Source organism: Gossypium arboreum, chromosome 2, assembly GCF_025698485.1.
Source record: "Gossypium arboreum isolate Shixiya-1 chromosome 2, ASM2569848v2, whole genome shotgun sequence".
Taxonomy (NCBI): Eukaryota; Viridiplantae; Streptophyta; class Magnoliopsida; order Malvales; family Malvaceae; genus Gossypium; species Gossypium arboreum.
Genome location: NC_069071.1, coordinates 7,520,937 through 7,593,025, shown reverse-complemented (window position 1 = coordinate 7,593,025; position 72,089 = coordinate 7,520,937). Strand labels below are relative to the sequence as shown.

The window sequence follows — 72,089 nt, the reverse complement described above, 5'->3', positions numbered from 1 at the left end:
TAAAGTTGGGATGTAACACCCTTAAAAAAATTATTTTTGCTTTTGTGAATATTTGACAAATATTTATATCTTCTTTGGTGGCTAAGTGTTCTGGATGTGCTTGAAAGGTTTTGGGTTCAAGTCTCACCTTTGTTAATTTTGTTATTTTTGGATCAAACATTATCCTTAATCAGTGGGCTTATATTAAATTGCTTGTAAATTTATATCAAAATGAGTCTGTTGGTTTGAGTGGTAAGGGAATTGGTGTGTTGGAAGTTTTATGTTCGAACCTTTACGCGAGTGTGGGTATTATTTTTGCTCAGTCGTCTGATAAGAGTTTTGGTGGAGTTGGAATTGTGAGGAAGTTGTGAGTTAGTGGATTAGTGGGAGAAAGAGGGGGGATTTGAGGATAATTTTATTTAGATTTTTTTTTATTTTCAAAATTCTATCTTTTCGGAAAACTGACATTCTTTTCCTCCTTCTTTGCCATTTTCCCCCTTTTCCCCTTCTCAAACAAAATATTTTCTCTTTTCTTTACTCGTTTTGACAAATCGTGTTTCCTTGTCGTGGGATTCCAGATTGTTGCGTTTATTTGTTTGGTAGGTTAGTAGTATGTTTTGCCGATGAGGGAGTCTCTGTTTAACCCGTTTGGCCTTATCAAATTTTCTGTTAATGTTGTACTCATGTTTTGGAAGCAACAAATCGAGAAGATTGTGACTCCCCTCTTGCGGAATCGTAGGCAAAGATGTTCGGGGTGCTGGGGTAAGCGATGAACGCTTGTTTGGAATTGTTGTCAGTTTCGTAGTTGTGGTTTATTCGTGAATTAAGTTTGATTTTAAGTGCGGGTGTTGATTTTTAAGTTTTAGAGGGTTCGTGTTTGCAATAGCGTTGAAACGATACCAGGTGTGTACCCGCAACACAGAAAACGAGGTTTTATCGAAAGCTAAAAAATGAATATGTCGACACCACACGACTGTGTGGTCACCTATGTAGATGGCCGTGTGCGAGACATGGCCGTGTGGTCGATGAAAGCATGGTCGTGCACAGCACAAGGCCGTGTGGTGGCTCGAGTGTGGCCGTGTGAGCTACACGAGCATGGCCAAGTTGGGCGTGTGCCCACACGAGCATGGCCAAGTTGGGCGTGTGAGCCACACAGGCATGTCACACGGGCGTTTGGATTTTGGGCCAGGTCGTGTGAGCCACACGGACAAAAGCCAATCTGGACGTATGGGTCACACGGGCATAGCCCACGCGGAAATGTGGGCTCATGCGGACATGTAGGCCTATAATTGAAATTTTCCCTAGGGTCGCTCCGATCGACTATGGGCCTACTGTAGGATCAGTAAGGGCTATCTAAACCCTAATTTGTGTGTTAAGACATCCTGATAGACTGAGCTGAGTAGTGTATTAAATGTATGCCTGTTTGTACTGTTATCTGTATATAAGCATGCTGATCATATTTAATCTATTATACTGTATCTGATAATTCTGTATCATTGACTAGGGTGGGATTTGTATAAGTGGAAGAAGTGATCTAGAAGGCGACCTTCGCCTTTATTCTGGCAGCTTGGCTGCACTTTATCTGATATGTGTCATAATGGCACGATGTGGTGTGTAGGGATGAGCGGGTGTTTTTAACCTCATATGGTGTGATGGAAGGTCAGAGATGGTGTGTAGAGGATGGGGGTAGGACTCTGTATTTCTGATTTGCATATCTATTTCTGATTTCTGTATCTGAAAAAGGACATAAGTCCGAACTTGTATCTGATTTTGTATGAGACTTCTGTATGTTTGCTTGTCTATCTCTACTAGGTTACACACTAAGTTCTCATAAACTCACTTCTATTTGTCTGTTCTGCTTAGGTAATCCACAGACATAAACGGATCAGTGCGACGGAGCCTCTTGGTGACCACGAGTTTATAAACAGTTAATGATTATGATTTTATATTGATTTTAAGGGTTTTTTGGAGTTTCGTAATTTATGGGCTCTCCGAACAGTTTGACTTTATTTTTGACATTTGAATTTTGACCTGACTATTTATTTACGATCGTTTTTACTAACAACAGTTTTTTGAAAACACAAACGAGATTACCAAATTAAACATTTTGTGACTTCCGCTGTACTTATATTTTGGAAAATAAATAAATTAAATGAACGCTTTCGAAATTAGATATAAATGAATATGAGTTTTGAAACTGGAATGATTTGACGAAACGACTCCGTTTTTAAAAACCCTACCTTGTGACACCACTGGATTTGGCATAACGTCTAGGCCGGGTTTGGGGTGTTACATGGGATTTTTACACTTTTGAGAGTTAACAAAGTTGAAATATATTAAAGGACTTAAAGGAAAATCAAAATACAAAGTAAGGATTTTGTATCTAAGTGCAAAGAAGTAAAAACTATAGTAAAACTAAAAAAAACTACTAGCTACAACTACCAAGTTGAGAAAGGTAAATAATTGAAACTTAAAAATGAAGAAAAGAATAAAAACTAAGTAAAAAAAATGATAAAGTTGGCTCCTTTAGTTTGACATCAAAAAGTGTCTTTAATACAACCAAAATTCAACCCTAAAACTTGACAAAAATGCCCTTAGAGTGTATGGATTGATTTGTGTTTGGGTTGGACATAAAACTACCATTGGAATAGTTTTCACCCCATCAAGCATCGGTGTCACGACACCCTTGATAGTGGCACACTCTTGACTTTTGGGGTTCTCAATATTGCAATTCTAACTGGTTTGTGTTGTGACATCTTCAGCAGTAGTCCTGACTTCTTCACTTCAACAATCAGCAGTGGTATTGTGACCTTGGAGGCTTGGTGTCGTGACAAGGGGTTCTCAATGTTGCAACACTAACTGTGTAACAACCCGAAATTTACGGTTATCAGAAAATGTATTTTTGAGTCTCCGTTTTCGTAAAACAGATTCATAAATATTTATTAAAAATATTTACGAAGTTAGTTGTGTAGTTAATTAGGTTTTGGTTAGGTGAATTAGTTTAAATTGAGAGTAATTAAAAGTAAGGACTAAATTAAATAAAAGGTGAAAGTTGAATTATAGGGTAGAGAAAATTGAAAAGATTAAATTAGCAATTAAGCCATAAGTGCCAAGTGTGTGGTAGTAGTGAAATACATGTGGTAAAATAAAATACATATATTTAAATAATAATTATCTATTTACTTATTATTTAAGTAAATGTTATAAAATATAATTATATTATATTATATTATATTATATTATATTATATTATATTATATTATATTATTATAATTAAAGAATAAAAGAAATAAAATAGAAACGGGAAAGAAATAAAAGAAATAAAATAGAAACGGGAAAGAAACAAAGAAACGAAATAGAGAAAGAATAGAAAGAAAAAGAAAGGAGAAAGAAAAGAAGGAGAATTAGGGATTTTAATGTTCAAACTCAAATTGATAAGTCATTTAGTCCATTTTCTTGAAATTTTGATGTTTTTAGAATCCCAGAACAAAATACTACTTGATTTATATTGAAATTTTAGAAGTTAGTGAATTTTTAGATGTTGTTTATGTTGAATAAATTAAAGTGTTAGGGGTTAAATTGATAGAATTTCAAGTTAGAATTGAAAAGGGATTTCATTGTAAAATAAATCATAAGTTTTAAGTAATAGGGACTAAATTGAGAGAATTTCAAATTAGGGATTTATTGGAAATTAGAGAGTTAAATTTAGTTTTAAGTGGTAGTTGAATGAAAATAAAGAATAAAATTGTAAAGAAAACAAGGTTAGATTTGATTAAGGATTAAATTAGAATTTAGGCAAAAGTTGTGTATAAATTAAAATATTCAATGTTTAATTGTGTTTATTGATGATTTTTAAATTGTTTTAATTTCATAGCTAAGGTTGAGCCTGTGACAACGATTAAGAAAGGAAAAGACAAGATTAACGAGGAGTAGCTCGAGAATTACGATTTGTATTTCTATAATCCAAGTTTAATAATTAATTGTTGAATTTATTACATGATGTGTATGGTAAGTGGATTGAGGTGAGTAATTGATATTGTGAAATTGAATTGGACTGTATTGATTTTATGAGCATATGTGAATATTTGAATTGGAATGAATATTGTTTGAAATTGAAAAGTGAATTGAAACCCTATTAACTGTATCGTGCTAAGTCGAATATAGTTGGTATGCCATAGGATTGGAAGTGTTCAGGGATACTTCGACCACGAGTCGATGAGACACTAGGTGTCAAACTATTTCTTCGGATAAATTCGATGAGGTACTGGGTACCAACTTACTTCAACATGGCCGATGAGACACTGGGTGACAACTTATTACTTCGACTTATCCGATGAGGCACTGGGTGCTATACTGGTGTGTTTTAGTTGGATCCGTGTATCTGCCAAAATTCGAGTCCTGTTAATAGAGGTAAGTAAATTATTTGGTAATATGAACGATATTGGATGATTTTGAACATGAATTGGATTGGGATATTGAATTGAGTTATGAAATTGAAATATCTGAACAATAGGTTCATGAAATGATTATTGTAATAGTGAAATGATATGTATTGTAACACCCCTCACCAGTATTCAACGTCGGAATAGGGTTACGGAGCATTACCTGACTTACAACACATTTATACATACTTTTCACATACATTTAAATCAATTTATACAATCATCATTCATTCTCATTCAATGTGTCCTTAATACAAGCCTACGATGCCCTAAACATGCATTGAGATTGGTTCGGGACTAAACCAATAACTTCTAAAACATTTGGAACACATAGAAATCATTTTTCTAAAAACAGGGGACACATGCCCATGTGGCCAGGCCATGTAACGCACCCGTGTCACAGGCCGTGTGGACATTCGAAATGGGAGCACATGGCCGTGTCCCAGCTCGTGTCTTACCCCGTGTAACTCTTTTACTTGGGTCACACGGCCAACACACATGCCCGTGGGGCTATCCCGTATGCCCTAAAAATGGCCATACACGCCCGTGTGCCAGGCCGTGTGCTAGGCCGTGCCAAACCTGTAGGGCATACTGACTTATGCCACATGGCCAAGTCATGCGCCCGTGTGTGAGGTCGTGTGGAGCATACTGACTTGATTTAAATTTCAACACCAGGGGACACACGGCCGTGTAACATGACTGTGAGTCACACACGGCTGAGACACACGCTCATGTCTCTGCTCATGTGGACAAAAATAGGCTATTTACCAAGCCAATTTGCCACCCAATTTTTATGCATACCTATACAATTCAAATGTTACTCACTCATAGAATAATTAGTCATCCAATTCAACCAAAAATCAAGACTAAAACATACCATTTCAATTCCAACAACTAGCTTGCTTACTATCTTATGTTTTACTCATTCAAATCATACCAACTTTACATATTCAAATCATCTAATTAAACATTTTCCAAATATGCATCATAATAAATCATTCACAAGCACATAACTTCTCAATTACCAACAATTTGACATCTATAATAACAACTATCAATAACATTGCAAACCAACCTCAATCACTCAATATAAACCATATACACACTTATATATATACATAACCAAACTAGCCAAATTAATCCAAGTCTCATGGCTATATGTACAAACAAAACATAACCATTCATAAACCATCTCAAAAGGCAAAACTCACTATCAAGATACATATCAAAATGACCATAATCCTATACATGCCATATGACCAAACCAAAAGCTCAAAAGTACCAAAGTGATGGTTGGACAGTGTGACGTAGTCTTCGACGATCCCTAAATCCGAGCTATCTTTGAAATCACTATAAAACATAAGAAAAATAAACAAAGTAAGCTTTATAGCTTAGTAAGCTCGTATAAAATAAACTCAAGAAATCATCAATACACAATTCATCAATTTCAACTTGTTAATTCTTAATTTATAAATACCTTTCACATGTTTAATCATATACTTATATGGAAACTTCATAACTTCCTCAATTTAAGGCTCGTATGATTCATATACATACCTGAACCTGTCTATCATAAACTTATACCCAAACGGACAAATGTCGAATACACGAATTCTCGCATACTAAATGCCAATACATAGCCGAAGCTATTTTAATCACGCACACTAAGTGCCATACATAGCCGAAGCTATCTCGAATCGCACACTAAGTGTCATACCTAGCCGAAGCTATCTCAAATAGCACATTAAGTGCCATACATGGCCGAAGCTATCTCTAATCGCACACTAAGTGTCATATATAGTCGAATTGTCGTCAAATATAACTGTAATCTCGTATACACAATTTATGCAATATCAAAGCATTTAAAAGCATAATTATAACAATGCTTATTCCATACGAACTTACCTCAAATATTAAAACGATGAATCGAGTTGATTAGTCGATAACTTTCGTTTTTCCCCGATCCTAATTTGAATTTTTTTTCTTGATCTAAATATATACAAAATTAACTCATTTAATAAACTATTTATTCAATTCAATCCAAAATATACATTAGGGCTATTTTACACATTTGCCCCTAAACTTTCATATTTTTCACAATTTAGTCCTTATTACATAAAATCATAAATTAATGAAATTCCAATTATACCCATGCTAGCCGAAGTACCATAATACCGCTAGCAGCCCATAATTTTCATTTATTTCATGTTTTACCCACTAACTTTGCATATTTCTCAATTTAATCCCTATATTGCATTTTCACTAAAAGTCACTTTACAAAACTTGTTTATCTAACATCAAATATTCATAATCTATCACCAAACATCAAAATACTCATGTATTCATCAATGGAATCATTCAAAATCTCTAAAATTTTTGCAAAATAGTCCCTGGGCAAGCTAGTACTAGATGCAACGATCATAAAAACATAAAGATCATTAAAAATGAGACAAAATTTACTCACTAAATGAGTTAGGATGCTTGGCCGAACTTCAACCCTATCTAAGGCTTTTTATTTCTTCAATTTTCGGTGGAAAGATGGTGTAAAGAAGATCATAGAAATTTTTGTTTTATTATTACTAACCTTAAATTATTAAATACAAAATTTAACCTTAGCATAAAACTATTAAAATCATTTAATGGTTGTCCATAATTGTCCACTCACCTTTCAAATGGTTTAATTACCATTTAAGGCCACCATATTTAAAAATCAAAGCTACTTGACACCTTAAACTAATAGAACATGCATTTTATACTTTACGCGATTTAGTCCTTTTTACCAAATTGACCAATTAAACGAAAAAATTTCCTCACAAAACTTTCACACATATATACTATCATGCTGTAAATACTTAAAATAATATTAAAAATAATTTTACAACCTCGGATTTGTGGTCCTGAAACCACTATTCCAATTTAACTAAAAACAAGCTGTTACAACTCTCCCCCCTTAGGGATTTTCGTCCTCGAAAATCTTACCAGTGAATAGGTTAGGGTATTGTTTTCTCATAGCTTCCTCGGGCTCCCACATAGCCTCTTCAACATCATGACATTGCCAAAGCAATTTCACGAGAGCTATGCTTTTATTTCTCAACTGTTTAACCTCACGTGCTAGAATTTTGATCGGTTCTTCATTGTATGTCATATTAGGTTGAATTTCAATTTCAGATGGAGAAATCACATGTGATGGATTTAATTTATATCGATGCAACATCGACACATGAAATACATTATGAATCTTTTCTAACTCATACGGTAAAGCTAGTAGATATGCCATTGGCCCTATTTGTTCAATAATCTCATACGGCCCAATGAATCGTAGACTTAATTTTCCTTTTTGACAAAAACGAAGTATTTTCTTCCACGGAGATACTTTCAATAACACTTTTCCACCACTCTGAAATTCAATATCTTTTCTTTTGAACGCACGATTTTTGACGATTTAAAGCTACTTTCAAACAATCGCGAATTACTTTCACTTTTTCTTTGGTTTCTCGAATCAAATCAATCTTGTGAATCTTTTTCTCACTCAACTTGGTCCAATACAACGGAGTTCGGCATTTGCAACCATACAATGCTTCATACAGAGCCATCTTTATGCTTGATTGAAAGCTGTTATTATATGCAAATTCAACCAACGGTAAATATTCCTCCCAATTACCTTTGAACTCTAAAACAGAATATCGAAGCATATCTTCAAGAATCTGAATTACTCATTCAGATTGACTGTCAGTTTGCGAATGAAAAGCTATATTGAAATTGAACTTCGTACCAAGAGCTTCTTGCAATTTCTTCCAAAACCGCGACGTAAACCTCAGATCCCTATCCAAAATAATCGAAATTGGCACCCCGTGTAATCTAACGATCTCAAAAATGTATAACTCAGCCAATTTATCAAGCGAAAAATTAGTACGTACCGGGATGAAATGTACAAATTTCGTCAGTCGATCAACGACAACCCAAATTGCATCATTCTTATTCGGAGACAGGGGTAATCTCGATACGAAATCCATGGTTACTCTATCCCATTTCCACACTGGTATCATCATAGGCTGAAGCAAACCTGATGGCACTTGATGTTTGGCTTTCACTTGTTGACAAATCAAACACTTTAATACAAACTCAGAAATGTCTCATTTCATACCCGACCACCAATACAACTTCTTCAAATCATTGTACATTTTAGTACTCCTAGGATGAACGAATAAGCACCCATTATGTGCCTTGTATAAAATTTTTTGAATCAACTCTAGATTTTTCGGTACGCAAATTCTATCTCGAAGCATAAAAAAACCATCAGATCCAATTTGGTACTCTGAATCATTAGTCGACTCACATTCCACTCTTTTAGCTTGCAATTCACTATCACGTTTCTGAACTTCACAAATTTGCTGAAGAAAAATCGGTTTAGCTTTTAACTCAGCTAAGATCAAAACATTATCGGATAATGTCAACTGTGTATTCATTGCTCTCAAGGCAAACAATGACTTTCTACTCAAAGCATCTGCGACCACATTTGCTTTCCCCGGGTGATAATCAGTTACTAACTCATAGTCTTTTAATAACTTGAGTCATCTCCGTTGTCTCAAATTCACATCTTTCTTAGTTATAATATATTTTAAGCTTTTATGATCAATAAATATGTGACTTTTTCACCGTGCAAATGATGACGCCAAATTTTTAATGCAAAAACTATAGCAGCCAATTCTAAATCATGCGTCGGATAATTCTTTTTATGCGGTTTCAACTGTCTGGAGGCATAAGCTACAACTTTTTCCTCTTGCATCAATATGCAACCCAAACCGTTCAATGAAGCGTCGCTATAAATCACAAGTTCTTTACCCAATTCAGGTTGAACCAACACTAGAACCTCGATTAATAATGCTTTCAATTGATTGAAACTTTGTTGACATTTCTCGGACCATTCAAACTTGACATATTTCTGTAGTAGTCTAGTCATCGGTGTAGTAATCATCGATAATCCTTTTACAAAGTGTCTATAATAACCAGCTAATCCCAAAAAACTTCTAACCTCAGATACATTTCTAGGTGGTTTCCAGTCAATAACTGTAGATATTTTGCTCGGATCAACTTGAATGTCATCTGCCGATACAATATGTCCCAAAAATCTGAATTCTCAGAGCCAAAACTCATATTTGCTGAATAAAGTTTCTTATCTCTCAAGGTTTGCACACAATCCTCAAATGCTCAGCATGTTCAGACTCATCTTGTGAATAGATCAGATTGTCGTCAATAAACACAACAACAAATCTGTCTAAATAAGGTCTAAAGATCTGATTCATCAAATCCATAAAAATGGAAGTAGCATTAATTAGTCCAAAAGGCATAAAAAGAAATTCATAATGTTCGTACCTCGTTCTGTACGCAATCTTAGGCACATCTGAGTCTTTAACTTGCAACTAATAATAACCCGATCTCAAATTAATCTTCAAAAACACTATTGCACCTTTAAATTGATCAAACAAATCATCTATTCTTGGCAATGGATACTTATTCTTTATCGTAACTTTGTTGAGCTGACGATAATCAATACATATCTCATTGACCCGTCTTTCTTCTTAATAAACAATACTGGTGCACCCCAAGGTGAAAAACTCGATTGTACAAAACCTCTATCTGTTAACTCTTGCAATTGAGCTTTCAACTCTTTCAACTCTGTCGGAGCCATTCTACGCAGAGCTATAGATATCGGTGAAGTTCCTGGCACTAATTCAATAGCAAATTCAACTTCTCTAATAGGTGGCAACCACGGTAATTCTTCTAGAAATACATCTAGATATTCACAAACTACAGGCACTGATTTAATCTTATTTTTAGACACCTTGGTATCTAAAACATAGGCAAGATAAGCCTCGCAACCTTTTCTCACACATCTCTGAATTGATATAGACAAAATCTCAACAGGCGATTCATTCGATTCATTTGATTTAATCCGAAGAATTTCATTATTCTGACACTTCAATTATATATAATATTTATCTATAGTTCACAACAGTATCATATAAAGTCAACCAATCCATACCCAGAATCACATCGAACACATCAAATGGTAAAAACATCAAATCAGCCGGAAAATAGTAACCTTGAGTCATTAAAGGACAGTTCTTGCATACTTTGTCAACTAGTTCATACTTGCCTAAGGGGTTTGATACTTTAATCACAAACTCAGTAAACTCAATAGGAAAACTCTTATTAGACATCAAATTTATACATATATGTGAATGAGCCGATCCAGGATCAATCAATGCAATAACATTAATGTAGTAAAGAGAAAATGTATCGGTAATAACATCTGGTGATGACGCATCTTCACGAGCGCGAATAGTGTAAGCTTTAGCAGGTATTCTGGCCACAGACCTCACTATATAATCTTTCGTTGTACCACGATTACCACTTGCGTTTCCCGTATTTCTTGGCGACCTCCCTTGTAAAAGCCCGATTTTAAGTCAAATTGGAATTGTGGTTTCGAGACCATAAATCTAAAGTCAAAATATTTATTTTATTATTTTAATAAGGTTTACAGTATGATAGATTAATTATGTGAAATTTTCTTAAAGAAATTTTATTGTTTAAATGCTCAATTCAGTAAAAAGGACTAAATCGCGTAATGCGTAAAATATGAGATCTATTAGTTAAATGACTCAAATAGCTATGAAATTTATATTAGAAGTCCTTAATTTGATAATATACCCTTGTTAATGTTATTGGACATTCATGTCCATGAATTGCATGATATATGGATGATTTATTATAAAGTTATATTGGTAATTTGATTAATAAAGTTTAATTTAATAAAACAAAATGCATTTGTATTCTTTATTCATCTTCTCAACCGAATTAAGGGCAAGGAATATCCATTTTCAAAGCTTCAAACATTTGGTCACTTCACCTTAAGCATGTAAGTTCGATTTAACTCAGTTTTTAATGATTTTTACGTTTTTGAGCTTGTTGCAGCTTAATCTAGCTAGCCCGTACCTTCGTTTTTGAAACTGTTATAGATTTTGAGATATGCAATTTTTGAATACTTAGGTATTTTGAAGTTTCTTGTTAGATTACTAATGGTTGTCAATAGTTATACAAGTTTTATAAAGTGGTTTTTGACAAAAATGAGAATTAAGGATTAAATTATGAAATTGTAATATTTTTTGGTTAAAAGTGTGAAATAATGAAAGATATGGGCTGCTAGTAGTATATAGGAAATTCAGATAGACATGGGTTTGTATTAAATTGTGTAATTTCGCATTTTTTATGTGTTAATGACTAAATTGTAAAATAGTCAAAAGTCTTGGGTAAATTTGTAATTTAGCTAAAATAAATGTTTTAGGCTAAATTGAATTGAATGAAAGTTTGAATGAGTTAATTTGATATCATTTAGATCAAGATAAACAAATACCGGAATTAGATCGAGGGAAACAAAAGGTAGACGAGTAGACGACGGTTATACGAGCAAATACGAGGTAAGTTCGTATAATTAGAATCAAACTTTTTTATACTTGTGATTATTGAAAAGAATGTGTATAATTGAGATATTTGAAGTATGAATGTCTTATTCTTATATTGTATGTGTTACCGAGTCCCGTTTGAACTATTTGAATTCATTGGATACGAGTGACAAGTTACTGGAATTACCATAATGGACGAGCTCCTGCATTTGTTGCGGACTCACCATAGCTTGTAAGAGGTTACTGTTTCAACTCATTGAAGCTTATCGATTCAGCTCGAAAGAGCTTACTGTTAAGCTCAATAGAGCTTACCGTTTTCAGCTTAATAAAGCTTACTGTTTATCAGCTCATGAAGAGCTTACCGACCATGTCTCGAAAGAGCATGTATGATGATGAATTGACGGATTACTGACATTGTTCATTTGACTATCCTTTAAGGTTCTAATAGGTTCAACGGGCCTAAATAATATTATATTGACGAGATACGGTTTATAAATGTTATTAAAGTTATACATGATTTATGAATCTAAAATGATGAAGCCTTGTATTAATGGATGATTTCATGTATATTTACAATGACTAACATTGAATGAATATATGTGGTTAGGTGTTGGTTTATTGAATTGGTTGCATAATTGTATTGCTTTGATTATGTATAATGGTAAGTTTAATTCTGAATTATACGGGCTTACTAAGCTATAAGCTTACTCTGTTTCTCTTTCTATGTTTATAGAGGTTCGTTAGCTTGCTCGTTTCGGACTAGTCGGAGTTGCACGTCACATTATCCAATTTCTGATTGGTATTTTTGAACTTGTGAATTTATGTAAATATGGCATGTATAGGCTAGTTTGATAGTAAGAGTTATGTTTTGGTATCATGGTTTGAGAATGAATTTGTATATAAGTTAAGCAATGTGATTTGGCTTATTTTAGGATCATATTTGGATTGCATATATGTAATTAATGATGGTATGTTATAGTATTGTAATATTTGAATGAAATTATACAAAAGAAGTCTTGATATATAAATGTTAGATGAATGAACTGTATATGTGGTTATATAAGTATTTGGTTATGTAAATGGTAAGTTTGGATATGGCTTATAATGTATATTAAATTGGTTAATTTGGTTGCCAATTGAGTTGCATAAATGTTGTCAAATATGAATGTAAATGCTTATGATTTAGGGTGGCAAATTTGGCTTTTCAAATAGCTTATTTTTGTCCACACGGTCAGAGACATGGGCATGTGTCTCAGTCGTATGCGATACACGGTCATGTTACACGGCCTACGAATTAAGTCAGTATACCCTATAGTTTTGACACGGCCTAGACACACAGGCGTGTCTACCGGTCGTGTATGGTACACGGGCTAGACACATGGGCATGTGGTCGGCCGTGTGACCCAAGTCAGTTTCGACCACGGCCAAGGCACATGGGCGTGTCTCTAGCCGTGTGGTGCAAGTCAGTATGTGTGTCTTGTTTTCACACGGTCTAAGACACGAGCGTGTCTACTAGCCGAGTGAGGCACATGGCCTGTTCACACGGGTGTGTGATAGTTGAAATGTTGAAAATTTTATAAGTTTCTGAAATTTTTAATATGTTACGATTTAATCACAAATGTATGACTAAAGCTTTGTGTGCTTGATTCAAGTACTTATTGAATGTGAATGAATAATTTTTATTAAAATGAGATGAAACTGGATATATGATTGTTCTGAATTGAGTTACAAGTCCGGTAATACCTTTTTACCTATTTCGGCGACGGTTACGGGTTAGGGGTGTTACATCCCTCTAGTAGTTATATTGCTTGATCTTACATTCTGAGATTTGTCTTTTTCATTTAACTCAGTACAATCTCGGATAAAATGATCTCGTGAACCAAAATTGTAACAAGCTCTATTATTATTTTTCATCCAACAATCTCCAAAATGCCATCTTCCACACTGTTGACACTCAGGTTTAGTGTCTTTCACGTTGCCAGCACTCGATACCGATGTAGCTTGAGCTTTAGGACTGGTGTATTGCTTTTCGCGATCTCTATTGGAATATCCCGTTAAAGTGGTCGATCAGTTAAAATAATCTCTTGATTTCTTTGACGAAGAATGATAAGGTCGTGTACCACACACGACCGATAGACACGCCTGTTAAAATAGTCATGGTTTGAGAATGAATTTGTATATAAGTTAAGCAATGTGATTTGGCTTATTTTGGGATCATATTTGGATTGCATATATGTGATTAATGATGGTATGTTATGGTATTGTAATATTTCAATGAAATTATGCAAAAGAAGTCTTGATATATAAATGTTAGATGAATGAATTGTATATGTGGTTATATAAGTATTTGGATATGTAAATGGTAAGTTTGGATATGGCTTATAATGTGTATTAAATTGGTTAATTTGGTTGCCAATTGAGTTGCATAAATGTGGTCAAATATGAATGTAAATGCTTATGATTTAGGGTGGCAAATTTGGCTTTTCAAATAGCTTATTTTTGTCCATATAGTCAGAGACACGGGCATGTGTCTTAGTCGTGTACGATACACGGTCATGTTACAAGGCCTACAAATTAAGTCAGTATACCCTACAGTTTTGACACGGCCTAGACACACAGGCGTGTCTATCGGTCGTGTGTGGTACACGAGCTAGACACATGGGCTGAATCTCTAGCCTCTGATTCAGCTTTCTTATTTTCTCGACTAAAGTCTTTGGCTTTGCAAGCCCGATTAACTAACACAACAAATTCTTTCAAATCTAATATCCCGACCAAAAGTTTAATATCTTCATTTAACCCGTCAACAAACTGCTTGCATATAATCTCTTCAGTAGAAACATACTCCCGATCATACTTGCTCAACCGTACAAACTATCTCTCGTACTCGGTTACAGTCATGAGGCCTTATTTCAGTTCTGAAAACTCTTTATGCTTTTGACCCAAAAACCGTTGACTGATGTATTTCTTTCGAAACTAGGTCTGAAAGAATTCCCAAGTGACTCTCTCCCTCGGCACCACCGATACTAATGTATTCCACCACTGATACGTGGTATCTCTCAGAAGGGATATAGCACACGTTAAACATTTATCTGGCGTGCAAGAAAGCTCGTCAAACACTCTAATTGTATTTCAAGCCAAAAATAGGCTCTCTTAGGGTCATTATCAACATTAGCTCTGAACTCTTAAGCCCCGTGTTTACGAATCTTGTCAACTGGAGGCTTATTCAATCTTAAAAGCTCGACTCCTTGAGGAGCTACAGGAACCGGTTGGGGATTAGAAGGGGGTGGAGGTTGCTGAGCAGTTGGGTTCGTACGAATATATTGAGTGAACCACTTGTTCATCATTTGGAATAAGGCTTCTCTAGCCTTTCCTCCCTGGCTATTCGTTACGGGTCTAGAATCAGACGGCGTTGTCTCTTGAGTGGGAGCAGGCACATTACTTTCAACCTCATCAGCTATAGCTCGATTGGGATCCATTTATATATGAAAACACATTTTAAAACGTCAGGAGTTATCACACTATCACAGTTTATATATAGCATGTATAGCTAGACTCTCACACTACGTTAGTCCCAAAATCGACTAAACTGTAGCTCTGAAACTAGTAAATGTAACACCCCTCACACGTATTCAATGTTGGAATAGGGTTATAGAGCATTACCTAACTTATAACACATTTATACATACTTTTCACATACATTTAAATCAATTTATACAATCATCATTCAATCTCATTCAATATGTCCATAATACAAGCTTACGAGACCCTAAAATGCATTGGGATTGGTTCAGGACTAAACTAATAACTTTTAAAACATTTGGAACACATAGAATTTTTTTCTCAAAATAGGGGACACACGCCCGTGTGGCCCCGTGTCACAAGTCGTGTTGACATTCGAAATGGGAGCACATAGCCGTGTCCCAGCTCGTGTCCTACCCCGTGTAACTCTCTAACTTTGGTCACACGGCCAACACACACACCCGTGTGGCTAGCCCGTGTACCCTAAAAATAGTCATACACGCTCGTATGCCAGGCTGTGTGCTAGGCCATGCCAAACTTGTAGGGTATACTAACTTATGCCACATGGCCAAGTCGCACGCCCATGTGTGAGGCCGTATGGAGTATACTGACTTAATTTAAATTTCAACACCAGGGGACACACGGCCGTGCGTCACACATAGCTGAGAGACACGCCTGTGTCTCTGCCCATTTTGACAAAAATAGGCTATTTACCAAGCCAATCTACCACCCAATTTTTATGCATACCTATACAATTCAAATAGACTTACTCATAGAATAATTAGTCATCCAATTCAACCAAAAATCAAGACTAAAACATACCATTTCAATTCCAACAACTAGCTTGCTTACTATATCATGTTTTACTTATTCAAATCATACCAACTTTACATATTCAAATCATCTAATTAAATATTTTCCAAATATGCATCATCATACATCATCCACAAGCACATAGCTTCTCAATTACCAACCATTTGACATCTATAATAACAACTGTCAATAACATTGCAAACTAACCTCAATAACTCAATATAAACCGTATGCACACTTATATATATACATAACCAAACTAGCCAAATTAAGCCAAGTCTCATGGCTATATGTACAAAAAAAACATAACCATTCATAAACCATCTCAAAAGGCAAAACTTACTATCAAGATATATATCAAAATGACCATAATCCTATACATGCCATATGAGCAAATCAAAAGCTCAAAAGTACCAAGGTGACGATTGGATAGTGTGACGTAGTGTTTGACAATCCTCAAATCCAAGCTAGCTTTGAAATCACTATAAAACATGAGAAAAATAAACAAAGTAAGCTTTATAGCTTAGTAAGCTCGTATAAAATAAACTCAACAAATCATAAATACACAATTCATCAATTTCAACTTGTTAATTCTTAATTCATAAATACTAACAAACCTTTCAAATGTTTAATCATATGTTTATATGCAAACTTCATAACTTCCTCAATTTAAGGCTCGTATGATTCATATACATACCTGAACCTATCCATAATAAACTCATACCCAAACGGACAAATGTAGAATACTCGAATTCTCACACACTAAGTGCCAATACATAGCCGAAGCTATTTTAATCTCGTACACTAAGTGTCATACATAGCCAAAGCTATCTCAAATCGCACACTAAGTGCCATACCTAGCCGAAGCTATCTCGAATCGCACACTAAGTGCCATACATAGTCAAAGCTATCTCGAATCGTACATTAAGTGCCATACATAGCTGAATTTTCATCAAATATAACTGTATTCTCGTATACACAATTTATGCAATATCAAAGCATTTAAAAGCATAATTATAACAATGTTTATTCCATACGAACTTACCTCAGATATTAAAACGATGAATTGAGTCAATTAGTCGATAACTTTCATTTTTCCCCGATCCTGATCCGAATTCCGTTTTTCTTGATCTAAATATATACAAAATTAACTTATTTAATAAACTATTTATTTAATTCAATCCAAAATATACATTAGGGCTATTTTACACATTTGCCCCTAAACTTTCACATTTTTCACAATTTAGTTCTTATTACATAAAATCACAAATTAATGAAATTTCAATTATACCCATGCTAGCCGAAGTACAATAATGCCCCTAGAAGCCCATAATTTTCATTTATTTCACATTATACCCACTAACTTTGCACATTTCTCAATTTAATCCCTATTTTGCATTTTCACTAAAGGTCACTTTACAAAACTTGTTTATCTAACATCAAATATTCATAATCTATCACCAAACATCAAAATACTCATGTATTCATCAATGGCATCATTCAAAATCTCTAACAATTTTGCAAAATAGTCCCTAGGCTAGCTAGTACTAGATGCAACGATCACAAAAACATAGAAATCATTAAAAACTGGACAAAATTTACTCACCAAATGAGTTAGGAAGCTTGGTCAAACTTCAAACCTATCTAAGGCTTTTTATTTCTTCAATTTTCGGTAGAAAGATGGTGTAAAGAAGATCATAAAAATTTTTGTTTTATTATTACTAACCTTAAATTATTAAATACCAAATTTAACCTTAGCATAAAACTATTAAAATCATTTAATGGTTGTCCATAATTGTCCACTCATCTTTCAAATGGTTTAATTACCATTTAAGGCCACCATATTTAAAAATCAAAGCTATTTGACACCTTAAACTAATAGAACATGTATTTTACATTTTACGCGATTTAGTCCGTTTTAACAAATTGACCAATCAAGCGATAAAATTTCTTTATGAAACTTTCACACATACATACTATCATGCTGTAAACACTTAAAATAATATTAGAAATAATTTTACGACCTCGAATTTGTGGTCCCAAAACCACTATTCCAATTTGACTAAAAACGGGCTGTTACATGTATATCCTATTGAGAAAAGTTTTTTGAATACCAATTATGAGATTGAAATAGTAAGAGATAAGAATTGATAGTGTTATGAATGATATGTTATGAAATTGATTATTTGTTTGAATGATTTTTTTTTTGTTATGTGTGTTTATAGATATAAATATTGTAAATTCTTATTTGATAAGTATTTGGATTATAGAAATACCACTGAGTTTATACTCAGCGTACGGTTTGTTTCCGTGTGTAGGTTAGGTTAAAGTCAGTTCGTTGAATCAGCATCCAAAGCCGATCCCGAACCTATTGTGGTGAAGTACATTTCTTTTTGGTAATGGCATGTACCTAGGATGTCATATGTTTGTTATTTAGGAAAATGATTGTAAATAATGATAAAAGAATGGTATTAACTCCTTATATACTTAAACATAGTTTATGTGTTATGTCAAGGTTATAAAATGGCATATTTTGATTAAAGTATGAATAAAGTTATTATATGAACATTTTTATATTTAGTATTAAATTTGGTTGGGTTTGAATGAAGTTAAATGAATTGAATTGATTAGAATTTGTAAAGTATCTATGTTGGTACTTTGATTAGGTCCTTAGATTGAAGAATTTGGCACGTATTAGTGGTATTTGAATGTGTTTTGGATTGGTTGAACAATTAGATTTTGAGTTTCTTGTTGTTAAAGATTTGCAGGGTTGGTAAACTTGATGTTTAAGGCTCATTTTGAGTCCACACGGCTTGGCACAATAGCGTGTGACCAGACTGTGTAAGACACACGGCTTACACATAGGCGTGTGGATAGGCCGTGTGTCCCCTGCATATTAAGAATTTAAAACAGAATACTTAGGTATTACCATACGGGAAGAGACACGGCCGTGTGTCTCAGCCGTGTGAGGCATATGGCCTAGTACACGGGCGTGTGGCTAGCCGTGTGGCCTAAGTCAAAGAATTACACGGGGCCAGACACGACTTGAAGCAAAGATGTGTTTAGGGTCACACGGGTGTGTCCCTTGACCACACAGGCGTGTGTGCCCTGCACCTAGGAAAAATTTTGAAATTTCACAAAAAAAATTCTAGATTTTCGATTAAGTCCCGATTTGTTTCTAACACGTGATTTAAGCCTCGAGGGCTCAATAAAGGGACACTATGACTAAATTATGATGTGTATGTTATATTATTATATAATTGTTCATATTTGTTCTGAAATGTCTGGTAATGCTCCGTAACCCTATTTCGGTGATGGATAAGGGTTAAGGGGATTTACAAACTGGTTGGTGTTGCGACATCCTCAGCAGTGGTCTTGGTTTCTTCATTTCAACAATCAGCAGTGGTATCGCAACCTTGGAGGCTTGGTGTTGTGACACAACACTCTTAGTGTCGCAATACCCTTGGCATACTACTTCAAGTTGATTTCTCGTTGAAGTCTTGGACCCCTGAGGTAATGGAGGCTTAGTGTCGCGACACCCACATCAAATGAGGTTCTCCTCAAGGTTTAGTTGTCGTCGTCTCCCTACACAAACTCAATTACACTATAGACTCCTAATGACACCATTTTGCCCAATTAGGTCTCAAAAAAACCAAAACTAAGAAGAACGATCATAAATACTAAAAATTAAAAATTAACAAAAAGAATAGAAAAGACTCGTAAATTGCTTGAGAACAAACTCATCAAGTGTTCTAGAGAGTGTAATTTGACTTATTAAATTATGGCAGACCAATTGCATGTAGTACACAAGTTTACTTTTTAAAATTAAAAGATAAAAATACATAAAATACTTATGCAAATAACATTTAAATTAAATAATATTTTATAAAAATATTTATCAAAATATAATAAATAGATTTTTAAACTTACCTCTTATTCAACTCATCTACTTTGATATATTCAAATTAATTTACATAATAATAGTTGAATTGTGCTAGAGTTATAAATTACCTAAACAATTATAAAAATATAATTATAAATATAATTTATAAAGTAATTAAATATCATAAAAATTTACACAAAATTTAGAAAACGTACCATATATATTTTAATAATAATTCATCACATAATATATAAAATAATTGAAAATACAATTTTCAAGCATTACTACTACTCTATATTTAAATGTGAATATAGTTTGTAATTATTGTTATTAAATTGAAGTAGCATTCTACTTTCTGACTAATAAATCTAAACTAAAACTTATTACTAATATTTAGATATGTTTGTAATTTGTAATATTAAACTAAAATTTATGTTAGAGATGTTTAAACTAAAATATATATAAAACTTATCACACCTTCTAAACTACCATAACTTTATAATAATATTTATATGTTTATAATTTTAAATTGTAACTATAATATATATGAATTAAATTATAATTATATTTAGTAATATGATAAAAATAAAAATAATAGATATTCTCATCCATTTAAATTTTTTTCAAACTCGTGCTTTTATATATATATATATATATATATATATATATATATATTATAAATTAAAAATATTTAATAATAATATTTTTGATAATCTTTAATAAATATTATTTGCTTACGTTTTGGTCAAATCCATTATATGAATACAATTATAAAATAACTTGTAAACTATTTCAAGATCGTGAAGATGTAAAATTTACAAAATTTTACTCATTACATTATAGGATAAATTCAAGTGTATTCATATATGACTTGAAATTATCTTGATGCTAAAATTTGATATCCATAAAAAATATAATTTTTAAAAATATTTATAACAAAAAAATACATTCATTTTGAATGTTTATCCTAAATACAAATAAATAAATAAAAGATTAATTTTACCTTAACAAATTCTTTTTACATCCCATGGAAACTAACTTTCTCACCTATTATCAAAGGAATCATTTTTCATTACTTGTGAGAAAGTAACTCACAAGAGAAGTAATTTAACTTTTACATACCAAACATTAAAATCACATATCAACCAATTAAATTTTATGGAAAGTGATAACTTTCCATCATACCAAACACGTTTTAAATGTATATGAGTTATAATTTTACCGATTATATAAATATAAAAAAATAATTTTATTAAATTATTAAAATACTAAATTGGTACTCTGGGTCTTTTTTAAATAATATAGAGGCGGACTGTTTAAACTGCCTAGGCCTTCCCCACCCACCCCCCTCCAATTTTATTTTTTTTTGGAAATTTATGAATTTTCCCTTGAAATTTTTAAAAAAAAATTATTTAAGCCCCCAAAATTTTTGAAAAATTACATGTATCTCTTGAATTTTTTAGAAAATTTTAATTGGACCCATCAATTTTTGAAAATTCTCAATATCCCTTTTAATTTGTTTTGAAAATCTTAATTAAGCTCATTTAAAATATTTGAAATTTTAATTAATCCCCAATTTTTAAATTTTATTTCCTTAAACTCTTAAATTTTTGAAAATTTTACTAGGCCCCAAAATTTAGTTATATCACTAAGTAATAAACTTGTTGGCTTAATGATAAGAAAAAAGTTTTTAATTTAAAATTTCAACCTCCTTAAATTGAATATAGATTTATTATGTGAGTTTTCTTTTTTGTACAAAAGGATAAGCAAATGAAAGTATAAATGTAAAGGAGCCCAACCACAAGCATCAACCTGCAGTAGGGGAGCAAACTGGGTGGCGGTATAGTCAGAATATTGACACCAACATTCACGTTTTGTGATAAATTGGCAAGATGATGTGCACAACCCTTATCTAACTATATTTATGTATCTACAAATTGGACGACGGTATAGTCAGAATATTGCACCAACATTCAGCTTTGAAGTTTCTATATCTACCTTTTCTAATAAAGTTGCGTCCAAAATTTGAATGCAACCATTTCTGATTATAAGTATTAATATACTAATAAATTGTAACTTTAAAAAGTCAATCAAATAGTAAAATGCATTGAGGTGAGTTTCATGCATGGCCTGCTTATTAACATCAGATTCCATCGAAGTATAGACACCAAGAGAGCTGATATTGTTGGTTAGGTGAGTAGGGTCGGGCGTCTCGGGAGGTGGAAATGCTGACAATAAATGTAGCCTACCAAGCTAATAATTGGCCATAACACTAGCTTTATTTTATTAAAATATTTCTTTACATGAAAATGATATAAAATTAATGGTATTAATTTTAATATTCTCAAGTCAGACCTCTGAATTTGATTATTTGTTTTGGATAATGGAAGCGTTTGCAATCCTGCATGCAAATAATTTTTATATTGTATTATTATCATTTGATTTTATAGATTTAGAAATATATATATAATATAAATTCTTAATTCTTAATTCATCATTTCTTTTATTATTTTAATTTCTCAAACAGATATAAGTCACAATTTTGTCAAATCGAGATTTGTATTGAATCAAACTAATTTGATTAGATACAATTAATTTATAAAAATTAATATTTAATTTAAATCTAAATATTTTTAATATTTTTTATTTTTGACATATAAATTAAAAATAAATAAATTTACACATTACAAATTAAATTACCCATATATTGACATTATCTTTTTATATATAATGTTAATCTTGCATGTTTAATTTTTATTAATTATAAAAATTTGATTTTAACATTATAAACTATTAGCATATTTAAAATAAAATCATATATATAATTATATTTATCTAATTAAATTTTTTTTTACTTTTAATTTATCCAATTATAGGATTATATAAATTTTAATTTTCTTCATTAATAATATATTTGTTTTTTCAACAACTTTTAAAAGATATAGAAAAATTAATTAATTTCATATTAATATACTATCATATTAATTAATATTTAATTTATATTACTTTTATTATTATCACCACATAATAATATTAATAATTTATTATTCTAATGTTAATTTAGTAGTATAATTAACAATAAAGAGTATTCTCATCCATTAAAAATTTCTTCAAACTCGTGCTTTTATATATATTAGCTTTTAATGACATGCGATTTTATGATTTAAATATTTAATCAATTTTTTAACTATTATATTTTTAATTGCAATAATTAACGTAAATTAAAATTTATTTTTAAATTATTAAATACAATTAAAATATATTAATTTATAGAAAATTTTCAAATCATAATTAAAACATTACAAAATAATTTTAATTTATCTAATTAATGCAAAGTATACGTAACATTATTCAAAACAATAGTTAATTAGCATAATTAACTCTAATATCAATTAAGTGATAATTAAGATACTTAAAATTCTATTCAAGTAATAACTCTATTTTAAAATAATAAAATTAACACAAATTAAAAAAATTATCACTTCTTTTTAAAACCAATTTTAACTAATAATTGTAATTTAAATTATAATTATAGTAACATTTTTTTATCTTATGGTTAGAGTTCGATTCAAGTAATAACTCTTTAAAATTAGTAAAAAGTTTTTTAACTTATATAAATGTAAAATTATCACAACTTCTATTTTATTTCACAAACAGATAACCTATATATTTATATATAATGGGACTTAAAATAAAATAAAAACTCATACTTAACATATACACGTAATAAAACTTAAACTTGGAATCGCAAAATATCAAAAACTTCAACCTTAATATTAAATCAAAGTCTGATCAATTATATCTGAAATATTTATACTGATATATCAAAATTGGTTAGTTTGTGCTTTTACAAATTAAAACTCTTCATGCATATTAAATAGATTCATTCGAAAATGAAATAGAGATCACTTCTATTTACTACTACCGCATGAATCATGAAAGGTAGCAATAATTTGCCGTTTTCTAAGTTGCATGCCCCATGCTCACAAATGGGGCAATGTTAATTATTTTAAGCCCCATTTTATCATCTTTATGTATATTAATTCTATAATTGAATTAGTATTACAAGTTAATTGGATATTAATTTATTTAAAAACTTATTTATGTACAAATTAAATTATATTATTATGTAATTTTTTTATCCTTTTATATTTTATAAATTAATAAAAATTCAATAATATTAAAATTTGAACCTAAAATATTGAATATAACAAACATTTAACTTTACCATTTAAACCAAATTATCTTTTAATTTTACTTAAATCTTTAATAAATATACATGTTTACATAATATTCTTTAATCCAAATCGTGGGTGTATTATAATCTAATAAATTTAATTATAGAATAATACTTGCTAACCAAATAAAGATAGTAAGTTTATTATATAAATTTGAATTTATGTAGCAATTAGTTTTTGTGATGTTGATACATACTTATTAACTAAAAGTTTTGATTATGATATTATACTACCAATCAAACAATGTATTAATGATTTTTTATTCTCCGATTACCATCTCCACTTTATTCGCCATCCACAGACTGTACGCTTGATGAATGTCAGTCCCAATATCCCTAACCTTCCAAAACAATACTCCACACACAAAGCACACCCACTATCAACGATCTAACACAGTCAACGCAGCACCACATTCACACTCAACAATGTCACTTGCATAAATTCTGTATCATAACAGTGGGCAACCGATTCTCGATTTGGGCACTAAGTTTAATTGGCCACTCCAAAAGCAAAACCCACCATTCACGTATATATATATTTATTCATGTAACATCCACTTCTTCCACGTCCTTTTCTTTTCCTTATCTTCAATTAACTTAATTCAAAGGGTCGGGGTCAAGCTTACCTATTATTTTCGGGTAAATTATAAAAATAGTCATTTTTATTTGTTTTAAATTACATTTTAGTCATTTATGTTTGAAATATTACGTTTTAATTATTTACATTATCGTTTTGTTACAAAGTAGTCACTCTACTCCGTTACCTCTCTACTGCAGTCTTACGTGGCAATCCAAATGGGTTTTAAATGCCAATTTGGATGTCCAATTGCTGAGATAAAAATAGGTTTTAATTAAATAAACTTAATCTGGACTGCCATGTAAGACATCCAAGTTGGCATTTAAAACCCATTTAGACTGCCACGTAGGACCACTATTAGAGAGATAACGGAGCTTAATGGTAGAGTGAATACTTTGTAACAAAACGATAACGTAAGTGACTAAAACGTAACATTTCAAACATAAGTGACTAAAATATAATCTGAAGCAAACAAAAGTGACTATTTTTATAGTTTACCCTTACTTTTCTCCATGGTTTCCCTTTGTAGTTATACAAAAAAAAAAATGCAAATACTTGTGTTCTTACTAATCCTAAACCTATTGAATAGTTAGTATTTTTGTTAAGAAAAATGAAGCAACTAGATTATGATTGTCTCGTATATAAAAATTGAAAATTTGATATCCTTATATTACAGGTTAGATTACGTTTTGTTTCTTCAACACAAAAAATAGGTAAATTAATCTCTATATGTTAAAAAAAAGGGTGCAAATTGATTCTTTTGTCAAAAAATTCCATCTATTTGTACTCTTAGGTGATGATTTGGCTTTTTTTTTTTAATATAAGCTATATGGAATTAAAGGATGAGTAGGATTAGGTAAAAGAACCATGGGAGGCCCATATACTAGGCATCGAATTACATTTTGCCCCATCTACCAAAAAATGCGCAAATTAGTCCATATATATTAGATCAAAAAACAAATTGATTATTCTATTAAAAGTTCCATCTATTTTTACTATTAAGAGTTGACGGGGTTGACAAAGCAACCAGACAGTGGCACATGGCTTACAACATGTACCTCATGTTGATGTGGCAATATTTATTTTTTTTAAAAATCATAAAAATGAATAAAATTTTTAGTAATTATTTTAAAAAATCACTCCACAAGGAATCACATGCTAATGTGATTTCTTAAATAATTATAGAAAATTATTTAAAAATTATTACAATTTTAAGAAACCACTCTAGAATGAATCTAAATAAATGATTGTTATGTTGTCCAAGTTCATTTTGAATGTTATTTTTAATATATTTTTAATAATTTTAATAATTTTTATATTTTTATAATTTTGTATAGGTTCATCTGAAACATGATTTTTAAATAATTATTAAATTTTTTATTTTTAGGATTTTTAAAATTTTAAAATATTTGCTTACGTGATAAATGTGACATCAACATAAAGTACATCTGGCATACTATTGTGTTGCTATAAGGTTGCTCCATCAACCATGTGTAACTTAATAGTAGAAATGAATGAAATTGAAGGGTTAGTTTGCTCATTAATTTAATGTAAATAAATTAATTTATCTTTTTATTTTTTAAGTAAAAGAGAAAAATATAATCAGACTGTTATTAAAATAACCTTTATAGTCGATTTAACTTTTAACAGTAAAGTCAATTTTTCAGCCACAAGACTAATTTATTCAAAGAAGAAATGCAATCCGGCAAATGCAATCCGGCAGGGGCAATCTTTTACCTCAAAATTCATATTTATTATATTTTATTAATTTCTATCTTTTTCAGCAATGCCATGAACTTAAATTAATAATGAATTAGTGATGGCTAGCTCACCCCTCTTACACCCCCACCCCCTCTATATATTCCCCAAGTCTCCTACATCTTCATCTCCCAAATCACATGCATTATCGTGTATCACAGTGAAGGGCCATATTAGTTAAGAATGTCTTCCGTAGGAGCGAGCTGTGCTGAGGTTTATGTGATGCAGAAGCGGCAGAAGGAGAAGATGAAGAGAATGGAAGAGGAGAAAGCAAGCAGAGGCATTGAAGAGTCGACAAAGCCTCAACCTCATACGGTTGTTGTTGGGAGGAGTAAGGTTCAGCCTGGCCAGGCTGCGCCCGACTCTGCTAGTGTTAGCGTCAGTGAAAAACAGGGATCGGGAGATGCCAATGCACCTTAATTTACAGCTTCTATTGATTATGTCCATCACTTTATGTATATTCTAGAGATTATGATCGGTCTGCTAAATCGGTGAGAATCTTTTATATATAAATAGACAAGTCTCGTAAAAGAATATATATATATATATATATATATATATATATATATGTTGATTTTCCTGTCGGCAAAAGAAAGAAAAAAACAAAAAAATGAATATCACTAGAAATATTTCCAAGGGTTACTATTTTTTATACTTTTTAGTGGTTTTTTTTTTAATTTCATAGACAAAGTTGGAATATTATCTGTTGATGAGGTCTTGATATTGATGGTAGAAGTTGAAGTTTTGGGTGTTTACGTATTAATATTTGAAGTTTATTATGTGTAACTATTATTGTGAGTTTTTAATTTTATTATGTGGTATTGTCATATATGAATTTTAGGTCGGTATATTGATTTTAGCTTGAATTATTCCGATTCTTAAATTGCTTGTCATTTATATTACTTTGGTTCTACTTAATTGCTCCAACATGTAATTATAATTGTACTTTGCTTGTATTGTATTTATATTTGTAAACTTTCAAAGAAAAAATACTGTCATATGTCTCATTTCTTTTAGGCTTGTAAAAAAAATACGATAATTTAAAATAAATTAGTTGAAATCAATTATATTATTATAGAAAATGAAAATTTTCTAAAATTATAAAAATAAATTAAAAATATTTTTTATAAAAATCTAAAATATATAATTCTAAAATTCTAAAATGTATTTAAATTTCAAGTTTTCTTTTTAACTTCTATAACATTTTAAATTTTTGTATATTATTTTGATTTTTCAAAATTTAAATTATATATTTTAAAATTTTATAAAAAATATTTTTAAAATTTTTATATATTTATTTTATCAATATAATATATATTAAAAAACAATACGTGGTGTATTCAAATAGTGCCACGTGACCGGTCAACATCGATCAACAACCAATTAACTTCGATAAGTTGTCTATACCAATTTACTCATTTTCAACAGAGATTGAAATAATATTTACACTAATATGTTATTTGAGTTATTCAAATTGTAAAATTCAATTAAATCAAAATTGAATAATTTTTTTTTGAGTGAGCTATTATCTCACCCCTACATGTAATTAAAAGAAAATAATTTATACTTATAACCTTGTAATGAAATAAATTCTTTAGAATTGTATGTTAAAGTTAAAATCTTTAGAATTGTATGTTAAAGTTAAAAGTGAGAGTAAAGGTAAGTTTTGATAGATAGTACATTTACTTGCAGTTACTGTAACTGTTACAATACTATAACGTGAGGTAAAAAAAATTTAATTAGACCATAACTTTTATAATTAAAAATAATAAAATATTAATTAGCTTTAGATTTAAAATTTTGTTTTTATTAGAATTCAAATACATATTGAATATTTAGAAAATTTAGTTTAATCCCAAGGACTGCATCCATATAGCATTAACATTCCTTCGACGCATTCAACATCTATCAATCACGTTCCTTGTTTTCCAAATCCCTCCAGAGTAACATTGAATTATGTATAAAAATTTCAGACTTCCTCACTTCTCAAGTCATCTCATCCTAACCATTCCAATACGAACAGAGTTTGGTGCAAGCGATAACCCCATTCTGATACCAATAACACCCTTCCAGGATCTTCATCAACTCTTTTCACAACCTCTAGGCAATGGACTCTTCATCTCTGGCTCATGCTCTGAGCCCCCCACTCTTTAAAACTCATCTATAACAATGGTGATTCAAAAGTGAAAACATGAAACTTATGAGATGGAGAGAAGAATCTCTGTTATTACTCATTAGTCATTGTTTCATCAAGTTAGGAAGAGCAGAACGATAAAACCTACACATACATATAACGAGTTCAATAACATGATACCAAGGAGTCTACATAACCTTTTGACAAATCTATTAAAATAACAACATCTAGAGTGAGTAAGATTCTACCAAATCAGGTTCATAAAAGTTGAAGCTACTGTTCTGTAGGAAAACCAAATTAGAACAAAGGAGAATCAATCCATAACTAAAGAGAGCTCAACGTTTGAAGGATTCTAGTGCTAAATGAAAATTGAACTCAAGCCCAAAGTAGCTGTCAGAAAACCAATAGCCATCACTGGACTCCCCCCTGCATGGCTGGAACTATTCCTTCCAATAAAGCAAAACCTGCAGACCTGCAAACATGCAATTATGTGACAGTTTTCTTACCATTATCTAACATACAGACCAACCGATAAGAAAACCGGAAGAGCAGCCAGGGATAAATTATAGCCTGATCTCTACAGCTTGATGTTTCTGCCATGTGCTGCTTGCTTGGCTGCAACTTGCTCATCTGACAAAGGCAAATAGTAGATCCGAGGAGTTGCTTTGGTTTTCCAAAATAGATCATCCAGAGTGACAATGGGAGGATCTGGTTTCTCTGGAGGTGGCGGCGGAAGAGGGAGACGTTCTCTAACTGGTGGAGGGTTAGGCAAAGGTGGTGGTGGAGGAAGTGCAGAAGGTGGTGGAAACTGCTGCCTAGAAACCTGCTGACGCAAAGATGGCTGGGGATGAGAAGTAGGTTGAGCTTGAGGAGCAGTAGAACCAGAAGTCCCAGGAGTAGTTGGAGTCTGTGGTGGAGCATCAAGCCGAGTTTTAACTTCCTGGGGATCAACAAAGTTGGCCACCAATAGACGGCCACCATTAGGTGGCCATTGAAGGTTGTAAACAGCATTTCGTGTCTCTATTGCTTCTTCTACAGATGAATACTGCACCAATAAAGCAATTCCCAAAGTTGATTAGATATATTGAATCGGACCAACAATAAAAGGCCAACATGAGTAATTGATCATAGACCACGAAAGTCCCATCGGAGGAGATGGAAACAAAGCAATAAGTCTTACTGTAACATAGCAATGGGTCTTAATGTGGTCCATCCAGAAGCTAGTTACAGTCCCAGTTTTCCCTAGAAGTTCTTGTACAGCTTTCAAGGTAAAAGGGCGCAGAAAATGATCAATTCTGAGGGACGTGGTAGGAGCATTTTGAGAAGGGGGAACTGCCAAATAAAGATGAAACAGAAACCATTTAGATGTTAAAACAACAATCAGCAAAGTTCAATTCGTATCAGCTGACTGAGAGATGACAACTCACCAACTCGTTCCTTTTGTGCACCTTCACTTGCTGTTGAGTCTGATCTAGAGAAGTTACGTCTCAAAGCAGCAGGCTGAGGGGTGTCTTTAGGTGTGCTGATGGCTGTAAGATTAGAGCCTTGATGTTCTGTAACTTCTATATTGTCAGAATTCCATTTGCGCCGTTTTGCAAGCTCATTGTTACCAACAGGTTCCTGATCTGTAAAGACAGCTCATCAGGTGAGAATTGCCCATTAACCCAGTAGGAAACTACATTAATTTCATTCTCATGTCTGATCAAATTTTAAAAATGAACTCTCTTGATAACAGAGAAAGCTCAATATTAGATATATCTATAATTTTGTTTCTAATGCTCCAGGCAGTCATAGGAACTAATAAAAGCACTAAGAATGAACATCACAGCAATTTCTAGCCAAAAACTATATACATTAACTTCAAACCAAAGATGCAGCACTCTAACACGTAAAGCTCTTTTAGAACATGTAAAGCATGGAAAAAAAAAACTAAAATAGTGTATTAACTATCAAATAAATAAAAACTTAAAAACAAGATTATCACCTTCCAGAACTGCAACTTAAGCAGATCATGTTTCAAAAAACCACCTTAAGTTATCTGTCTTAAGAACGTCCATTAAGTACAAGCACTACTATCCAATCACCTTAGCTTCAAAATGCTATCAGTAAGGTAAAAGTATGCACACATGCAAAGAAAGACACTAACAATTGCAGGCCGTTGCCACTTACCATGAAGCTTTCTTTTCTCAGCAGGAACAAAAGACCGGCTCTTATTCTCAACCAAGGTGTCCTTTTTATCTACAGATAAATCATCTCTTACATCACCAAGAGGACTTTTCTCCTTGATAATAGGTGCTCCATTATTCTCACTCTTATCTCCCATTTCATCAGCACTACATTTTGAATCAATTTGTTTACTCTCAAGCATATCCTCCTCCATAGAGTCATCACCAGAACTTCTATCCAAATTTAATTTTTCCGAGTAGGTTGTCTCAGCACTGTCATTTTTATTACCCATGTCTACATTTGTAACATTCTTGCCATCTCTCCCATCAACAGGTGCCTTGTTCTCAGGCAGATCTTCAACATCCATTGGATGTGATTCACCACTAATTGGGACAACATTGCTGGATGATGGTTCCACCATCTCTGGCTTTACAACATCTAAGTCTAATTTGACATTATCAGCAAGTATATTATCCTTTAATTCAATCTTTTCATTATTTGAGACAGAATCAGTAGATATAGAATCAGATTTTACTTGCAACCCTAAATCAGGGCTGACCTCAGATACCTGGATGTTCGGAGCAGAAGAATCATGCACGTCATCCTCGTGTAGAACCTTCAAACCCTCGTTCTCCAGCTGCACCTTCGAATCTTCAATGTCCAGCTGAGGCTTCGAATCATCATCACCCTCCAGCTGAGGATTTGAACCCTGCAGTTGGCCCTTTGGATCATCATTCTCCACCTCAGGCTTTGGATCATCAGTCTCGAACTGGAGCTTAGGATCCTCACTCTCCACTTTGATATCAGTATACACATTCTCATTTTGCCCTGAGCTCTCTTTCTCAGTAGATGGTACCTCAGATACCACATTCTTGGTAACCATTATCTCAGTCTGAATAGTAGTGGTTTCAGAAACAAGCTCCTTTTCCACCAAGCTGTCGCTTCCTTGAACTCCTTCATGACCCAAAGCAGCTGCACTCTCATTAATGTCAACATGAACCTTCACCCCACTCTCCTTCTTGATCTCACTGCTACTATGATCCACATCATCTTTAACTGTCTCAACAATAACTGCCATTGCCTTTTCAATCCCTCCCTCATCTGTAGGCTGGGGATCAGAATTAAAACCATTATCTTCCTCAGTTTCAGCATTTTCCCTTTCCAATCTAAGGGCCTCATCCAAACGTCTTACCAACTCCTCTTTCAAGCCCCGAGTTGTCAGTTTCCGCCTCTTAAGTTCTTCTTTCAACTCTGTAACCTTCCATTGATCAATTGGTCTATTGTCAAGTATTTGATATTTTGATGACATCTTTTCCAACCCAAACTCACCTTCAAACCTACTAGAAAAGGTCACATTTCTCAGTCATTCACAAAAAAAGCCAAACAAAAAAATTCTAGTAAAACATGTGCAGTAGAAAGAAAGCGCCAACAAGACCAAAGAAAGCATGTTATACTGCAAAATAAAGTTAAGTCATGCTTATAAGGTAGCAGAAATAAAGGAGCCGAAGGAATGATATATAGCTGTTTAAACAATTTGAATAAATGCAGTAGAGCCAAGAAAATAATTACAAGAAATTAACCCAGAAGAATAGCAAATCTTCATGTAAAATATATAAAAGGAAAGCAATGAAGTATTTAGTCAACACAAAACCTGACACCACAAAACGAGGGTTCAAAAAAAATAAACAACTTATTTGCCTGGACAAAGTATATATACAAGAAAGTTCCCCTTTCTCCCAAAAAGCACAAATACTGAACAAAATAAGGCATAAAAAACAGTAAATACATTTTCAGCCCAAAATTTTCCGTATCCTAGCTTCGGTAATGAAAAAAAAAATCATAACCAGCAAGAAACGAAATGCCGATTTACCAAGAAACTAATGAACTGAAACAATCATACCAAAAACTAATCGTATTTTTAAAAAAAATTGCAATAACACCCATTAAAAATGCATGCAGAGAGGAAAGAAATAGAGATTACTCACAGGCCTATATATTTGGGAAGCCACTACAACCACACTTCCCTTACAGGAGAATTGAATATTTATCCCAAAAATACCCTAATTTCAACAGACAAAACCCACCATTAGCGCAAACCCTAGTTTTCAACAAAGAGAAAGTTATTGAAAATAAGGAAAAATTAGAAGAAAAAACAAAATAAAAAAAAAAGTAAATGGAAAATAGAAAATGAATTTTATGAGAGAGTGGTTGATGAGCAATTGATTTTTATTTTTTGGCTGTTTTGAATATAATATAACCTGGTTGTTCTTTTCTTTTTAGGATTTTGAGAGAGAAAATGGGGAGAAAATGGAAACAATGGTGAAATTAGGGTTTTAAAAAAAAAAAAAACCATTATTATCGAATCCAAAAAGGCAGAGACCAATTGTTCTAGAAAAACCCATTTTGGTTTTATTCAAATGCCTAAATTGCCCTTCTTGATCGTATTTTCATCGAAATTGAGGAGGTATAAACTATAAAGGTTTTTAAAATTATAAAATGGATCTACTTTTTTGGTAATTATTTTAAATTTTATGTATAATTTTAAAAAATTTAATAACTCAATTTCTTTCAAAAGAACATTATCAATATTTAAAATATATGTAAAATATTTAAAATGACATTTAATAGGCTAAATTTGATTAATATACCCTTTTATTTTTCAATTTGAACTTTAGGTCAATTTTAAAATTGATTAGAGAAATATGTTATTTTTAGGAGAGAGAAAGTAAAAATATGTCCAGCTAGATGCGTTTTTTGCAAAGATAGCAAGCCCCTTATATGAGAGAGGCATGCAATAATCTGACCTCTTGTCTGTATCCATGAATTTCAGGAATCGGAGGCTCTCCGCCTATTTATAACATAAAAAAATATTTAGACTTATCAAAAAAAAATTAACATAATTAAAAAAGCAACATTTTAAATTTCGTCTTATCATTGCTAATTGGGCAGTGGAAATATGGTTGTCGTCAAAGTAAATTAGAGAGGCGTCTATTTTTTAAAAATTGACCCGAGTGAATAAAATACAATATAATTAAAAATAATATTTTAAATAAAAATATAAATAAATATTGAATAAAAAGCTTGAGAGAATTGAAAAAGAATGTGAATGAAAAAAAAATGGGAGGTATTTTTAAGTTAAAAAAAATTGTCATTTGGAGATTTTAAATTTTTTTTGACAATTTCTTTTTACCGTTTGGCTCAGCAACGATCAAAAAGCTGTTGTATTTTACCATTGAAGGAAAGCACGTCTAACTGGACATACTTTCACTTTCTCCCTCTTAAAAATGACTTATTTCCTTAATTAATTTTAAAACCGACCTAAACCCCTAGTTAAAAAAAACCCAGCATATTAACCAAATTTAGCCCATTTAAAATAACTCCTATTTGTGCAAAAACTTTAAGTGGGACCGAATTTACCATTATGATGCATATATTTCAAATTTTTTATTCTATTAGGAGTATTTATAAAATTTTACAAATATAATTACATCCATATTAAATATTTTTATAATTTGTGAAATTTTAATAATTTATTTTTCATAAATGTATTTATCAATTAAAAATACTAACATTGTGAACCGTGAATACTTTAAAAATCTTCATCTAATAGTTTTTGGTTTTTGCCATAAAATAAAATCTAATCTCAAACGAAGCTCAATCCAAGGTATGAGATGGAGGGAAGAACCTCAATCATCAGGTTCAAAGCACGTTGCACATACATAAATAAATGATAAAAACCCTGGATGAAACTACACATACAAATGAGTAAAGCCTACATTCACTTTTAACAAATCTATGTAAAATTAACATCCAGAGTAAAAGTTAAATTCTACAAAATCAGGTTCATAAGAGTTGAGGCTATTGTTCTGTAGGAAAACCAAATTAGAACAAAGGATAATCGATCCATTACTACAGAGAGATCTCAGTTTTGAAGGATTTTAGTGCTAAATGGAACTTGAACTCAAGCCCACAAGTAGCCGGCAGAAAAACCAATACCCATCACTGGACAAGTTCCCTATGCACGGCTGCAACAATTCCTTCCTATAAAGCAAAACCTGCAGACCTGCAAACATGCAATTATGTGACAGTTTTCTTACCATTATCTAAGGTACAGACCAACCGATACGAAAACCAGAAGAGCAGCCAGGGATAAAACTATAGCCTCAGCTCTACTGCTAGATGTTTCTGCCATGTGCTGCTTGCTTTGCTGCAACTTGTTCATCAGACAAAGGCAAATAGTAGATACGAGGAATTGCTTTGGTTTTCCAAAATAGATCATCCAGAGTGACAATAGGAGGATCTACTTTCTCTGCAGGTGGCGGAGGAAGAGGGAGCCTTTCTCTAACTGGTGGAGGGTTAGACAAAGGCGGTGGTGGAGGAAGTACAGAAGGCGGTGGATGCTGCTGTCTAGAAACCTGCTGACGTGGAGAGGGCTGGGGCTGAGAAGCAGGTTGAGCTTGAGGAGCAGTAGAACCAGAAGTCCCAGGAGTAGTTGAAGTCTGTGGTGGAGCATCAAGCCGGGTTTTAACTTCCTGGGGATCAACAAAGTCAGCCACCAATAGGCGTCCACCATTAGGTGGCCATTGTAGGTTGTAAACAGCATTTCGTGTCTCTATTGCTTCTTCTACAGATGAATACTGCACCAATAAAGCAATTCCCAAAGTTGATTAGATATATTGAATCAGCCCAACAATAAAAAGCCAAAATGAATAATTGATCATAGACCACAAAAGTCCCATCGGAGGAGATGGAAACAAAGCAATAAGTCTTACTGTAACATAGCAATGGGTCTTAATATGGTCCATCCAGAAGCTTGTTACAGTCCCAGTTTTCCCTAGAAGTTCTTGTACAGCTTTCAAGGTAAAAGGGCGAAGAAAATGATCAATTCTGAGGGAAGTGGTTGGAGCATTTTGTGAAGGGGGAACTGCCAAATAAGATGAAACGTAAACCATTCAGATGTTAAAACAACAATCAGTAGAATTCAATTCGTATCAGCTGACTGAGAGATGACAACTCACCAACACGTTCCTTTGGTGTACCTTCACTTGCCGTTGAGTCTGATCTAGAGAAGTTACGTCTCAAAGCAGCAGGCTGAGCGGTGTCTTTAGGTGTTGTGGTGGGCGCAAGATTGCCTTGATGTTCTGGAACTTTTATATTGTCAGAATTCCATTTACGCCGTTTAGAAAGCTCATTGTTCCCAACAGGTTCCTGATCTGTATAGACAGCTCATCAGGTGAGAATCACCATTCACCCACAAGGGAACTATTAATTTCATTCTCACGACTAATCAAAATTCTAAAATGTATTCCCTTGGTAACAGAGAAAGCTCAATATTAAAAATACCAATAATTTTGTTGTCTAAGGCTCCAGGTAGTCACAGGAACCAATAAAAGGATTAAAAATGAACACCAAAGCAATTTCTAGCCGAAAACTATATACATCATCTTCAAAACCAAAGCTGCAGCACTCTAACAAGTAAAGCGCTTCCAAACCATGCACCATCCATGGAAAAATAGTGTATAAACTATCAAATACACAAGAATTTAAAACAATATTATCACATTCCACAAGTGCAACTGAAGCAGATCAAGTTTCAAAAAACCAATTTAAATTATTTGTCTTAAGAATTGGCGTTAACTACTATCCAATCACCTTAGCTTCAGAATGTTATCAGTAAGGTAAAAGTATGCACACATGCAAAGAAAGACACTAACAATTGCAGGCCATTTTCACTTACCATGAAGCTTTCTTTTCTCAGCAGGAACAAAAGACCGGCTCTTATTCTCAACCAAGGTGTCCTTTTTATCTATAGATAAATCATCTCTTAAAACACCAACAGGACTTTTCTCCTTGACAATAGGTGCTCTATTCTTCTCACTCTTATCTCCCATTTCATCAGTACTACATTTTGAATCAATTTGTTTACTCTCAAGCACATCCTCCTCCATAGAGTCATCACCAGAACTTCTATCCAAATTTAATTTTTCTGAGTATGCCATCTCAGCACTGTCATTTTTATTACCGATGTCTACATTTGTAACATTCTTGTCATCTCTCTCATCAACAGGTGCCTTGTTCTCAGGCGGATCTTCAACATCCATTGGATGTGATTCACCACTAATTGGAACAACATTGCTGGATGATGGTTCCACCATCTCTGGCTTTACAACATCTAGGTCTAATTTGACATTATCAGCAAGTATATTATCCTTTAATTCAATCTTTTCATTATTTGAGACAGAATCAGTAGAAATAGAATCAGATTTTACTTGAAACCCTAAATCAGGGCTGACCTCAGATACCTGGATGTTTGGAGCAGACGAATCACGCACGTCATCTTCGTGGGGAGCCTTCAAACCCTCGTTCTCCAGCTGCACCTTCGACTCTTCAAGGTCCAGCTGAGGCTTTGAACCCACACACTGCAGCTGGCCCTTTGGATCATCATTCTCCCCCTCAGGCTTTAGACCCTCACTCTCCACCTCGGGCTTTGAACCCTCATTCTCCAACTCAGGCTTTGGACCCTCATTCTCCAACCTGGGCTTTGGATCATCAGTCTTGAACTGGAGCTTAGAATCCTCATTCTCCACTTCGATATCAGTATTCACATTCTCATTTTTTCCTGAGCTCTCTTTCTCAGTAGATGGTACCTCAGATACCACATTCTTGGTAACCGTTATCTCAGTCTGAATAGTGGTGGTTTCAGAAACAAGCTCCTTTTCCACCAAGCTGTCGCTTCCTTGAACTCCTTCATGACCTAAAGCAGCTGCACTCTCATTAATGTCAACATGAACCTTTACCCCACTCTCCTTGATCTTACTGCCACTATGATCCACATCATCTTTAACTGTCTCAGAAGTAACTGGCATTGCCTTTTCAATCCCTCCCTCATCTGTAGGCTGGGGATCAGAATTAAAACCATTATCTTCCTCAGTTTCAGCATTTTCCCTTTCCAATCTAACGGCCTCATCCAACCGTCTTACCAACTCCTCTTTCAAGCCCCGAGTTATCAGTTTCCGCCTCTTAAGTTCTTCTTTCAACTCTGTAACCTTCCATTGATCAATTGGTCTATTGTCAAGTATTTGATAATTTGATGACATCTTTTCCAACCCAAACTCACCTTCAAAACCTACCAGAAAACGCACATTCCTCAGTCTTTCACCAGAAAACCCAAACAGATAAGATTATAGTAAAACATGTTATATTAAAAAATGAAGTTAAATTATGCTTATAAGGTAGAAGAAATAAAGGAGCCGAAGGCATGATATCTAGCTGTTTAAACAATTTGAATAAATACAGCAAAGCCAATAAAATAATTCCAAGAAATTAACCCAGAAGAATAGCAAATCTTCATGTAAAATATAGAAAAGGAAAGCAATAAAGTATTTAGTTAACACAAAACCAGTCACCACAAAATGGGGGGGGGGGGGGTTTACCTTATTTGCCTGGACAAAATATATATACAAGAAAAGTTCCCTTCCTCCCAAAAAGCTACTGAGCAAAAAAAAAAAAAAGCAATAAAAAACAGTAATATATTCATTTCCAGCCCAAAATTTTCCATATCCTATCTTCGGAAATGAGAAATTTCCTTCACTAGCAAAGAAAAAATGCCGAATTCACAGGAAACTAATGAACTGAAACTATCGCACAAAAATTAATCGTATTTAGAAATGCAATAACACCCATTAGAAAAATGCATGCAGAAAGAAAAGAAATAGAGAATACTCACAGGACAATATATTTGGGAAGCCACCACAACCACACTTCCCTTACAGGAGAATCGAAAACCAAAAATACCCTAATTTCAACAGACAAAACCCACCATTAGCGCAAACCCTAGTTTTCAACAAAGACTAAGTTATCGAAAACAAGGAAAAATTAGAAGAAAAAACAATAAAAAAAAAAGTAAATGGAAAATAGAAAACGCTTTTTTATGAGAGAGTGGTTGATGAGCAATTGATTCTTTTTTCTATATAATATAATCTGGTTGGTCTTTTCTTTTAGGATTTTGAGAGAGAAAATGGGAAGAAACTTAAAGACAAGGGTGATATTAGGGTTTTAAAAAGCTTGTGCCTCTGCTCATATTATCGAATCCAAGGAGACAAGGGCAATTGTTGTAGAAATATTGATTTTTGTTGGCAATTAAATGCCTAAATTACCCCTCAGCGTCTTTCTATTCAGTCATGCTTAAGTCACGTGATGATTTGTTTTTAACCGAAATTACACATTTTTCCTTATACTTGTTTTGCTTTTATGAATGGCTCCTTTGAGTTTTGACTTTTCTCTTTTGACACATTTATTTTGTCTCTCCTAATTTTGCAAATTCATATAAATTATTAATAAATTGTTACAATGACCAAGATGAAATAAGGTATTTAAAAATTGAAATTCAATTTTCCCAAAATTAGAAAATTATTTACATTATTATTGTATAATTTGAATTTTACTATATGTAAATATTCCGTGTAGTTTAAATTCCATTATATGTTGGCCATGTCAAGATTTGTTCTAATATAAGTTTAATTCTTATTTTGATTATCGATCTGCTCGAGTTTTATAATAATTAATTTTACTGATCGTTATTTGGATTTGTATATTTTTGTACTTGAAACTTTGTAATATCTGGCTTTTAAGTTCAATATTTTATTGAAATATTGAGTTTTATAATATTGATTTTTGTTGGTAATTGTTTAATTAATTTTTAAATATGATATTTCAATTGTAGTAATTAGCATAAAAATTAAATATAATTAAAATATATTAACTTATTAATTCAAATATTATAATGAAAAAGTTTCAAATCATATTTAAAATATTTTTAACATATTCAACCTACAATATAATTTTATTTTATGTAATTAAAGCAAATAACATTATTCAAAAACTATAACTAATTAACGTAATTAATTCTAATAATAATTAAATTATAATTAATATGCTTAAAATTTTATTAAAGTAATAACTCAATTTTACATCAATAATTTAGCACAAATTTTATAATAATAAAAAAATTAGCATAACTTTTTTTATATCAAAATTTTAATTAGTAATTGTAATTATAATTGCAAAATTTTTTATATTTTATGCTTAGAGTTCTAAAGAATTAATATCTCTATTTTAAAATTAGCACAAACTTTTAACTAATAATGATGAATTAAATTATAATTATTTTTAAATGTTAATTAGCAAAACTTCAAAAAAATTAGATATAAATTTAGTAATATGATTAAAAGAAAATAGTATTCTAGTGGATTCAAAAAATGTCCGAACTCATAATTTTATATATATATATATATATATATATTATCTTTATAAATATTATAGATTAATTGTCGTAATAATTATCGTTTATTTATATGTTTTTAACGTAATAACAACTGTGGAAGCTTCAAGGAGAGAGAGAGAAGAGAATATATGACACCATCTTATTACTATAACAGGCAATGATTAATTAAGTTTTAATTATGAAACTTATATGAAGTTATACGCAACACTAGGTGGGAAGTGCCATTTACTTTTCAACCAACAACTACCACTTCTCCTTTCTTTTACTCACAATTAATTCTTAAATATGTAACATAAATCTTACATATATGATTTTCTTAATCTATTTGGTAAGCATTAATTAAAAATAAATCGGTAAAATTATAAAATTATAAAATAATCATTAAATTATTTAAAATTTTCATCTAAATCATCGAACTGTTGTATAACCACCTATATTAATACCACACACATCAATTCGAAGCTCTCATTCCCTTTCTATTGTACTATTTATTTTTTTTTTATAAAACAACTTTAAACATTACAGTCCTATAAACCAAAATCCATATATCTTTCGCCTCCAAACCAAAAACCTAAATATCTTTCTACTCTAATCTTCAAGACTTTTACTTAAATCTAAAGTATATTTATCATCATATTAATGAATATTGATCCATCGTGCTGATCACCAAATTGTTACTTTGAACTCGCTAACCGAACTTTAAAAAGAAAAACTTAACACCTCAATGAGTCAAATAAAATTACCCTTTTTATAATAAGGGATCTTTACTACAAATTTTCAATTACTACAGTATAAGCCCAAAACCCAATCTACTCACCCAGCTCGTTTAATCACCGAGCCAATTCAAATTTCATAAAAATATAGATATTTAATCTAAAAATAAATTTATAATCTTTTGAAACATTGAAATAAGATGTTAAGCAATTAGAAAGTAATATATGTTAAGCCCAATCAGCCCCACCTCCCTCCGAACAGATACAAAACAGTTAAATAGTAATCCTTGAGAAGTAGGAAAAACCATTTTCTACCTACGTTAGATTTAATATTTCATTTCACCTATAGGAAATGGAAGTCTGAAGGAATCAGGGTAAGAGATGTGCAGCATATATGAAACGGCCCCATAACATATTTCCCTCTTTCTACTTACTAATGGTGCTTACTTGTGAATGAAACTATTGCTGGATCCTACTTACTCACTTTCATCATCACTTTCCTGCAAACTCAAATGGTTCATGTTCCTTTCTAGAGGAGGTAGCCCATCTTCAGAATCATTGGAAGAACCCTCCTCATCTTCTGAATCATTGGATGCACCTTCTGCTGCATCTGGTGGAACCTTAGGGACCTGCCTTTGTTGGGAAAGCCAAGAATTTTGGACTGATATGATGTCAGCACTATTTTCACATTCAGAATATGCCTTCAAAAGTTCCCTACACCAATCCAATAAGAATGTTTCCCCACTTGAACATGGATCATACCTTTCAACCAATTTGAAACTTTTTGTACTAGAAAAACAATAATAATAAGGTACCTGTTAAGGGACAGGAAGGCATGACCCCATTTGAACTTGCCTAACAGCAAATTTGCAGTTTCCTCTTCCCCACTGTTGAAACATCACAAAGGAACAAAAACCCAGAAGACTTACTCAGTTAACATATCAGACTCTGAGTGACGTACCATACAGAAGAAAAAGAAACAATGTGATCGAAACCATATCCTCAATTCAGCCAAACAACTGCTAGATTGTGAAAATATATGTTGATTAGGGAAATAAGTACCATATTAGTAAAGCAGCAGATAATGCTTCTACGCATGATAGCTCACATGGGCGACCATAATTTACTGGGTTTGCAGCCACTAGCCATGGCACTGCAATTCCAAGAAATTTATCAAATTTGGAAAACAGGACAAAATTATGGAAAACCAGTAAAATATGAATCACTCTTAACGAGGATATGGGGATGTACATATGCCAAACAATATGCAACTATGCTTTCATTTAGATGTTCTATGTATAAAGTCGATTAAGACGAATATAGAAGTATACAACAACAAGAGTAGGAAGAAAAAGTTTCACTTTCGAATTGTCATTTAAATTTTTTCCATCATATATGACGTAAGAGGAGTGTAATTGAGTTCAGTTACAAGTAATAACTGTAATATGCCACACACACACACACACACAAAAAAAAAAAAAACCTGTCATCTGATTTCACAAAAAGTCAATAGAAAGTATCACATCTGGGCCAAACATAATTGAAATCAAACTGAAAGAAAACATACAGGTACTATTACTAGCATCCCGGATATTACTGCTATTAAAACATCATCAAGCACCTTAAGGACTGAAATTTCAAAATGATGCAACAACAATGACATCAAAGTTCCATACATGTCAAATATAAAGGCAGCCTATTTGAATCATACAATTCAATATAAAAATAAAGGACGGAAGAATTCCTGGCTTGTTGGACTGATATGATAAGAATATGTATTAATGGGGGCTTGTAACTGTTGAAATCATCCACAAGGAGGTCATGATTATGCTACGAGATAAGAAAAAGTTTGCAACATGTTGACTGAAAGACTAAAATCTGATGAATTTAGCAGTGAAGACGTCATATGCATCTTTAACCATAATGTGTAACAATTGTGTACTAGCAATAATTTGTGAAAGACATTATAGGAGGAATTGTGGATAAAGCAAGTACTAATAGATTGTTGAGGCAAAAAAAAAAAAAAAAAAAAGCCAAATGCCCAAATATGTTAGACAAAATGCGCAGAAAGTTCATTCACATAGGAAACACTTGAAAAGTTTATATTCATACACAAGCGAGGAGCACCACACCGCAGCTTCACAAAGGGTACATCACTAAGTCGAGCCCATGAGCAATCCACAACAGCTAACCCTTTCCTCTTTATTAAGTTGTAATCTTCTTTTGAGACACATTGACTACCAACAGGACTGCCCAGCAGAGGTTCAAAACAAATAAGTAAAAGATTATTAAAGTCGAAGCAAAGGATTAAAAAGCAGATAATACAAGCTTGCCAAAACTGTTAGGTAAAACTAGAAGAAGAGGTTCTTGCAGCTTGCTTCTCAACATTAGTTTGGACTCGGGAGTATTCTTAGATGCATGAATGATTTTCATATCAGCCATGAGAATATATTTGTACAAAAGAACAAATATCGGGTGATATTCTATGATGATGAGTAACACCATCAACTTGGGAAAAGCAAATGTCAAAGTTGTTCAACGTGGCATCCCAAGCATTTGGCCTGATAATAGGTGCACGTATGCTGCTAACTAAAAGAAGGGAGTTCAAATCATCCTTTCCCCAAAACAAAAAGAAGATTTATTGAAAGTACCTTAAAACAATGCCACCAAAACCACTATTTACACGCAAATCCTGCATGAAATCATTCATTGCTCCAGATTAGTAGAAAGTGAATATGACCTTAAGGTCAAAATGACTGAATCAATCGATTGATCTTACATAAACTAATTGCACTCACAAGTTACTACTATTCCCTAAATCGACCATTGACAAATCATTTGACTGGCTAATAATGCAAGATCCTAAACTCAACAAGACAATTTATGAATATTAGAACCAATTTCCAAGTCCCTGGAAGTGAAAGCTGAAATTTCAATTTCCTAAAGCTTAAGTTTGTGATTGCTTATGAGGGCAGAATCTATTTGTATCAGATGACTATGCTAAACAGTAGTCTTTATTTATAGCAGGAACCAAGAGCCAACTTCAAAAATTCAATGTTAACTTTTCCATTTTACCTTTCTAAAAGCCCATAGAAGTTTTCTAGGAATTTCAATCTTTCTCTTCTCTGCATGTAAAATTATGCGTATCTTATTTCAAAATAGATTTGATTTACTGCCACCAGACACCCATTGGCAGGCTATTCATACCCAATTTCCACCCATAAGTCTCTTAGTTATCCTTCACTCTTACTTATTCCAACCTTAGGTATGGTGCAACTTTGTCTTGACTCCAACACAATGACACATGTCTCATGCAAAACAACTACAAAACAATCCATGCACTGTAATGTCGACGGAGCACAAAGCACATTTGATATGACATAAATAAGATAAATTCAAACATGCATAACAAAATTAAATTTCAGGGAAATTTAGTCTAGCAGATACTTTCTTTCAACAACCCAAATCTTGCAAGTTTGCGCCCAGTGCACCTTTTTGCATCACACTGTCCAAAATCCTGAGTCAACAAGAAGAAAACAATGAGGGTAATCCATGCAAGCAATTATTAAAGAAAAAGAAAATCAAAAGGCCAACTGTCAAACACCATTTTAAGAACGATTTGATCACGAATTCAAAATAATAAGCAAAGCTAAAGAAGACAATGACTTGGCATTGCTGGCAATTACCATTGTGATAGCAATATGCTTGAAGTCATCAATCCATAGAAGCCACTTTTTAAGGAAAAGGCATTTTTCAAAAAAAAAAAAAAAGATATTAAAGAATAAGATGTTCTTTGATAAACTGAAAATTTAAGTGTTAAAATTTAAGTATCAAAATTGTTTTATAAAAATTGTTTAGTATATTACTGAAAATTAAGTACTCAATATAATTACACTATTTGTAGCTGTAAATATGTAATTTCGAGAAACTATTCATTTCACGATTTAGACCTTATTAACCTAATTTTTTTTTAATTTTGGATAGTTCTAAATAAAAATTAAAAGGAGTAATTTAAATATCTTTTCTTTAGTGGAAAAATATAGTTCAAATATAAAACTGCAACATGTTCTGCATTTAAATTGATTAGTCTCGTTCAAAACTTGTTTGTGAAAATTTCCTGTTAATAGATAATATGAGTTATCAAACACATTCTGATCAAACAAAAGTTCCCTATAACAAATTCTACGAACACACAAAAACCTCCATTAAAGCTAGCCAAAAAAATTAATTTCAATAACAGTTAACCAAAAAAAGAAGTAGGAGAAAAATACAAACCCACATAGCAAGTTGAACTTTAGGAATATTGGGTTCCTCTTCGGGAGCTGCATGGAGAAGGAAAATAGAAAAAAAGCAATTAACAGTGGCAAAACATCAAAAACATGATATATCCAAACAAACTTTTAAGAAAAACAAAACAGTTGAAGTAATGAAGATATGGTTATGGAATTAGTACGTTGATCATGTGGGAGAGATTCATCTTCCCTGGAAAAGTACAGCAATAAAGGAAAAATAAAAGCTTAGTAGACTGATTTTGAAATTAGATAGGTTTAAAAGTGAATTGAAAAAAAAAAAAAAAAAAACCTTTGGAATTGATGGTTTCTGCTAGACTGTCCCCGATGAGAGTTATGGGTTTTGAAACGCCGGGGCTTGTTGTGACCCATTCCCTTTCTGTTTCGTATTTTAGCTCTGAAATAACTGGAATTCGACGAGAAAAGAGTGGTGATCACGGGGGCTTTGCTTTTGTGTTTTGCCTAGGCGGGTCGGTGGCGGCAGCGGCTCCTACTAGTTCCTAAACCGATTCGGCCCAAAAAGAAAAAAGCAGAAGTAGATACCCAGCTAATGGTGTGATATCTAAAAATTTGAGGTGATTATGGACTTAGTTTAGTTTGAATTGGGCTTAGATTATGTAAGGTATTTAAACAATTTTTTAAATTTGAGTTTGGCTTGATTTAAAAATTGAGTTTTTTATTTTATTTTTCAAGTTTGATTCAATTTAAAATTATAAATTCAAGTTCGATTTGATTCGTTTATATTTAATTTTTTTAATTAGTTTTTATTTAAAAATATTTTTTTAAATATAATAAATTTTTTATCAAAGATTTTATAAAATACACTTTCTAGAGACCCCCAATGACTAATCCGAGCATGAATTGTTAAGGATCCGATAAGTTCAACATTGATCCCTTCAAACATGTTAATTGGGCAAATGCAACCATAGTGATTAGGATGGATATCTCGTATCCAAAAATTAGTAGTTTGCCCGATAATCCTTCGGGCCCAGATAACACAATTTTCTCCCATGCATTATTTGTGCCAATGGATTTGTTCCATGATACTAAAAAATGTTAAAATAAAAGTTTTCTAACACATTGAAAAGTATTTATATTAAAAAACACTACTATAAATATAATAATTTTTATATTAAAATACATAAATAAATATAATATTTTTTTACTGTATTAAATATAATTTTAAAATTTTATATTTTGGGATAGACTATTTAGTTGGGTAATTTTTTTTTTAAAGTTTTGGGTAATAGGTTTAATTGTTATTGAATTAGTGATTTAATATAAATATATATAATTTTTATTTAACATATATAATTAATATAATATTTTTATTACATAATATTTTTGGATTGGGCGGCTCTGACCAAAAAAATCCTTACCCAAAGCCCGATCCATATAAAAAACAAGACTTAAAATTTATTCAAACATATTTTTTGGATGGAGGCATGGATGAGTGAACTGACTCATGAACAGATTTAGTCAAAATTCTACATTCTAGTAACGATTTAACTTTTGGTAGGTGTAATGTACTCCAATGGAAATAATATTTGTCAAAGGTGGATAAATGTTGAAACTCCATATTTTGATGATACTTGTTCTCAGGATAGAGTTTGAACTCTTTCATTTAAATTAATCCTTAAATTTGATAATTATTTTCACGTTAAAACTTAAATTTTTTTTATCCAAGTTAATCTCTAAACTTTATTCCTATAAAGGTTGAACTCTTAGCTGACCATTTTAAAAAGTTTAGCTTTCTACGAGAACAAAGATGATCTCTAAACATTTACCCTATATATTTTTAAGTAAGTTGTAGCTAAATGAAATTTTAATTAACAAAAAAGAGCGTCATGTTACAAACAGAGCATTCTATAGAATAAAAAAAAAATGAAGAGAAACTTATACAATATACAGCTGGCTAATAATAGGATTATTCATGTTAATTCTTACCCCAATTAGTCTCAATCTTATAACCTTTTTAATTTCCTCAAACAGAGCATTCTTAGATCTCTGCTTACTTCCAAACTGTCGTTGGTTCCTCTCCCTCCATATTGAATTAATGTATGTTGACCATGCCATTCCCAATAATATGGCTAAGAAATAAGAATGCTTTACCTTTAAGTTCGGTGCTAGTCCATTGCAGCCCCTGATCCCAATTCATAACTTGTCAATGAAGTGAACACACCTGCAAAATCATCTGTCATATTGTTCTTGAATAAGCACACAAAAAAGAAAATATGATGATTCTTTGTCTCTTTTTTCACAAAACATAGTTGACACCTATCATCAACTGTCCAGCCCCATGCAAATAGCCCTTCCTTTGTTGGCAACTTATTTAGAATTGTCATCCAAGCCACCATTGAATGTTTAAGGATGTAAAGTGGAAACCAGATTAACTTCCTCCACAAAACTTTCTTAGCTTTTGGCCTTAATTCTTTTCAGTTTACCAACTAAATAATGCCTTTGTATTTTTCCATTCCCTATACCAAGTGCCTTAGTTTCATTAATTTCTTCCAGCTCCAACTACTATTTTGCGTGCAAGATATTTGCATCAAACTCCTCCCTTTCAAAACATATGCCCTTATCCAAGCATTTCCACAAAGACCTCGCTTGCATTAGAATAGCCCAAATGTGTTGAATAATGCAGGCTTGATTCCAACTTAGAAGGGCCTTAAGTCCAAGACCTCCCTCTCATTTTGGTTTACAAACCATATACCAACTCAGTAGTTGATTCTAGACTTGATCATAGCCTGGACCATTTATTCGAAAAGTCAGAGGGTTTGAACAAAAATATAAGTTCAAAAAATAAGTTTGGATGAAAAATAATGTTTATTTTTAAATAAGTTAGGCCTTGAGTAGGATGTTTTCGGCCTGGGCCTAGCCCAACTTGAATAAGCCTAAACTTTTTTTCCCTATTGTTTTGCTACTATTTTAAAAGAATTTGTTTGCTAAGTTACAACTATGTTAGTGTTATTTAAGTATAATTTTTTTAATGTATTTTCAATTTGTTGAAAAAAAATTATTTTAATATTTTTAGTGTATTTAGTGTATTATATTTTTTAAATATATTTTTATATAAAAAGTAAACTAAAAAAATTATTACAGGCGGGTTGGGTCGGGCTCAAATTTAACATCTTAAATTTATATCAAGCTTAGACAGAATTTGAAACTTATTTTTGGGACAGAACCTAATTCTAAAAAACAAACATAAAATTTTTCTTCGAGCCTAACCCGATCCGGCCCAATCCATAATATGGGTATTAACTCCCATTCCTCTCCCATAAGAATTTCGAACACAATTGATTGGTCTTCTTAATTATTGCTATGACAAGGATACAGTGCCTAACCCAAAAGTTCTGTACATTAAAATGTATAGCTTGAATAAGTTGCACGCTACTTGCGTAGGGAAGAAATTTTACCCCCCGAACAATTCATTCATACTTTTATCGTATCTAAAAGGGGTGCACAATCTTTCTCCGTAAATTACCCGGTAACAAGGACTCCAAGATATCTCACAGGTAGCTGACCCAAGCTAAATCCACTCCTCTCTTTAACTTCCTGCAATTGTGAATCAACCATTCCAGCCGACAACACTTCACTCTTTGAAGAATTTAACTGCAATCTGAAAAACTTTATAAAATTGCTCTGTTATGCACTTAGCTCCTACAATAGAATCCTCCCTACCTTCCACAAAAATAAGCAAGCCATCTGCAAAGCATAGATGTGTAAGATTGATTTTCTTACATTTTGGATGATAAAAGAAACAATCCATTTGCAACTACAATGTCTAACAACTTTGACAAAACGTTCATTGTAATAACAAAGAGTTATGACAAAAGCAGATTTCCTTGAAAATTTTATCACAAAAAAAAAAGATTAATTATTAAAATACAGATCAGAATTAACTTGGACAAACAAAAAGTTCAAACCCCGATATAAAAATGATTGCTAAGTTTAGAGATTAACTTAGATAAAAAAAAAACTCAAACTCCAAAATAATTGCTCCCAAAAATTACTTCAACCCTTTAACCAAAAAAAAAAAACATACATGGGCTGTCCAAATAAATAAAATTTAGAGTTGATAAATTTTCAAAAATTTACACAAATCATAATTTCCTTCACCAATATATCTAAAATTATAAAATGTAAACCAAATAAAAATTCAATCAAAATAAATAGATACTCATAATAATCATGTTTAATAAATCAGAAAACATATTTGGAGATTAAATTAATAAACCAAAAATAAAATCAACAACTAAATTAAATAAATTGGAAAATATGTCTAAAGGCTAAATTGAATAAATTGAAATGTCAAAAGACTTTAAACCATGATTAACTTACCTCCTACTCAAATTAAATTTATTAAATACAAATTATTAAGGGTAAACTATAAAAATAGTCACTTTTGTTTACTTCAGATTACAATTTAGTCACTTATGTTTGAAATGTTACATTTTAGTCACTTACGTTATCGTTTTGTTACAAAGCGTTCACTCTACCGTTAAGCTTTGTTACCTCCCTAACAGCGGTCCTATGTGGTAGTCCAAATGGATTTTAAATGCCAACTTAGATGTCCTACATGATAGTCCAAATTAAATTTATTTAATTAAAAACTTATTTTCATCCCAGCAAATAGACATACAAGTTGGCATTTAGAAATTCATTTGGACTACCACGTAGGACTAACGTCAGGAAAGTAATGGAGTTTAATGGTAGAGTGACCACTTCGTAACAAAACGATAACGTAAGTGACTAAAACGTAACAGTTTAAACATAACTGACTAAAATGTAATTTGAGACAAACAAAAGTGACTATTTTTGCGATTTATTTAATTATTAATTCCAGTATAAAATTAAATCGTATAATCTTAATCCTAATTTAAATTAATCTAATCTTAGTTTACTTAATTCCAAATTAATGAAAAATCAACATTAGTTAAATTAAATTATTTTAAATTAACCCCATAATTAATTGAATATAACCTAATTAGTGTTAATTATACTAGAACTAAAAACTAAAATGAAACTAATCTAAATTATGTTTCCTTCGAATAAACCTTAACTTTATTCTAAGATCCAACTACATCAAATTATTTTAACTTAAGTCCATAATTAATTCAATCTAACCTAATTAGTGTTAATTGGATTTTACAAGACCCAAAAACTAACATTAGACTAATCTAAATCCTATTTCCTATAGAATAAACCTTAACAATATAATTAATCTAAATTAAATTAGTTCTAATAAATGTAACTTTATTTTTTTCATAAATAAGCCTAGAACTATCTATAGTTCCTCCCAACCCTTAAATAAGAGGATAAATACGCTTCAACATGCTCGAACCCACATCTTTCTGTATAGACAACAATATCAATACTAACTGAGCTAAGACTTAGTCGACAGTAACTTTAATTATTCTAATCCAACCGAACTAATCAATAACAACATTGTCGAAATCTTTTTTTTTAAAAGAAGGTCGATTTTGGTTTTGAAATTGAAAACAAAAATGAGATTCGCCACCGATCATTTTTATGAGGTGTGATCGGGTCACCTCGTAACTGATTAATTTATTAAAACAACAATTTTGGTCTACGAAATTCAGAAAAATGGGTTCGGGAGTCGGTTACGTACAAAGAAGGATTAGCACCCTTGTAATGCCCATAATTGGTACATAATTGATTAATTAATGTCTAAACGTCGGAATTTAAAAACCCGAAAAGAATTAAAAATACGATCCTCTCTGTTTTAACGTTGTTTTTAATTAAAAATGCTTGAGTAAATTAAAATGTATAAAACACCTCCTTATCTCGAAGTAACAAAATGTTTCATCCAATAAGTTAGGACACGACATCTCATATTCTCAAGAGTAAGTTTGCCTTTAATTATTTTTATTTGAGTCTCGCGTATTTTAAAAAGGAGATTCGGTCATCTAGGTTGAACGAGAAAGTCAAAACCCCGTAAATTAGGACACGACTTCTCAAGTCTCCAAATACTAAACGTTGCCTTATTATTATTTAAAAAAAAAAAGAATTAGCTTTTACGAATTTGAGTAAGAGTTAATATAATGCTTAAATTTATACATACTTAAACTCATTTGAATATGGCTTAAAAGCGGAGCTAATATTTAATAATGATGCAACATGAGCTTATAATGAATAAAGTATAAAAAATTGACGATAATAAAATATACGTATTAGTATCATAATAAAAGGACAATAGTGATTGCAATAAATACAATAATAATAAAACAGTAATAATCATAGATGCTAAATAAATAAATGAATTAAGAAAATAAAAGTTAAAAGAAAGAAAAATTTAATAAATAACATGTATGAGGACAAAAAATAAGCATATATATATACAAATATAAAAAACGAATAAACAAGATGCAATATACAAATAAAAGAACAGACAAACTAGTAAAATGAAATGAATAAATAAACAAACTAGTAAATTGATGAAAGATAATAAAATAATTAAATTGAAAAGGGCTTAATTGCAACTTGAATAGAATTTAAAAAAATAAATTGAAACAAGGGAGGGGGGCCATATTGCGATACGCAAGTGAAATGGGGGGACCAAGAGGAGAAATATCCCCGTCCCCGAAATGCTGCACTTTGTATGGGACTAAAGTGAAATAGAAGCAAAAAATACGGGGTAAAATTAAAAAAGAAACAAAAAGGAAAATAGGCCCACATTAAAACAGCCTCAAAAGCGGAAGGACCCATAAAATAAATAAGTCATTAGGCAAAAGACGCGCGGACCCTAGGTCGAGTCGGGTCAAAACGCGGGTTGAAGGCCATGAAATGACATCATTTGGTCATTTAACATCCGGCCCAAAATGGTGCCGTTTTGTGATTCTTATTTAAGCTAAAATTTTTTAAAACCCTCATTTTAACCTTAGTTTCAAAAAAAAAAAAAGCTTTTACTCTTTTCTCTTTGGTCCAACTATTGCTTCGGCCTAGCGTTGGGCCTGGCTCCGGCGAGCCTCGACCATGGCTCAGCGTTGCCTTTCGTGTCCCCTCCTTTTTAGAGATCTAGGTCAGATTTTTTAAAAAAAAAACAAAGAAAAATGAAAAAAGGGCGAATCGCAAAGCGAAAAAAAACGACCTCAGTTCTCGACTCTCTTCCAACCCTTGTCGGAGAACCCGAATGGGTCTTGTGACGTTTGGGTTATTGGAAGTGCTCAACTGTGACGGAGAACAGACCAACGGTGAGGTGTTATATATATCTATATATATATATTATTCATACTTTTATTTCAAGTAATAAAAAAAAATAAAAATGGCAACTTTAAAGTATTAGCTTCTGATTTCTTTCTTTTTTCTATTTAAGAGTCTGTGTTCGTGTAAAAAATAATACGATGGATTCTTTGGCTTTATAGCCGATTTACAGAAGATTTTACGCTACTGTTGTTTTCTTTTTATTTCTGTTACGGTTCTTTTGTCCTGTTTCTGCTCTCTCGGTCTTCTTTTGCAGGTTCTTGAGGGGTCAACGACGAAGAAATTTTCCTCTTCGGTGCAAGGTCACAGATGGACCTTGGGACGAAGGGCAGGTATGCCTGAGGATGAGCGGCGCACATAGGAGCCTCTAAGGTTTTGTTTCTGAGTTGGCTTTAGGTTTTAGACCATTTTTAGGTTAGGGTTTTTTAGTTTGGGTCTATTGGGTTGTAATTTTGGCTGAGTTTAATTCGGTTTGATGTTTGAGTTGATGTAATGGGTTTGAGGTCTTAAGTTGTAAGAAGAACTGTTAACAATTGTTTTGTTTGGGACTATTTAGCTCGGGCCAAAATTGGGCCTTACAGCTGCCCTTCTTTGCTCGTTGTTGTGTAACGAAAACGAAGCAAAAACATTAAAAAGGGCCAATTTTGCCTAGTCTTGTCGAGTCTTGTCTTCTGTTGGTGCTTCTCTTCTTCAAGTAGCTTTATTCCAACCCATTATATCTTCAGGGGTATAGGAATTGCCGCTTTGATCCACTTCGCTGCAACTTTAGGAAGATAAAACTTGTAGCTTTAATTTGCTCCACTGCAACTTCAGGGAGATAAGACTCGTAACTTCAACCTACTCCACTGCAACTTCAGGGAGATAAGGTTTGTAATTTGTAGCTTCAATCTCCTCCACTGCAACTTTAGGAAAATAAGATGCGTTATCTTCAGTCTGCTCTACTGTAACTTCAGGGAGATAGGACTTGTAACTTCACCCTGCCCCACTGCAACTTCAGGGGGATAAGGTTGATAGCTTTAATCTACTCTACTGTAACTTCAGAAAGATAAGATTTGCTATCTTCAATCCGCTCCACTGCAACTTCAGAGAGACAGGACTCGTAACTTCACCCTGCCACACTGCAACTTCAAGGAGATAAGGTTTATAGCTTTTTTGATCCGTTACACCATTTCTTGGAGAACATGACCTGTAGAAACCATTTCATGGGCCTATTTATGCCAAATGATTAGGATGTCATGATCAAATGCTCCTAACTAGATGTGTATGCATGATATATGCAGAATGTCATTTTTGAAAATGCTTCATTTTTAAATGCTTAGGTTGTCATTGCTCATCGTTCGTCAAAGATCTATCATTGATATGCTACTGTGCCTTCTTACTCAGCTAGTATCTCTAACAAAAAATTTGAAGAGATAGTTTTAATTTGGACTATCCTTTCTCTAATGTTTCCATTTTTGAATTTAGGTTAGTTTTGACTAATGGTTCTGTTTCCGATTCTTGTACCATTTAGAAACTTTTCAGGGTAATACACAGAACTTCTTTTATGTGAATATTATGAGTCCAAAAATTATTGTTTCAATGAAAAATCCTTGAAAAGACTATCACTATGAACAAGATAGAATTTTATTGAGAGCAAGGCTTGAAGTGGATGAATTAATAAAGATAGCAAATTTTACTAAAGTACAAAAATGAATAAGATGAAAACAAGTGCCCCAGATATCACAGCACAAGCTGTTCTGTTGAAACTTCTCGAAGACCATTTCGAGTTAGATATGTGTTTAGGAGATCTAAAGTATTTATTTATGCCTCAAGATGTAACGCTTCTCCTTCTTGTTAATTCAGAAAGGATAAGACTACCACATGCCCCATTTTTGAAATTTGAACCTCCCGTTTTTGGGTTTTCAGCTCAAAACCCTTTTGGTTTCAAAACGCCTTTTGCGGGTTTTCGCCTTGGGCCTCTTCATTTTTTTTAGGTCTCAAAGTGCCCTTTTGCGGGTTTTCGCCTTGGCTTCTCCCCTTTTTAGGTGAAATATTTCTTGATGGAATCTAAATTTATAGGATTGGACAAGTTTTTACCATCCATCTCGGCTAGAATCAATGCCCCTCCGGAAAAAGGCTTTCTTTACTACGTAAGGTCTTTCTCAGTTTGGCATCCATTTCCCTCTAAAATCCTTTTGTATTGGAAGGATCTTTTTCAAAACTAGATCTCTCTCATGGAATTCTCTTGGGCGAACCTTTTTGTCATAAGCTCGCACCATTCATTTTTGGTATATCTGACCATGACGGATAGCCCTTAGCCTTTTTTCTTCAACAAATTCAACTGATCGTATCGATACTAGATCCATTCTGCTTCATCCAACTTCACTTCTGACAAAACTCTAAGGGAAAGAATCTCTACCTCTATGGGTAACACCGCATTCATTCCATAAACCAGTGAGAAAGGTGTTGCCCCGGTAGAGGTCTTGACAAACATTCGATAAGTATAGAGAGCGAATGGTAGCTTCTCATGCCAATCTCTATAAGTTTCAGTCATCTTCCCTACGATCTTCTTGATGTTCTTATTGGATGCTTCTACCCCACCGTTTATTTTTGGGCGATATGGCGACGAGTTGTAGTGTTTGATCTTGAATTGACTACAGACCTCCGCTCTTGTGCTGTTGTTCAAATTCAGAGCATTATCTGATATGATCCTTTTTGGCATTCCATATCGACATATGATCTCTTTCTTCAAGAACTTGCTGGCTGTCGACTTTGTGACACTAGCATATGAAGCGGCTTCCACCAATTTAGTGAAGTAATTGATGACCATGAAGATGAATCGATGCCCATTGAAAGCTTTTAGCGATATCAGTCCGATCACATCTATGCTCCACATTGAGAAAGACCATAGGGAAGTTTTAATGTGAAGAGGTGAAGGAGACACATGAATCTTGTCTCCATAGATTTGTCACTTATGACATCTTTTGGCATAGTTAATACAATCCCCTTCTATGGTGGACCAGTAATAACCAAATCTAATAATTTGCCTGGCCATTGTAAAGCCATTAGCGTGTGTCCCACAGACGTCCTCATAGACTTTTTTCAATATTTTCTTAGCTCTACAGCGTCCACACATCTCAGTAGTTCTTGATCTTTTCTTCTTTTGTATAAGATCTCCCCATCCAAGACATAGTCAATGGCCAATCTTCTCAACGTCCTTTTATCAGTCTTGGTTGCCTGGTTTGGGTACTCCCGATTCCTCACATATCGCAATATATCGTGATACCAAAGGTGTTCATATTTTTCCTCTTCTTCGTCAATATTGCAGCAATGAGCCAGACCCTCATAAACACTCATTTGGATAGGCTCCATGTCCTCTTGTTTGTTTACTTTGATCATAGAAGCTAAGGTAGCCAAAGCGTCAACCATCTGGTTCTCATCTCGTGGAAGATAGTAGAAGGTGATGTCATCAAACTCTTCAATTAGTTCCAGAACCAGCCTTCAATAATTGATCAACTTGGGGTCCCTCGTCTCCCATTCACCTTTGAGTTGATAAATCACTAGTGTAGAATTTCCATACACATCTAGCACTTTGATCTTATGCTCTATGGTCGCACGAATGCCCATAATGCATGCTTCATATTCTGCTATATTATTTGTGCAATCGAAATCCAATTTACTAGTGAACGGATAATGATCACCGTTCGGGGACACTAAGACTTCCCCGATTCCGTTACCCACAGCATTTGATGCTCTGTCGAAGTTTAGCTTTCAGGGATGACCTTCTTAAGAGTCTTCTTCAGTGGTTGCCACGTACATTAAATCTTCATTTGAGAAATCAAAGTTCAGAGGCTCGTAGTCTTCTAGAGCTCTACTGGCTAGAAAATCTACTATTGCACTCCTTTTTATAGCTTTCTGGTTCACATAAACTATATCAAATTCAGAAAGTAGAATTTTCCATTGGGTCATTCTTCTATTCAAAGAGGTCGACTCCATCATGTACTTCAGAGGGTCGAGTTTTGAGATGAGCCAAGTTGTGTGATACAACATATACTATCTCAACCTTCGAGTTATCCAGATCAATGCGCAACATAGCTTCTCGATCAGCGAATATCTTGTCTCATATTCGGTGAATTTCTTACTGAGATAGTATATGGCTTTTCTTTTCTTTCTGACTCATCATTTTGACCGAGCATAAATCCTATGGTGTTCCCAAATACTGCTAAGTACAATATCAGTGGTCGATCTGGCTAGGTGGCATCAGTACTAGGGCATTAGATAGATAATGTTTGACTTTGTCAAAAGTCTTCTAGCACTCTTTATCCCAAACTCCTGGATTTTGTTTCTTAAGGAGACGGAATATAGGGTTGCATTTCTCAGTTAGTTGTGAGATGAACTGTGCGATGTAATTTAGTCTTTTTAGGACACCTCAGACTTCTTTTTGAGTGTGCAACGGAGGTAATTCTTGTATAGCCTTCACTTTATTTGGGTCGATTTCGATCCTCTTTCACTGACTACAAATCCTAGCAATTTTCCCAACCTGAACCCAAAAGTACATTATGATGGATTGAGGTTCAGCTAAAATTTTCTCAATCTCAAGGATAATTTCCTCAAGACTTGTACATGCTCATTCTCTGTTCGGGACTTTACGATCGTATCATCGACATAAACTTTGATTTCTTTGTGCATCATGTCGTAAAACAGGGTTACCATGGCCCTTTGATATGTTGCTCTTGTATTTTTCAGTCCAAACAGCATCACCTTGTAGCAGAACGTACCCTACGTGGTTACAAATGTGGTCTTCTCCATGTCTTCATGATGCATCTTTATCTGATTGTATCCTGAGAAACCATCCATGAAGAAGAACAGTGAGTAACCCACGGTGTTGTCCCCTAGGGTGTCAATATGAGGCAGTGAGAAATTATCTTTTAGGCTGGCTTTATTCAAATATATGTAGTCTACACACATTTGTACATTTTCATCCTTTTGAGGGACGGGGACGATGTTGGCTACCCATTCTGAGTACATTCGTACATTTCCATCCAGTGTCGAACTACTTTTTGACTTCCTCTCTTATTTTTAACAAGAGTCGAGCCTCATCCTTCGAAGTTTTTGCTGAACTGGCTTACATTCTTCTTTTATGGGAAGTCAATACACCACTATATCAGTATTCAACCCAGGCATGGCCTGGTATGACCATGCGAAAACATCTCTGAACTCTTGGTGTAACTCAATGAGGTCTCGCTTTATCTCCGTGGCGATACCGAATTCAATCTTCACTTCTTTCTTTTCTCCCAAACTCACGATTTCTATCGACTCTTTGTGAGGTAGGATTTGTTTCTCATCTTGTTCTACTGTCTTCAACAAATCAAGTGATAGGTTATAATCTTGATCATCTTCAAAATCCTGAGAATCATCCATACACATATCTCGCTCAAAAGGAGACTCTAAGTCATTAGCATCGTCGCCTATATCGTTGATATCCGGGGACCTATTATGGAGGTGAAGGAAAAATTCAAAGAACAAAAGAATCTAAGAATAATTATTTGCATGGTATGCTCATAAATAAAGAATATTTGAGAGAAAGTCCAAAGGACAAAAGAGTCTAAGAAAAAGTATTTGCATAGTGTAGTTACAAATGAAAAGAATGAAAGAATATCTGCTCAAAAATGATAGCAAAAATACACTTTATTGAAATAACGATTTTGAACATAAGCCTATTTCACAAAAGGACTCTTATTACTCCTAGGCCTAGAGCAATAAGTGCATTTTGAATATTAATCTGTGTTAGTTCTAAAGACTAGAGGAATCTCTTCCGCAGTCTAATTGTTCAGAACGCTTCTCGGCTCATAAGGGCTAATGCCTGATAAATTTTCTCCTCCAGTCCCTTCTTCGTATGTGTCGTTGATGTCCAAGTTTTCCAACATTCCTTCTATGGCTTCCTTTCTGGGCGTGCCCCACTCAGGGTGAATGATTCCTCTGGACACAAAAGTTTTCGATATATGGGGGAGTATCATTGGTTCCCATTTGATTTTCTCCCCATTCAATCGTGCTTTCCTTCTCTCTTACTTCTTTTCCAGTTTCTTCTTTCTTTATCTTGTGTTCGGCTTAAATCTTAAGTCAAAATGGTCTTATTTGTCCTTCAATATCGGTGCCTCAACCTTTCCTTGGAGGTGTCTCCCAAGTCCTCTTTCCGGTAAGGCCTCTTTCCCAACAGTCAGCTGCAAGCCCATTCTTGTAGTCCTGGATATCTTCGGCATTGGAATCCTATTCCCTTCTGTAACGAATACTGCATTCACAAATTCCAAAGACTGAAAGGAGCATTCGGTTGCCTTATCATTTGCCTCTAGATACGGAGTGTTACTGATCACTGCTGCAATGATGTTCTCTTCGGCATTTATCGTCACTAGCCGCCCTTTCGTTACCAATTTCAGCTTTTGGTGCAGTGATGAAGGCACCGCCCCTGCTGAATGTATCCAGGGCCTTCCCAATAAGCAGTTATATGAGGGCCTAATATCTATTACCAAGAAATCTACCTCGTATGTGTTTGGGCCGATCAAAAGAGGTATTTTGATTCTGCCCCTTACCCTTCTCTCTGTGCCATCAAATGCCCTTACTACTATAATTTGGTAGGCTTTTATGTGAGAGCTATCTATAGACAACCTGTTCAGTGTGGATAATGGTAGGACGTTCAAGGCCAATCCGTTGTCAATCAATACCCCTCGTAGTGTATACCCCTTGCAGCTGGTGGTGATGTGTAGAGCCTTAGTCGATCCTATTCCTCCTAGCGGTATTTCGTCGTCGTTAAAGAACATGAAATTTTTGGTACTTATATTATTGACAAGGGTCCAGCTTGTTGATAGAGATATTGTCCGCGACATAAGTTTCGTTTAGTACTTTCATTAACGAGCTCCGATATGTCTCCGAGCTTAAAAGTAAGGGTAGCACTGAGATGCGAGTCAGTTGCTTATGTAGCTATTCTACAATGCTGTACTCACTGTGCTTTAAAAATTTCAAGAATTCTCTAGCCTTTTTTTTAGTCACCGACTCGTTAATAGGCGACTCAACTCTGTCCGTCTTTTCTTTTTCTTGCTCTACCACTAAGACTTTTCCTTTTATAGGCTCCATTCTTGAATTCGCTGGATCGTAGCGTTTCCTACTACGTGTGTAAAAACCCATATTTTAACCTTCTTGCGAAGCATTAACTGGGTTCTCCTCTCCCGGGATTGTCACATTGCAGTCATAATTCCAAGAAACCCTTTTACTATCTTTGTAGGGAAATGATATGGGTTTTTGGATTATGACTCGTGGCACCATTTGCGTTTTGGCTTTATTATTTTTGGTCGTGAAATGATGACCATGGGGTAGTTGACTATTTGGACCTGCGCTGTCGATTCTCCTTCTGACGTGTATATATTTCCCTCATTGGGGCTTTTAACCTCTTCATAAAACTCTATTTCCTTATTGTCCATCATGTCCTGCACTAAGATCCTGAACTTGATACATTCTTGGATCTCGTGCCCCTCTTCACCATGGAACTTACAATAGTTCCTATTTTCTTCAAATCCTTCTTCTAAATCCAATACGATTAATCCTCTCTTTACCATCTCCTTCCAAACCCGTCTCAATGAGGTTTTGACTTCTGCAACCTCATGTTTGACCTTCTTGCTCACATCTTCATTTATTCTATTTACCCATTGGTCGGAATGATTGGGTAACGGGTTTCCTGCTACATTGGGCGCGGATGGGTCGTCAAACTTTACAATCCCCATTTTAATAAATCTTTTGATTAGCTTTTTGAACGCAGTGCAATTTTAAATTGAATGTCTAGTGATTCCAGCGTGGTATTCACACTGAGCATTTGCGTCATACCATTTGGGATATGGGGGTTGCATCGACTTTAAGTAGAAAGGAGATACTACATGTGCATCGAATAGGTTTTGATACAACTCCCTATATGACATGGGTATAGGCGTGAACTGTAGCCTTTCAGTATTTGTTCTCGTATTGGATTCTTGTCTTAGGGTGCTCTGATGGTTGGTGGTTACCGTCTTTGGTTGGTTTACAGTGAGTGACTTGGAATGACCTTTGTTGTATGTGCTCACGTTGTTCACCTCATTTTCCTTTTTTCTCGGGGTCCCCTACCTCTATTTTGCCGCTCCTTACCGCGTTTCTGATCATTTTGCCGATCATCACTATATCTGAGAAGCTTTTAGTGGCACTTCCCAACATATGAGTGATGAATGGAGCCTTTAAGGTATTGATAAACAACATGGTGGTTTTTTTTCTAGGAAAGGTGGTTGGACTTGCATGGCAACTTCCCTCCACCTTTGGGTGTATTGCCAGAAACTCTCATTCGGTTTCTTTTCCATGTTCTACATAGTGATCCAATTAGGAGTCATATCCATCACGTGGCTATACTGTTTCATGAAAGCTTGAGCTAGGTCCTTCCATGACTTGATCTTGGTACAACTCAATTGGTTGTGCCATTTGGACGCTACCCCAACTAGACTGTCTTGGAAGTAATGAATCAATAGTTGGTCATTGTTGACGTACCCAGTTATTCTCTACAAAACATGGTAATATGAGCCTCGGGGTAGCTAGTCCCGTTATACTTCTCGAACTCAGGAGTCTTGAACTTGGGGGGAAGCACCAAATTTGGAACCAAGCTCAAATCTTTAGCATCGATCCCACACTGATAGTCAGCACTTTCCATTGTTTTGAACTTCTCCTCTAACCACTTTCATTGGTCTTCCAATTGTTTTAGAAGTTCTGTTTTTGCTCTTTCGGCCTCCACCATGTCATCCAAATTAGGGACTACGGGATTAGTAGGGTTATCCCCTGGATTAGAACCCGAGCCTATTGGAAAATTCATCGGTGCTAAGGCATCAGCCTGATATTGTTGGGGCCTGAAGTTGACAGTCACCCTTAGTGGACATAAGTTTGGTTACACTTGGGCACTCATTGGGGTGAAGCCTGGAAGATAAGCGGGTCTTCATTATCGTTTCTAGGATTGACCATAGGGTTTTTCCTTTTTCTTGCCCCCCAGTCAACAACTGAGTCAACTGGTTCATCATGGTCCTTTGGGACTCCAGCATCTTGTAACAGCTCGATTTAGACCCTAATCGAAATGATGGTTTCGGGACCACGAATTCGAGTCTGAAAAATATTTAAAAATTATTTTCTATGTTTATTTTGTGTGAATTTATATCTGTGAAATTTTCGTGATTTAATTTTGTCCTTTGAGTGTCTGATAATCGCGTAAATTAAAAAATTAGGTAGTTTAATCTATAAGGGCCAAAATGCTATTGGCTTTTAAAATGGAAGCCTTGATGTTGCAATTAGCCCATAAATTATAAAGTGGACGGCAATAGGTTATATTATAAGGTTTTGATATAAATTAAATAAGGTTACTTTAATAAATTAATATTATAAACTATTATAATATAATATATATCATAAAAGTAAAATAAAAAGCCAAATTCATATTATGTGTTCTTTGACCGAAACCAAAATAAGAAAGAAAAAAAAAGAAAAGAAAACCTAGTTTGGCCATTCTAAAGCTCGATTAAGGTACGTGCTTAGCTCGGTTTTTGATAATTTCTACGTTTTTGAGATCGTTGCTTAGTAATCTTCAAGACCCATGCTTTAATTTTTAATTTTGATGAATATTTTGAGCTGTGCCATTGTTGAGAGCTTGTGATTTTTGTTGTTTGATGATGAAATATGAAAGATATGTTTTAGATTAGCATATTTTGTATTGGAGTTTTTTATGATTTTGAGTAATTAGGACTAAATCACAAAAATAATAATTTGAGGGACTAAAATGTGAAATAAATGAAAAATATGGGCTTGTATGAACACTAGGGGTATTCGGCCAAACATGGGTATCTTGAAATTTTGAATATTTTGTGTTTTGTGAAATAGGGACTAAATTGTAAAAAGTGTAAATGTCAAGGGTAAAATAGTAATTTTCCCATTTATGTGTTTTTGGACTAAATTGAATGAAAATATATTTGAATGAGCTTAATTTGATTATGTTTAGATCAAGAATCAAAGAAATCGGATTTGGATCAGGGAAAAACGAAAGTCGTCGATTAACTGTCTCGTTCCGTTTTATATCGTCTGAGGTAAGTTTATAAGTAAATAGAAGTTGTTAAATTTCAATATATGCGATTAATAGATAGTTATATTTATCAAAAGTAAATTACACATCTATATAGGAAATGAAACTATGTTTGATAATAAGTGATGAATAAGTTTAGTATTAAATGTGATGACATGAATTATATATATGTTAAAATGTTAGTTATTTGTATATTAATTACAAGCCTATATTCGGCTAAATGAAATATGTAAGTGACATTTAAATGTGAATCATGGTTAAATGTATATATATATATATATTTGATTATTTAATGATAATGTGATTTTGGTTATGAATGATAATTTTGCTAATGAACTTATGTACAATTTGGTCGATTTTAAAGTTGATACCTGGAATTATATGTGGCATCGATATATGAATCTAATATATGTTTACGAATAAGTCCACGTTTAATACGTTGGCATCGATATGTGACTCCGATATATGTGTGCGAGTAAGACCACGTTTAATACGTTGGCATCGAAATGTGACTCTGATATATCTGTGCGAGTAAGACGACGTTTAATACGTTGGCATCGATATATGACTCCGATATATGTGTACGAGTAAGACCCTGTCTGAGGCAGTGGCATTGATATGTGATTACATGTAAGACCACGTCTGGGACGTTGGCAATGTACGATATATGTGATTATCGAGTGTCCTATCCAATTTCGAATGGTTCAAAGGGTAATATTAATTTAAGATCGAATGAAAAATCGAGTTAAAAGGTTCAGGTATATATTCATACTAAGTTATGAAATTATGGTAAGTTATATACTTGAATCAATGATATAAATGTTATTTGTCATTGTGAATTACATATATGCATATGTAAAAGTATACATTCGGTTTAATAATGTATTCATGATACAAATAAAAGTATATGTGTATATGAAAATTATAAATGGTTAAATGTTTAGTATATGTGAATTTGTAAATGTGATTTATGTATATTAGTATATGAATGAGTATATTCGCCAAGGGTTTATATGTAACCTTAGAAGTGAAAAATAATTATGATATTAACTACATGTGTATTTATTCTATTTAGATTTGATGCATAGTTATATGTTTGATAAATGCATATTTTTGCAAGTTTGAAAATGTATACGAATATAATATAATGATTTCATTTTGTTATAATGAAACATAAATGTTATTGAGTTACTTAATTGCTTATGACTTACTAAGCTATGAAAGCTTACTGTGTGTGTTTATGTTTATCTTTGTTTTATAGATTTTGGAATCTAATTAAGAGCTCGGGGATCGTCAGCAAAGTCCATCACACTATCGACTGTTTTTGGTATTTTATGAGTTTAAACTTGGGTCTATGGCATATATAGGCTAGATTATATTTAGTTAAGTTTGAATTTAAATATGTATTAAGCCATGCGAATATGGCTTGTTTATTTTATTAGGTTTGATTTTAAGGTTTGATCAAATTTTGATTATAATTGATGTGGTTGGAGTTTATTTTGGTATGCAAATTTTATGATATGTATGGTTTGTGTTTTGGTGATATGTTTGTGATGCTGATTGTAAGATTGGAAAGGAAATGTGTTAATGATGAATCATAATCGGCCATGAAAGTAGCTCATTTTGGATGTATGATTTGTGGTATATTTTATAAGGTGATTGATTATAAAATTTGGCTTAAGTGAGGTTAATATGGTTGATAGATATGGATAGGTAAGATGTTTAAGTATAAACAAGTTTCGGTTTTGATATATATGTGTGAAGTGGCTGGCACATTTGGTAAGGGCTGTTTAAGTATGGTTTTGGTTTAAATATATTTTGAAAACATCGAGCATGCTATATGCAAATGATATATTTGACATATCGATGATGATATAGTCATATGATTTAATATGATTAAATAGGTGAAATGTTGGGTTAAGTATATGCGGTGAGATTTAATATGTTTGTTCGAGTATGATTTAAATTGATATAATTATATGAGTATAGATTTGTGATGAGTAAAAGGAATATTTGATTTTAATATATTGCTTGTTATGTGGTATAAATATGAATGTATATTTAACATGCCGTGTGGATGCTATAATATAGAACAATATATATATATATATATATATATATATATATATATATATATATATATGTGTGTGTGTGTGAAATATGATTGATACCTATAGTAATGGGATGAGGTTATGCTAAAGAATATGTAAATGGTATATTTGGTTTGATTGAAATTGTAGATGTATATTTTTGAAGAGTGGATGTTAGGTGTGTAATGGAATATATATAAATATAAGTTTATTAGCTTAAATCATTGTTTATAAATAAAATGTTAAGCATAATGAATAGCTTATGAAATGACTATGTTTAGATTTGGCAAACAAGGTGAATTAACTTTCGGTGGTTGTATAATAATTGAGGGATCATGTATTTGATGAAAAGTTGGATTGCTTTGGTTATATGGATTTATATATATACTTAGCCGAAAATATGGCTATTAAATTAGTTTAAGTATGACATTTGTTAATTTAATTGATACGTGCTAGTAGCATGTCAAAAGTTGAGTTGGTATGCTATATATATGCTGGATGAATAATTAATATATATATATATATATATATATATATATATATATATATATATATAATGATGTGTTGGTGTGAAGGATAAAATAAAATGTTTAATTATTCAGTCAGGTAATTTGGCAAATGTTTCCTATATATAAAGTGATAAAGCATAATAGGAGTAGACAACAAACAAGGCATATGTGTTTGCATGTTATATATATGTTTGGTTAAAGATTTAACAAATGACCATATGAATAGTAACTTTGTTTTTAATAAAGTTGCATGTATGTCTGATCTAAGTAATTAATAACGAGATGTTTATTTCCGTGTGCCTATATCCGACCATTTGATAATGACTATAGTTGTATGTTATCTAATTTATGTGTAACTTGTAAATTTGGTTTAATTTAATATATGTTTGGTTGTGATAATTTAAGATGAATAATTTCTATGTGTATTTATAATTATCCGAAAGTTGTGTTTAGTTAGTAATACCTCGTAACCCTTTCCGGTGACGGTTACGGGTTAGGGGTATTATACATCTGGTCCCTCATATCCTGTTGAATCTTTGCCAACTATTCTTGCATTCCCTTCTGCATCTGTTCTAATCTTTCTAATCTCTGATCCATTGCTTTGGTTTTACGACGGGTATTGTAGCGATATTCGGTTGGTTGACTCTTGTTGGTTTCCAGATTAACTGAAATAAATTTTTTTAATTAGGGTCTTTTTATGAAACTTAATGCATATAATGAAATGTAATGAAAATGAATGAATGCAAAAAGAGGCATTGATTTTGATTCAATTTCATTAGAACAACTTTGCTAGAAAACAAATTTCTTTACATAAGATGGATTACATATACGACTTTTCCCTAATTCCCAAAGCCTTAACCTTTCTAAGAAGCCAAGCTAACTCTCGGCCCCGATCTGATTCCAACTCATATTTTACACTTAGTACATCGGCCTGAACTGCCAGGTTTTGCAGATGGTCAGCCACTTCTCGTACTTGAGCCACAGCTTCGCCCATGACATAATCTCTATCTCCGATTTGATCTTGAAAGCGATGAAACTGTTCTTTGCAATGTTCTTTACTCGCTTCAAGAAGTTCAACTCGAAGTTCACCATTTCGTAGTGCGGTCTCGAGTTCTTATATCTTTCATTTCAATTCCTCAATCTTGTTTAGGTTGGCCCTTAATTCAATCACGGAGTTACGACTACAATGTTGATGTAATGGTTTTTTCAACTCTACCACCCGAGCACTTAACCTCTCCTTTTCTTTTCGACTCTCTAGCAAACTCTTTTTTAAAGCGTCTTCCCGTGCTTGAGCATATTGAAACTTCTTCTCCCATTGGTCGGCTCTAGTCCTTTCTTCATTGATTTCTTACCGCCACTGTTCTGATGTTTTACCCAAACCGGTAGTTCTTATTAACATACGTAGCTTCTTGTAATCCGTCTTTAGACTACCCAAGGCTTCTTCGGCCTTATTCTTTCCTTGCCTTAGTTTCTCGGCCTCTAGCTTATGGATGTCGACGTCTAATCCTAGCCGTATCTTTTCCTCCTTTAATTGCTCTATCTTGTTGCCCAATTCCCGACTCATTTTCTCAAAATCTTGTTTGATGATTTCTAATTCTGACAGGACTGCTTGTAAGTGCTCCTCTATTGGCCGAGCATTTTCTTGACTTGGCATTGGGATGTTGTCGTTGATTCTTTTACCCCACCATTAATCATACTCGGGGGTCGTCATTGGACCCGCGGTGAATCCTTTCATCCTACGGGTTTGGTTCCAAACATTCGATATCTCACGGACTCTCTTATTGTAATTATCACCTTTTTATGAGAACTCGTACTGAGCCAACCTTTGTGTCGTTGGTATGAACTGCCTTGATCGATACTACCTTAACATGAATAGTGGAGCGTATCCAACGACTCCTCATATCCCAAGTAGAGGGACCCAGTCAAAGTCACCACACCAATATAAGATTTCGTCGGGGATCATTCATGGAACCCTCCATTCAACATCTTCAACATATAAATTCTGGAGAATTGTAATCCATTTTTCTTTGGAAAGGTCATCCCGCATCGGCGTAGCCACTAATTCCTTTAATGGAGAGTAGTTCTTGGAAAACACTAGATATGAGAATTTTTCTACCTTCCAAAAGTGGCTATGGAACCACGATAGCAAAAGTTGCGCACATCTTATAAATCTGCCCTCGCCTGCTCTCCGGCAAGCATTCAATGATCTAAATGTTTTGGCCAAGATCGCAAGGACAGGTGTAACCCCTTTATCAAGTCGATCAAACAGGTCTAAGACTACTTCATCTATGTGTCCTAATACCTTGGGAAAGACGACCAAACCTTAGATACTCAAAGTGAAATATCAACCCTTCTTCATGTCCTGATATGCTAGAATCAGATCTCTCAAGTTCTTCCAAGGAATACACTTACCGTCTCCCTTTTGCTTAGTTCGAGCTGCTACCTACTGCTCGCTCATCCCCGTGATATTCATCAATTTCTTTACAAAGGTCGGGACGTTAGCAGCTCTGGAATAGGCCTTGTCGACTTTAATCCTCGGGTAACGAAGTAAGGCCATATACTCCTCCACGGTAGGTACAAAATCAACCCTCCCAAAAGTGAAGCAACTGTATACGGGATTCCTGTACTGAGTGAGAGCTCGGAATAAGAGCTTTTCTACTTTCACCTCAAGTGAATAGGGCAAGTCTCCATAATTATGGTAAAATAGCTGCTTGATCTTGTCATTCCAACTGTTCCATATCTCCTTCAATTATTGCAGATCATTTTGGGACACGCTAATGCGAGTGAAATCCCACAATTCTGATTCATACCCCTTGGTCAAACTATCACCTTTCTCTTTTTGCGTCCTCTCGGACCATATTCGGATGGCTGCATTATCTTCCACTCTATCAAGAAACTCCTTTTCCATGCTAAGCTTTTCTATCTAGTAACCGAACGTGAATCAATACCTTTTTATGATGAAATGCCATACAATAACATCAAAACACAACAAGTCAGTATTATATACAAAAAATAGAACTCAAAACAAATAGGAAATGATCAAACACCTATTTGGGTAACCACTAGGGTTTGGTGTGGTTCTACCTAGGGTAGGCTCCTATGGCTCATTACATGTGGTTCGGTTATAAAGTAAGGGTACATGAACCGGCAGATTCCTCGATTCTCACCCATTATAGGCTCATATGAATCGAGTTCAGTTAAGGGGAATACATTTCCCTATGGCTATACGGAGATGAAAATCTCACGAAGACATAGGTAGAAATGTATCCCGAAAGTGATCCACTATCTTATACGGAGGTGAAGACCTTACGAAGGAATATCTTCTCACTCCCACTTAAGAGGGGTAAAATCGAACAATTATGCAATATGATGCGCAAAAGTATACTACGAGACTCGAACCAAAAGCCAATCATACAAAATGACGAAAACCAAAAAATGAAATCCAACGAAGGGATTTTCAATTTTCGACGAAAGACAAAAATGAATCAATTTGCGGCTTGACTCTCTTTTGGTCCCCAGTGGAGTCGTCAAGCTGTCGAAACCATTTTTTTTAAAAGAAGGTCGATTTTGGTTTTGAAATTGAAAACAAAAATAGGATTTGCCACCGATAATTTTTATGAGGTGTGATCGGGTCACCTCGTAACGGATTAATTTATTAAAACAACAATTTTGGTCTACGAAATTCAGAAAAACGGGTTCGGGATTCAGTTACGTACAAGGTAGGATTAGCACCCTCATAACGCCCAAAATTGGTACTTAATTTATTAATTAATGTCTAAACGTCGAAATTTGAAAACCCGAAAAGAATTAAAAATGCGATCCTCTCTGTTTTAACGTTGTTTTTAATTAAAAATGCTCGAGTAAATTAAAATGGATAAAACGCCTCATTATCTCAAAGTAACAAAATGTCATATCCCGTAAATTAGGACACGACATCTCATATTATCAAGAGTAAGTTTGCCTTTAATTATTTTTATTTGAGTCTTGCGTATTTTAAGAAGGAGATTCGGTCATCTAGGTTCAACGAGAAACTTGAAACCCCGTAAGTTAGGGCACGACTTCTCGAGTCTCCAAATACCGAACGTTGCCTCATTATTATTTTAAAAAAAAGAATTAGCTTTTACGAATTTGAGTAAGAGTTAATATAATACTTAAATTTATACATACTTAAACTCATTTGGATATGACTTAAAACATGAGCTAATATTTAATAATGATGCAACATGAGCTTATAATGAATAAAGTATAAAAAATTGATGATAATAAAATATACGTATTAGTATCATAATAAAATGACAATAGTGATTGCAATAAATACAATGATAATAAAACAGTAATAATAATGGATACGCAAATAAATAAATGAATTAAGAAAATAAAAGTTAAAAGAAAGAAAAATTTAATAAATAACATGTATGAGGACAAAAAATAAGTATATATATACAAATATAAATAAACGAATGAACAAGATGCAATATACAAATAAAAGAACAGGCAATCTAGTAAAATGAAATGAATAAATAAACAAACTAGTAAATAGATGAAAGATAATAAAATAATTAAATTGAAAAGGGCTTAATTGCAACTTGAATAGAGTTTAAAAAAATAAAATGAAACAAGGGAGGGGGGCCATATTGCGATACGCAAGTGAAATGGGGGGACCAAGAGGAGAAATATCCCCGTCCCCGAAACGCTGCACTTTGTACCGGACTAAAGTGAAATAAAAGCAAAAATCACGAGGTAAAATTAAAAAATAACAAAAAGGAAAATAGGCCCATGTTAAAACAGCCTCAAAAGCGGAAGGACCCATAAAATAAATAAGCCATTAGGCAAAAGACGTGAGGACCCTAGGTCGGGTCGAGTCAAAACGCAGATTGAAGGCCATGAAACGACGTCGTTTGGTCGTTTAACATCTGGCCCAAAATGGTGCCGTTTTGTGATTCCTATTTAGGCTATTTTTTTTTTAAAACCCTTATTTTAACCTTAGTTTCAAAAAAAAGAAAAGCTTTTACTCTTTTCTCTCTGGTCCGACTATTGCTCTGGCCTAGCGTCGAGCCTGGCTCCGGCGAGCCTCGACCATGGCTCAGCCGTGGCCTTTCGTATCCCTTTCCTTTTAGAGATCTAGGTTAGATTTTTTTTTTAAAAAAAAATATCAAAGAAAAACAAAAAAAGGGTGAATCGCAAAGCGAAAAAAACGATCTCAATTCTCGACTCTCTTCCAACCCTCGTCGGAACCCGAGTGGGTCTTGTGAAGTTTGGGTTATTGGAAGTGCTCAACCACGACGGAGAACGAACCATCTATGAGGTTTTTATATATATATATATATATATATATATATATATATTATTCATACTTTTATTCCAAGTAATACAAAAAAAATAAAAATGGCACCTTTGAAGTATTAGCTTTTGATTGCTTTCTTTTTTTCTATTCAAGAGTTTGTGTTCGTGTAAAAAACAATACGATGGATTCTTTGGCTTTATAGCCGATTTACAGAAGATTTTACGCTACTATTATTTTCTTTTTATTTCTGCTACAGTTCTTCTGTCCTGTTTTTGCTTTCTCGGTCTTCCTTTGTAGGTTCTTGAGGGGTCAACGACGAAGAAATTTTCCTCTTCGGTGCAAGGTCGCAGATGGACCTTGGGACGAGGGGCAGGTGATACGCTCGAGGATGAGCAGCGCACATGGGAGCCTCTAGGGTTTCGTTTCTAAGTTGGCTTTAGGTTTTGGGCCATTTTTGGGTGAGGGTTTTTTAGTTTGGGTCTATTGGGTTGTAAATTTGGCTGAGTTTAATTGAGTTTGAGGTTTGGATTGATGTAATGACTTTGGGGTCTTAAGTTGTAAGAAGGACAGTTAACAATTGTTTTGTTTGGGACTATTTAGCCTGGGTCAAAATTGGGCCTTACAAACATCCAATTTTTTTTAATAGAAAGAAAAAAAATCTATTAATAAACTAACCTTAAAGCAAATAATTGGTAGTAGTAAAGTAAAGGAGTTTAGGTAGGAAATAAAATAGCATCAATGGCAGCAATAATTTGAAGAAAATGGCAACCACAACTAGGAGCAGATAGCAGTCCGCCAAAGGCAATTAAAGGTGCAAATTGGAGCAGAAATCGAAGCAAATTTGTAACCGCAAGTGCAGCAAATATTACCTAGCACAAATTCCATAAACACCTACAAATTTCAATAATTGCAAGTAATATGTATACACACGATAGTAGAAGATAAGCAAACCAAAAAGCTACTTAAACTAGTGAAGTGTTTTTAAATTATAAAAATTTTAAAAGGAAAAAGGGGTAAAAGTATTATAAAATTCTTATATTATAACTTGGATTGTATTTTATTCTCTTTTTATTGAAAAAAATGGTTAGATGAGGAGCAAAATAACCCCTCCATTAAATGTATGTTTTGGTGTTTATATATAAGGTATAATAATAAATTTAGCTTTTAATCTTTCCACGTATATTTAATTTAATCCCTACTCTTTTATTAGAAGTAAAATAATTTTTTAAAAATTAATAAGACTAAAGGGTCAAAGTTGAAAGGCCTTAGTAACAAATTAAAAAAATCAATTAAATCCTTTTAAATTTTAAAAATTATTTAAAAATCATAAAATTGTAAACAAAAGTTATAAAAATTTTAAAATTATAATTTTTTATTAAAAATAACAATACCAACTGATTTTTTTAAAAATGTGTAAAAGTTGAGGACTGATTTGTTATTATACCTTATATATAAACATCAAAATATACATTTAACAATACAATTTAAACAAAGAGACTGTTTTACTTACTCATTTAACATACGGAAACTAATTTAATATTTTTAATAGAGAAATTAAAGCAATCTAAAATATAATACAAAAATTATGTGATACCAAACCCCAAATGCTCGTGCACTGAGC

General features: G+C 33.2%; 3 protein-coding genes across 11 annotated transcripts; all 3 read right to left on the bottom strand.

Annotated features, from left to right (window-relative positions):
• Window positions 1-28,456: 28,456 nt before the first annotated feature.
• Window positions 28,457-33,405, bottom strand: LOC108466555 (uncharacterized). 6 transcript variants are annotated; one of them, XM_053024076.1, is made up of 7 exons: window positions 33,230-33,405; window positions 32,957-33,031; window positions 30,975-32,308; window positions 30,233-30,430; window positions 29,986-30,137; window positions 29,387-29,850; window positions 28,457-29,277 (listed from the first exon to the last, which is right to left on the bottom strand). In XM_053024076.1, the coding sequence occupies exons 3-7, from the start codon at window positions 32,278-32,280 to the stop codon at window positions 29,217-29,219; spliced, it is 2,181 nt and encodes a 726-aa protein (XP_052880036.1). In that variant the 5' UTR covers window positions 32,281-32,308; window positions 32,957-33,031; window positions 33,230-33,405; the 3' UTR covers window positions 28,457-29,216. The 6 variants fall into 6 exon arrangements, with proteins under 6 accessions (XP_052880036.1, XP_052880034.1, XP_052880032.1 ...); XM_053024074.1 differs by having other exon boundaries at window positions 30,975-32,311; window positions 32,957-33,069; window positions 33,230-33,404; XM_053024072.1 differs by having other exon boundaries at window positions 30,975-32,311; window positions 33,230-33,404.
• A 1,343-nt stretch (window positions 33,406-34,748) lies between these two features.
• On the bottom strand, window positions 34,749-39,105 carry LOC108466554 (uncharacterized). 4 transcript variants are annotated; one of them, XM_017766925.2, is made up of 6 exons: window positions 38,698-39,105; window positions 38,405-38,462; window positions 36,709-38,097; window positions 35,990-36,184; window positions 35,744-35,895; window positions 34,749-35,608 (listed from the first exon to the last, which is right to left on the bottom strand). In XM_017766925.2, exons 3-6 carry the CDS (start codon window positions 38,066-38,068, stop codon window positions 35,147-35,149), a joined length of 2,169 nt encoding a protein of 722 aa, XP_017622414.1. In that variant the 5' UTR covers window positions 38,069-38,097; window positions 38,405-38,462; window positions 38,698-39,105; the 3' UTR covers window positions 34,749-35,146. The 4 variants fall into 4 exon arrangements, with proteins under 4 accessions (XP_017622414.1, XP_052880022.1, XP_017622413.1 ...); XM_053024062.1 differs by having other exon boundaries at window positions 36,011-36,184; XM_017766924.2 differs by lacking the exon at window positions 38,405-38,462.
• A 1,997-nt stretch (window positions 39,106-41,102) lies between these two features.
• LOC108466557 (uncharacterized) lies at window positions 41,103-45,798 on the bottom strand. The gene is made up of 9 exons (XM_017766929.2): window positions 45,549-45,798; window positions 45,421-45,449; window positions 45,243-45,289; window positions 44,419-44,484; window positions 43,619-43,659; window positions 43,080-43,216; window positions 42,030-42,120; window positions 41,783-41,854; window positions 41,103-41,681 (listed from the first exon to the last, which is right to left on the bottom strand). The coding sequence occupies exons 1-9, from the start codon at window positions 45,626-45,628 to the stop codon at window positions 41,444-41,446; spliced, it is 801 nt and encodes a 266-aa protein (XP_017622418.2). The 5' UTR covers window positions 45,629-45,798; the 3' UTR covers window positions 41,103-41,443.
• Between the last annotated feature and the right edge of the window lie 26,291 nt (window positions 45,799-72,089).

Excerpts from the sequence above, each read along its gene's own strand:
- LOC108466557 (XM_017766929.2), bottom strand. The coding sequence starts at position 45,628 with ATGGGTCACAACAAGCCCCGGCGTTTCAAAACCCATAACTCTCATCGG. Across the intron at positions 41,855-42,029 it reads TCTGCTGCTTTACTAATATG|TGGGGAAGAGGAAACTGCAA; the intron begins GTACTTATTTCC and ends ATGTTTCAACAG. Across the intron at positions 41,682-41,782 it reads GCCTTCCTGTCCCTTAACAG|GGAACTTTTGAAGGCATATT; the intron begins GTACCTTATTAT and ends GGATTGGTGTAG.
- LOC108466555 (XM_053024069.1), bottom strand. The coding sequence starts at position 32,280 with ATGTCATCAAAATATCAAATACTTGACAATAGACCAATTGATCAATGG. Across the intron at positions 30,431-30,974 it reads TGAGAAAAGAAAGCTTCATG|ATCAGGAACCTGTTGGTAAC; the intron begins GTAAGTGGCAAC and ends CTGTCTTTACAG. Across the intron at positions 30,138-30,232 it reads TGCACAAAAGGAACGAGTTG|TTCCCCCTTCTCAAAATGCT; the intron begins GTGAGTTGTCAT and ends TTTATTTGGCAG.
- LOC108466554 (XM_017766925.2), bottom strand. The coding sequence starts at position 38,068 with ATGTCATCAAATTATCAAATACTTGACAATAGACCAATTGATCAATGG. Across the intron at positions 36,185-36,708 it reads TGAGAAAAGAAAGCTTCATG|ATCAGGAACCTGTTGGGAAC; the intron begins GTAAGTGAAAAT and ends CTGTCTATACAG. Across the intron at positions 35,609-35,743 it reads AGACCCATTGCTATGTTACA|TATTCATCTGTAGAAGAAGC; the intron begins GTAAGACTTATT and ends TTATTGGTGCAG.